The sequence below is a fragment of the Oreochromis aureus genome, linkage group 4 (genome assembly GCF_013358895.1).
Source record: "Oreochromis aureus strain Israel breed Guangdong linkage group 4, ZZ_aureus, whole genome shotgun sequence".
In the NCBI taxonomy this organism is placed as follows: Eukaryota; Metazoa; Chordata; class Actinopteri; order Cichliformes; family Cichlidae; genus Oreochromis; species Oreochromis aureus.
Window position 1 is genome coordinate 31,673,627 of NC_052945.1, and position 72,089 is coordinate 31,745,715.

Here is a 72,089-nt window from a genome sequence, read left to right on the forward strand (position 1 = left end):
GAGAATACTAAGGTAAAACAGGAAATAACACTAACACACGCACATGACAGACTAGGGAGATAAAGGGACAAAACACAGAGAAATATGGGAACAGGAAAGGAAAAAAAATACCCAAACCTAGACTACAGATATATTAACTATACAAGATAGAGAATACAGACAGCCAGAGGGACAGAACACAGAGACCAGACAGCCACAGGGATACGACTGGGGAGAGGGGGACCATAAAAGGTATTAACAAAACCCAAGGAACCAGGAGCCAGAAACATGTATTAGAGTGCTGCGAAATAGTACTGCTTGAAGGATGAAACAATATAGAACTAGAACATAAATAACACAAAACCACTAAAAAAAAAACCACTGGGTCATCAATCCAGGAACCATGACACATTCAATAAAGTCTGTTGTTGAAACCCTGTAAAACACCTATTGCTACATTTTGGAGATACCCAGCATGAAATATTTACTTGATTTTTTTTTTACATTTTGTGTTTTATATGACCTTTACCTTGGAATATGCTTCGTAGTGCATATATATTTTGAAACATGTCTCAGTTTTATTCTACTTATATAGCATTTTATTCTATTTTATACGATATGTTATTTTATTTTATATAGTCTGTTATTCTATTTTATCTTATTCTATTGTTATCTATTCTATTGTTAACCTTAATTTTATCTGCTTGTAACTTTGTACTGTTCACTTTCTGCTATGGTCCAACAAACGTCTCACGTGTGGGACTGATAAAGGTTTATCCTATCTCTTATCTTAATCTGTGAAGTAGTAGAATAGAGGACTTTTTTAAAGATATTCCCACAGTGGCTTTCCACACAGTTTCCAGTCAAGCATAATATCTCCAGTATGCTCATGGGAGGAGATACAAATGCTGTTGGGGCACTGTCAGTAAGGGAATCAAGTGTAAAGATTTGCCAAATCAAACATGCAGAGTGACCCCTTGTCAATATAAAGATGTGAAAGAGCTTTCTCATGAAAGCCATTCCCTCAGATGAATACCAATGTCCAGTATTTTGGTCATCTTGCAAAATACAGGTAAAGATAGTAGAGGAGACAGTTGGGTTGGTTTGAAATCTTAAAACAAACATAGATTTTGTGAAGTTCATTATTCTTTGGTGTCATGATTCAGCCATGTGTTAGGCAAGATGAAGACCAACAGGACTAAGAAACCAGGAATGAACTCAAGTCAAGTGGCTTTATTCTACAGTACACAGTGAAACGAGACAACGTTCCTCCAAGACCAGGGTGCTACATATAACATAGGACAGACAATCAACAAAGGACTACATAAAGTGCAAGTGAAAAAATTGCAAAAAAACCAAAAAACAAAACAAAGACAGTGCAACACCAGACAGAAGAGAATGATACAGACACAAGACAGTGCAGAGACAAAAGGTGCAATAGAAAAGTGCAACAATGAATAGAATAGAATAGAATATTCTTTATTGTCATTGTCACAAGTACAATGAAATTGAGAGATGTCTCTGATCGATGCAACATTCACGAAAATAAATACTTAAAAACTATGTTATAAAAACTATGTTATAAATACTGTAGAAAAATAAAATAAAATACAACCTTCTCATACAATAAATGCACCCAAAGCGATCCAGGCCTAATGCCACATACAGTCACTTGACATACGTCCTTAGGTGATATAACAATCAAACACTCAGTCAATTATGTTAGCGTATCCAATAAAACATGTCTTCAACTGACAGCAGGGGCAGTGAACGTTATCTACTTTTAGTAGCATTGAGACAGGATATTGCAATTGGGTAGAAACTGTGTTTGAGTCTGTTAGTCCTTGTGTATATAGTTCTGTACCGTTTACCTGAAGGCAACAGTTCGAACATGGAGTGTCCAGGATGTGAAATATCTTTTATAATGTTATGGGCTCTTTTGAGGCAGCGAGAACATGGCAGTGGGTTGTGCAAAAGACTGGGCATTGTGCAAAAAGTAACTTGGGTGAAGAGTGTGTGTGAAGGGTATTTGGGGTCCTCCATAATGCTGGTGGCTTCACAGATGCAGCGGGTGCGGTAGGTGTCTGTGATGGAGGAAAGAGATGCTCCAATGATCTTCTCAGCTGTTCTCACTATTAAAAAAAAATCCGATTTAAATCGATTTTAGCTTGAATAAAGCGATATTGATTTTTGAGTCCTGAATCGATTTTTAAAGATAAATGTATCTTACCAGAAATGCCAGAATCTCAGGTTAAAGCTCACAAAACGATTTCAACAACCACCAAACAGCAAAAACAGCAAATGAGAGCAAATGAACGGATTCCGCACAAAGATTTAAACACAAAGCTCGGATTGTTCACCTGACAGCACGAATGCGGACATACCATTGGGTGCTAAAAGCCACCATCTCACAGATTATGAAGCTGCAGTTTTCATTTCATTATGAAGATCAAAAAAGCGCTTCACATTTGATAAACATCGTCATTATTTCACTCTTACTTTTGCCGTTTTGCTTCCACCATGATAAAATCACACTTCCTACAAAGCTCTCTCTGTCTCTCTCAAGAACAGTTTCCCATCTCAAATCTCTTCTGGGTTTTTTTCCATTACAGTGGTCCGTCGTTTATCGCAGTAGTTACATTCTACAATTTTTTTTACAATTATTATATATGTTTTAAGGCTGTAAAACCCCTCACTACACACTTTATACACTTTTCTCAAACAGACATGAACATTTTCACACTTTTCTCTCTTGTTTAAACATTGACACGAAGCATACGTTAGTCGGGGATGATGCTAGGACTTTGGCTAACGCGTCACCCAGCTTGCGAAAAACCAATCGCGGAGCATCGGGGACTCAGTAAGTCTACCTCGGACATATTGACTGACACAATTGCCAAGTGGATTGCAACAAACTGCAGAGCTGTTAATATCGTTGAGAACACGCGCTTTACATAGCTTTGGTTCCTCATCTCAAGGACTTGAAATGCCTCCCCAAGAGTGACAGAGAGAGTGGATACATGTTTACAGAGTTTTTTGTTAACAGGAATGTTCAAGATGTTCAATAAACACGTTAACTGCGTATATTTTCCCTTTTTTTCGAGTCTGTTTGCTAATGCAAATGAAACGCGATTAATATAGAATGAAAATGAATGATATTTAATCATGATTAATCAAAATTAATCCATAGTAACCCTGTGATGAATCTGATTAAACATTTTAATTGTTTGACAGCATTAATATATATTGTATATTAGTGTATTCTTACCTACACTCTAAAAAATGAAACATGGGCTTTTTAAAAATTAATTCATAGTTTTATGTTCAATATACTTAAAATTGTTAATCTTATGTGTGTAATTAATATTTTTAAATTTGATTTAATTAATTCTAAACCGTTTTAATGTTAAATAATAGTGATATTTTCAATTTATTGAACACATTTAATTAAATCCAAAGAGCCCTTTCCACATCCTTTCTGAGCATGCGCAGAGAATGAAAAATCTTGGCGCACGCATTCACCTTCTTCATCTACGCCACAGTGTGCTTTGGCCACGTGTCTGGAAAGAGGGATTAATCACGATTCATCCGCTGGAGTTAACGTAATTTCTTCGTATTTTTAATAGAATATAATTTAACTAGTACTTTGTGATAATATATGGCGTATATTTTTCAGGTAAATATATGGGCCGTGTGTGTTCATAGGTTTTAGCATTTAGCTAGCATTGGAAACATTGATTTGCATATTCGATGTTACTGCACATTTGAATATTTCCCCATCTGCGTTTAAAATTTCATTCGCACTCCGAATAGCACACTTATTTTATTTGTTTTATTGCAGTATCAAGTTAGGAGAACGTTAGCTATCCACTGCCTGCTTAGCTTCACCTAACAGGCGACCTCTGAAGGTGACCCCCACTTACCCCCAAAAATAAAATCAAGTATACTGGGTGGTGAATGCTCCGTTTGTGTCGGTTTGTGCTGTTAAAATCATCATTTGTATCACTATGGTGTCAAAGTGACTACACTTTTATTTCATAGGTCATTCAGAGTTCACCAGTCCAAGCAACACAAAAACGGCCCAAAATAGGACAAAAAAAACATGCCACAAAATGCTCTGCTTGGTTAGTGCTTGTTTGTGCCGGTAAAATTAACATTTGTGCTGCTACGGTTTTGCAGTTATTAATGTTTTAGTTTTTCGCGATGACGTCACGGGCGTCGAGCACGCTCCCCGTGCTTACGGGCGCGAGTGAGCGCCCTTTTACTCTAATCTTTATGTTTCTAGATTTTTTTTTCTGCCTGTTTCCACCAGTTTCATCACTTTGTTCTAGTTTTTTTAGACGTTGTAGGGTGATGTAGACGTCGTAGGGAACGCTCGCTCGCACCCGAGCATTTTGTGGCATGTTTTGACCTATTTTGGGCCATTTTCGTGTTGCTTGGGGGGGCTCGTGAACTCTGAATGACCTATTAAATAAAAGTGTAATATCCTTGACACCGTAGCAATACAAACGATGATTTTACCAGCACAAACCGACACTAACCACCTAGTATACTTGATTTTATTTTTGGGGGCAAGGGGTCACTTCAGACTGGGCTGCTCCGGTATATAATGGTAAACTGGTCACATGAACAGAAGACAATCGATTGGAGATAGAAGGCATGATTTATGAAATGAGTAACAGAAATGTTGGAGCATTTGAAATTTAACTTGTATTATTAATACATTTTAAAAGAAACAGGAGTGTTCTTAAGTTTAGACCATCGCCGTGCAACCCCTTGCATGTGTCTCACTGTACACGATTTTTTTGTGGTTTTCTTTTTCTCCCAGGTTGCTGGTTGTGGAATTTGGAGCTGTGGAGATTTGAGCTGTGCTCCAAAAGTGCATGTAAAGGTACAAAATGCTTTCATATTATTTACTTTCTCCTTAATATGCAATTTTACATTTTGAATTCTCTTATTTGGTCTTTTAGGTTATAAATGTGGTGTTGTAAGCTTTGCTCTTTAAGTGTATCTAAAAGGTACCAAATTCTAAAACACTTGAGACTTAAACACTCAATTCTTGGTCTGAGACGCTCATATCCGTGCATTTACAGTCATTGTCTTTGTACTTTCAAAACATGGGGTGGTCTTAGGACTCATCTAAGTCGTGCACATGTTGCTAAGCCCTCTCACACTGTAGAACATGTTATTTTGACTTGTCCTTCTTGTTCTGAAAGCCACATATCAACAAGCAGAGAATGCTTCCTCCATATTAATAAACATCTCAAGAGGTTTGAGACAGTAGATTGTGTTTATCAAAATTGTTCTTTCAAAACTAATGTATATGGTACATTCCAGACACAAGAGTAGAAAACATTCATACATGCATGCTAAGAGATTTCAAAAGTGAAATAGTGAAAAGAACTGAATTTACAAGTAAAAATGATCTTTCTGAGTCTGCAGATGAAGGGTCCTCTGACTTGCATTGTGAAGCTGGTGTAGTTAGTGAAAATTTGGAGGAAGCTGTAGTTAAAAACCTTGCCTTGGTTTTATTGACGTTGGAGGTCTTTTCACATGTACCAACATCAGCAATCGACAATTTAATCGAGGGGCTACATTTTCTATTCACTACTTCTGCTTTACCCTTAACAAATAGTTTAACTTTGGCTGTTCTCAAGGAGCATAATATTGAGGTTAGTGCATCGCTAGTGAATGAGTTGTGCACTGTATTATACACTGGAAATCCACTACTTAAAAGTATTGCAAAAGGAGGATCACTTGAAACAACATTTAAGCGCAAGAAGTTTTACTATGAAAAGTTTAATGTTGTTGAGCCAGAGGAATATGTTCTAGAGGAAAAAACAAAAAAACCCTTTCAATATATTCCACTGCTAAAGTTATTGGAGCAGTTATTTCAACGTGAAGATATTGTTGGAAAGCTAGTTGACATATAATCTTTATGGGAATGAATTTGTAAGCTTCTCATTCTCTAACACAAAATAGTGCTTGCTTGCAACGTGTTGCCCCCTAATGGCAGAAAACTACACACTGTCACTTTAAATATTGGAATAAAATCTGCTTTGCCCTTTAGTATATTTTGGAAAAGCAGACATTTGTGAAAGCAGGTGTCTGCTGTGCATCCAGTTAAAAACCATACATCTAGATTGTCAACTAGCAGGCTACATTACATTACTGTGACATTGTTTCTCCCTGCAAGTTGTGAAATGAGGATTATAAATTCATCTTTATGGGGAAAAAGCATGTTTAAAATTACTTACAAACAATTATGAATTGGTTAAACAACAATAAAAATGGTCTTTTTATGTTTGTGGGGGTCTCTACTAACATCAAAACAGTAATTGCCCTGCATGTGTTGTTTTGTTTAGAGTTCCCGAATCGAAGTGAAGTGTGAATGCATCCTTCAAGCTGTGATTATATACCTGAATGAGAACCCTCAAAATATCATCAAAGAGTACATGGTAAGTTTATTTTTAAAGGGATATTTTCACCCCTCAGTAAAATTTTGACTGTCATAATTCCCAGAGTTTTGTAAGTTGAAAAATGCTGCCAGATCAGGCATTCTCCTGATCTGGCAGCAATCAGTTTTCTTTTAAATTAGCTTACAACAATAAAGTGCAAGGGAACTACTAGGATTTTGTTTCCATTCACTTACATTGTTTTATGCTAAACTAAAGAAAATAACCCTGGTCAGCACAATATTAATATTATTATTAATAATATTATTACTTTGGCACAGGTCCATCTGAGTGAGGTGTAAATTAACTCTTCAGTCAGTGTAGAGGGCAAAGTACTCACCACCTGTTGTGTAGCAGGTAGCATCCAGCTGCTGCTGGATTCCAACCCTTCATCTTACAGCCATTTTATTGTTTTTGTTATCCTTTCCGTTACAACTCGCACAACTATTAGAAATGCCCCCTCCTTGGCCAACTTGGTTATTTACTCCAAAGTCACATTTTATCTCAAGAGGGTTTGAGATTTGCTGTTTGCCCTGGGAATGTTCGCAAGAAAAATGTGCTCATAGGATGTTTCATTGGCATTGTGCGGCTGTACACCACACATGGTAGGGTCACCCACAAGTGTCAGTTTTTTAGTTTTGTTTTTGTCATTCGATACGTGTGCGGTCTGGAACTCTCTCGGCCGTTTGAAACTCCTGCCGTGTGAACCAGGCTTAACGGTGTGCACCGCTGCATGCTCCTTCTGCCCAGTCCATGTTTCATTTCTCTTCTTCTTGGTCTTTATTTGGTGATAGTCTTAAATCCACACTTTTCTTTGGTCTGTTCTCCTCAGTCTCATTCAGGGATCTGTGTAATTATGGTAGTGTGGACCATTTAACTAAAATGGAGTGAATAGACAGATGATGGGATGACCAAAATACAACGGATTTAAAATATTTCTGTCCTTTTCAGGATTTCAACGTGATGGAAGCTGAAGAGCTCGAAAGGATGGATTTGGGGTGTTTATAAAATAATCCACGAAGGAGCACAGCCCGATGACTCCCTTGAAGATGTTGGCATCATTATCGAGAGATGCACCGTCTTGCAGGATCTTCACGATGTGGCAAGCAGGTGTGCACTTTTGTTTGGGCTAATTAACTGCGTCAATCTGAGTTACCCAAAGCCACTTCGCTACACATTTGAGTTCTTCCAGAAGGTGCTCATGGGACTGGAAGACAAAAAAACTGTCTAACAAAATACAAGTGCTGAAGAACAAACTCTGCCAAAAGGAGACGCAATGACTCTTCCAGATCGAAATGTCCCTCAAAATAAGTGCTCTGTTTTCTTGCTGACTAAAAGTTTTACTGTTTAAAAGTTTATAAATAATATATATATATATATATATATATATATATATACATATATAGATAGATATATATGTATATGTTGATCCTTGTTTGTAAATATTTTGTCATAGCTTTTAATATTTAAGAGATTTACTGAATGCTATGTTTCTTTTGATTGTGGAAAAGAAAACATAATTCAGAAACAGAGTTTTTTGAACTGGGGACAAAATTACCCAGATGGATATATTTTCTTGTTTCACTTGTTTCACAACATTTTCTTCAGTTTGAGTTGCTGTGGTAATTCTGCAGACTGTAGCCATTGCAGACCTACAACTGTAGATCCTGAAATCATTCTGGCAGGTTTGACATCCTAGTCCTCACTACACTGTCACTTAGTTGAAACTGGAAAGTTGTTTCAGATGTTTACATTTTGTTTTACACACTTCATTTAATGTTGCATTATGCAGTGTTGTTTCCCTGTTTAAGCTTTGCCTCATTAAAGGCTTTTGTTCAAGTTGTTAAAGCAACACAATTTTTTTTTTTTTTGTATTTGCACTTCATATTAGCTCTGGTGTACCAGGTTTCCATTGTAGGTCAAGGATCTTGAGTGTTATAAATGTTCAAGTGTATGTGCAAACAAATGTGAAAAGGTTCTAAGGTTGTCACCTGTACTCAAGTTAAGTGCTGGATTTTTGGTCTTAGCATTTAATTAAGAATATTTTGAGATTTGCTATATGCATTTTTTTAATTGTAAAATTATGATTTTTATTATAAAATTTATTATATAATAGAAAACTTATAATTCTGAATCAGATTTTTGGAACTGGGAACTAAATTGTCCAGATTTACCTTTTTGTGTCACTTAAGTATTTTCTGTAATTGCATTATACAGTGATTTTTAAGTTGCTGTGGTAAATCTGCAGATCTGACTAGAATCACAAGTTGTTGTATTGAATTTGACATCTTACAGCATACTACAATGTCACTTTGGAAACAACTTTCGAGTTTCAACAATGTTTAAATTTTGGTCATGCACTTTAAGCATTTAATATTGCCTTATGCGGTGTTGTTCCCTGTAGAAGCTTTGCCTTGTTAAGGCTTACCGTAAATAAAGTTGTTGATGCAGCACCCTTTTTTGCATTCACACTTTATGTAAGCTTTGGTGTAAGAGTTTTCTATTGAAGTGCAAGAATCTTGAATGTTACAAATGTTAACGTGTGAGCAAGTGCAAAAGGGTTCTTGAGTTGTCACCTGTACTCTGTAGTTAAGTGTTAGACCTTTGCTGAAGACCTCAGAAAGGTCCAAACACCTAATTACAATGTATAGATGACAACTCAGGAACCTTTCTAGACTTGTTTTGTTGATACCTAAACATTTAGCATATAGATGAAACTATTCATTAAATCATTATTAATCAAATTAATTAGGTCCAAAACACAATCTAAATGGTGCCATTAAATTCAAATTAATATTGTCAATTGAACCTAAAGCAATACAGTTAATAAAATGAACAAAGTGTTTAAATTCTAATTGATAGTGTTAAATAGTAACAATGAAAGGAAAGCTGTTGCTTTTATAGAACAATTTCACTTCTGATATACATCACCATTGAAATTGCAGATAACAACCATATTGATTTATGTTTAATTGACCAGGTTTTGTGGAAAAGATTGCCTTAACTTTGTCAATTAAATCCAACGTTTTATTTCTTAGAGTGTATTAGTATATAGGTTTTTTAAAAAGTTTAATTTCACAGGAGAGAATCTGTGCTAAAAGACTGAAAAATACTATTCAAATTTTCTTTGAATTTAAGCACACATTCTTTGTGTTTGTTCTCCATTTACTTCATTATAGTGCATAAATGTCTGTTACAAGCTGAAATATAAAGTTGAAAAAATTTAATCAATTGATCAATTAATTGCAATTATTGCGATTAATTACAGAAAATCGTGAGATGAATTTGTTTTTTTAAGTTTTTCTTTAGTGTTTTTAATCTATTGACAGCACTAGCACATAAGCAATTAACAGTCTTTAGTGCTGTCTGTAGCCTCGTCTATTTGTAAGACAAAATAGACGAGCGCATCAATGAGTTGATCTTCAATGTCACATGAAATATCACATATGCACCTGTGTCATTGGAGAGAGGGATGGCCTTTAATTTTGCAGCATTCGTCTTATAGAGCATAGTTGACACTGTATCTTAAGCTGTGGTGAGTATGAGGTCCTTATGAGACTTATTTCTTGTCTTATTATCTGCAGTTCCCTCATTTGTCTCAGATGCAATCCATGTTTTTCTTATCGTAACTGTCAAATATCTCTCCGTTTTGATGACCATTTAAACCTGGGACAGCATCGGATGTGCATATTATTAACGTAACTACTAGAGATGGCACGATACCACTTTTTTATGTCCGATACCGATATCATAAATTTGGATATCTGCCGATACCGATATGAATCCGATATAGTGTGTTTTTTAATCAATAAAACTGTTTTTAATATCTTGCTGCATTTTGTATAAGTTCATACTCAAGTTTAAATAAACAACAACACTAAAGCTATTCTGTTATACCTGTATGTAAAAATACACTGCACCCAAAATATTTCATAGTTCAGCAAAACCGATCAATCTAATAAACTTAAACCTGCTCCATCCTCCCTATTCTGGTATTTTAAAGAGTACTTAGCAGAAATATTAAGCAACCTAACTAACAGGGTTGCAAACTACCCAAAAAAAAAAAAAAAAAAAAAAAAAATAGGAACCACCCCCACCCTCCACCTCATGATGCTTAATCGACGTAATCAACTTTAATTTGATGCAGTGTGAAAAAAAATGCACAGAATTTAAATAATTTTTCAAGAATAATTAAATAGATTCAACATCTTTCTTCAACAGAATTGCAAACTGCATAGATGGTATCTTCCCAAAGGAAAAAGTACTATAGCTTACTAGGGTATATTAGACTTAACAGTTACTATATACAGTAATGGACTTCTATACAGTTTACATCAGATTAAAACTTTGGGTGTAAGATTCAGATAATTATTTATTAAAAGCTAGACATTTTAAATGAGAATAAGAAAGAAAAGTATGTCTTTGTGCCCCCTTTTCCCTGTTCATGCCCTATCGGCCCCCCTGGCTAAACTTTGCTAGATCCGCCCCTGCACAGTTACCAGCCGTCAGCTACGTAGAAAAGGATCCTGGTCTAGAAAGTAATATTAAATAAATTCTAACAACAGCTTATCAAGCTTAAAGGTGCTGCTGTTGTTCAGCCGCTGGTTTCCTCTTTCTGGTGCAAAGTGGGCCAAAAACAAAGAAGACAGACGGACTCGCGACAGAAAAGCCGATCAGCTGATCATTGATCAGTTTCACGATTGAAGTAGCAGCAGAGGGAGAGAGAGAGGCAGTCGCTCCATATATCGGTTGTTAAGCTTAACGTGGGAACGCTTTACAAACATTCAGAGATGAACTTACACACTTGCTTTACTTCTCTCTGGGATAACTTTGTTGGAGATGAAATGCTGGTTTGGTAGCGAGGCTACAAATACACACAGCCGCTCTATCACATGACGCATACTGCTCCGACGTGCTACGGTTATGAGCCGAGTTACGCCGTGTCGCAAGTTTTGTGAGGTGCTTTTTTGATATTTAATGGATCGGATTACATTTTTTATTTCTCTCCGATATCCGATCCAGTAATTTAGGCCAGTATCGGACCGATACCGATACGTAATATCGGATCGGTCCATCTCTAGTAACTACGGTGAATTTCTTTGTTCTGTCGTAAAAGTGATTCCGATGTTAAACATTAGGTCGCGTGACTTTTCTGCAAGGTAACTTGCGCCCCACCAGTCATATCTCTACGCCCCACCAATGAGACACGCCACACACTGGCTGCACTTCCTCCCATTGTAAAAAATAATGCCAAAATTTCCTGTTTCTGGAAGCTGCATGTTGCACTTTTGGAGTCAGAGTCTGCACAGTAGTGATTTGAGGTGGAGTGATTGTGTCACACTCCCGCCCACACACCCGCTGGACATGACCGCAAACACGCCCCCTCTACACTTTTTACGTAGCCTGGCTGCTCCAGTTTATTTGCTGATGGGTTACCGCGACTGACGACTCGTTCAATTAAGGTAAATATAACCACGTCACTGTTATGAAAAAGACAGACAGCTTTTCATCTTATAGTTCTACAACATCTAAAATCACTCTGTTGTTAATTCGTTTGCTAGATTAGCTGTTATTATACAGACTGTATTAGAGGATTTTTGCTAGCTAGTTAGAGATGCTACACGCAGGTTACTCTCTTGTCTGCATGTTTGAATGACTCAACACTCCGTAGTTTTCATTTCATCCATTTTTAGACAGAGAGGACATCAGTTGCACACTGCACAGAGGCCCAGAGCTACTGTTAATATTAGAAATGTCTAAAAATGTAATCTTGTCCTTTGATATTTTAACATAAGCCAGAGAATAATATAAAACTGGAGATTTGAACAGTTTTAGATAGATATATATATAGATATATTACACTCACAGAGCACTCTAGAGCCTGGTAACATGTAAAGCCTGAACTTTAAATAAAAGCAGCAGCAGTCAACATTATTATCAACAGCTACATCCACCCTGGGGGTAAACTAGTGAGGGAGACCATGAGGACCAAGCTGGGTTTCCTGTAGGGCTGCCACAAACGATTATTTTGATAGTCGACTAATCAGATCATGCGCCCATTGGACGTAAAACGTACAGCTTATTGCACCATTAGCTTACATATTTAAGTGTTTACGGTATGTGCTAACTAAAAAATAAAGACAAGATGATAGTTTATTAAATTTTAATGAAATTTGCAGATTGTTTCGGTGGAGTTTAATAAACTCAGCCGTCTGCTCCTTGCTATCTAAAATATAACAGGACACCGGAGTATACTCTCAAGCATCTGACACTTATGATAATCAGTTGTCTGCTTGACGTTTAATCAGCTGTGTAAAAACTATAACTTTAATCTCAGCCAAACCGATTTACTCAGGAACAAATAAAACACTGAAAAAAGCCAAACAATAACATTTTTAAGTTATCTAAGTGACTTATATACAGTGTTGGGACTAACGCGTTATTAAGTAACGCGTTACAGTAACTACGTTATTATTGTGGTAACGAGCACGGTAACTAGTTATTATGCCAAAATCAGGAACACATTACTCGTTACTGGGATTTAGATAGGCTCGTTATTCGTTACTTCGTGTGGTGGATATCGCGGAGCTTCCACAGATTCACTAACATTAGCAAGTGGTGGAAGCCAGCAGGTGGATGAGAGAAAGGGGAGGCAAGAGGAGAGACCCGAAGCGGCCGCCCGTCCGAGTGTCAGGTGAACTGAAATTCAGGTAAGAAGTTATGACCTGCAGTCTATCTGAGTCAGATATAAACCAAGTTTAGTTGGAGTTTATTTTCGTTATGCTGACTTTTTCGTACTGCGTGCTAGCTAGCATTTCTATACAGCTGGGTGGGTGCTGTGTTACTGATGTTGAACTTTATGTTGTTCATAAGGTTAATTATTAGAGTTGCCAACCGTCCCCTAAAAAACAGAATCGTCTCGTATTCAGAGAAAACATTATGCGTTTCGTATTGAGGTGAAAAGAAACACAGTTTGTCCCGTACTTCAGCTACAATGAAAAAGACACAAAGCTGAAGCTGCACAGCTGCTCTTCTTCTCTCTCTCTCCCTCCTCTCCTGTTTCTACTTCAATCATGAAACTGATCAATGATCAGCTGATCGGCTTTTGTCTCTTGTTTGTTTATCGCCCACTTCGCGCCAGAAAGAGGAAACCAGCGGATGTCGCGTTAAACAACAGCAGCACGTTTGATCAGCTGTTGTTAGAATTTATTTAATATTAATTTCTAGTATCAGCTGATGTTTGCTGGAGCCACAGCTGTAAAAACTGCTGGTCATGATATTGGTTTGGTTATCTGGTGAGTGGGAAACATGAAGATGAAACTAGGAGATGTCCTGACTTGGATGGCTTACTGTAATTGATGGAACCATGTATTCTGCTCTGTACCAGAAAAACCTGAAGGAGAATGTTCAGCTATCAGTTCATGTCCGGAAGCTGAGTTTATTAGTTTTGTAATTAATGCAGTTTTTGTGCACCAGGTGGACACCAATTGCGTCAGAGTACTTTAAAACAGGAAGGTTAAGTTTATTCAAACTGTTGCAAACCAGGAGGTTTTTTGATTATGGTAATAAGGAAACCTGACTTAAAACAAATATAAATTAGACTTTTTTGTCCAGCACATCCCACAGATACTCGATTGGATTGAGATCTGGGAAAGGCTAAGTCAAGGATTGAGGCACAGACTGTCACGGGACAGGTAAGCGGCTGGTACGTTCTACTGTGTTGGCCCCTGGGCAGAGCTGTCATCTCCTTACCTGTCCAACTCACCTGGAGGTAATCCGGTGCAATCCACAGAGGGTCTCAACTTACCTTCACTGGTAACAAGTTCACACTCCCCATGTTCTATGATCAAGTTTATGTACTTACCTCGTTCTCTACGTGTTACAGCTCTCTTGTCACACCACTGCTCCACTCCTCAGCAGCCAGAGTCAGAGAGCCATTATTTCTATATATCTGTCAGTTTATGTAAGTTTATTTTTGAATTCAGAAGTTCATTACAAAATGAGAGAGAATGTTATGCTTAATTTGGTATACCTGTTTAACAGCTTTTTGAGGCAACTATGGTAAATGGTAAATGAATTGGGTTTTTTACAATGCTATTTACTCTACCTGGGTACTCAAAGTTGTAAAACGTGCCTCATTCACCCATTCATACAAGCACTTTTTTTAAGTGCTTTCTATCTAGCATTCACATAAATTCATACTCTGATGGAGTAGATGAGATGAACAACCATTTGATTAGTTGATGACCTGCCCTACAGCCACCCCTTAATTACCCATTAACTATCTGATTAGGCACGTAGACATGCTCTAAACAATCTCCATGCAAACTATAGATGATTATGACTATCTGCTAGAATCGGAAGCACTGAGAAGGATTTTTTTTGCACAACCTTCTCTGCAACTGATTTCACCTGGCAACAGCCAGCAACTCACCAAACAGTTAGAAAATACACATTTTTCCCTAGTGACCAAAGGTTGCCTTATGGGCTCTATGGGCTCTATGACCTCTCTGACCGACCAGTGCATCACATGTCCGTCATTTTTGCTATTTTTTAAATTTTGTTTTACAACTATTTTGCTTACTCTCTTAACTTTAAGTAAAAATCTTGATTTGAATGTAAGTGTGGACATATTTTGAGAGAGAAACATTAGAGAAAATCCTAATGTGTTATCATAAAGCAAGTAAAGTACTGGAAAACAAAGTATCTTTGGGTATTAGTACCAATTTAGATGTAATGGCAAAGGTACCGGTGATTTTTCAAATGTTACAGGCACCTGGCCCAAAAACTAAAACAAGAGAGATATATTAAAGATAAAAGAAATAGAGGAGAAAACAGAACAATAAAACACAATAAAAGTTCAATATACTAGATTAACTAACCCTAACCCTATCAACAATATCCCACATAGCAGACAGGTCTGACCTGGATCTGGTGTCAAGCCGGCACTGCTGGCTGACTTCTGGCATGGTAAGTGATATGTCATCCAGATACGGGCCAGATGGCACTGTTTATGTGATGGCATGCCACATCTGGCCCGATTATGGTTTGGTTTATGTGGCCCAGGCTCATAGAAAACAGGTCTTCCCCGGATCCGGCATCAAGCTGGCACTTCTGACTGACTGGTGTCATGGCAGGGTGTATGTCAACCAGATGTGGGCCAGGTCTGGCAATGATGGCACTATTTATGTTCCCAATTTTCTATTTTACTTAGAAGACCCAAATGCCATGTTGCAATACTATATGCTATGGTAGCCAACATTTCAAATGCAGGTTTGACAGGTTTGTGAATGTACATTGATAGGTTTGTAGCTTGAACCTATTCGCTGGAACGTTGAAGACAATGTAATTACACAGCAAGCAAGACACAAAGTAGGCAAAGTTCTTTATGTTTCATGTGCACGGGAGAGAACTGAACAAACGCCGTTCCTTCGCTTGACCCCAGTTGCTCTCGTCCGCTCTCCCGTAACACTGCTCTTTTATTGTGGTTACATGAATATGCATAGGTTCATTAACATATGACATCTTACATAGGTATGCATGTGAACAAAGAATACCGTGTGTGTGTGTGTGTGTGTGTGTATGTGTGTATCTGTGTGTAGGGGGTCAAACTGTGACCCCAGGAAGACTCCCCAGAGCCGTCCATCTAAACAAAAGGCACTTAGACTAAAACAGTTTATCCTACCATAAAACAATAAGACAAGGTACGACCTCTCCCATGCTCCTAAAATGTGGGTGTGAAAGTCAGAGAGCTCTGGAATGCACACAAAGCCTTTTACAGCCTACTAAAGATCACACATCCTATCACTACACAATCGATTATACACCTCTAAGCATATATGGGTAGATATTTCTAAGCATAAATGACAATCACAATACAAAACCTAACATTCCCCCCTTTGACAGTTATGCTAGAAAAGTCCCCAGTTATGAATACCTCATGTCTGACAGTGTCAATGCAACCATTTTTATACTCAGCATATGTAAACGTATACAGTTTGACAAACATATTGGCAGTTATCCAAGTTCTCATTGATCTCTTTCAATGGTAAACTGCATCCTACAAGTGAACAAATGAATTGTTAATGGTCAAAATAAGAAATTAAAATTTAAAGATCACTCCAGCTTGGTGGTGCTCCTCTACAAGACATGTAAATCGCACGTCTCTCTGCAGAGTGGTTTGAGTTCTGGAGGGCGTCATAAATGTCTCTCCCAGTTGTTTCCATCACTGTCCATAGGACCAGAGTCCAAATGTATGTAGAATAGACATTCAAACATACCAGTTGAGTTTGTTGTTTGTCAACATGGGTCTCAGCTATCATGAAAGCTGCAGGCCTCGTCAGTACTCTAGTTTTATGGCCTCTACCAACCCCCATCACCTCACTTCAGGCCTCCTTGTCTTGTGGGGGATACATATCCTCCACTGTCCATCCTCTGCAGGAAAACTCTCTGTGGAAAGGGTGCTGGATCCAGTTATCTTACTGCTGTTATGATCCCCAGCACTCTTCAGAGTGTCATCGTATGCACAGTACAGTGACACAGCATTAGGTGATGTTCATAGGAAACTGCTGTCATCACCACCATAGCTTCTGGTTCCTCTGCTTCTCACAGAATCATGATGCCATCCTTGGACTCCCTCTGCGCTGTCGATGGAGCTTGGCACGCTCCCCTCATCCTTCAGGTGCCCGTCTGTCATCCACAATCTCCTCTGTTGGCCTCTGGAAAGCCCCCTTGGCACAGCTCTCATTCCAACGCAGCTTCATGGTCCTTGCTGTGGCTCTGAAATCTGATCTCATGATGGGCCCCAAACAGCTCGATCTTTGACCTCAACCACTGCCCGGGCTGTCAGCTATGCCTGGAATGGGTTCTCGCTTCTCACTGGGCCTCTGAAGATTTCTCAGGAGATTCCTTTCAGCGGAACACTGGACCAGCTCTTTATCCTCTCGAGGATACTTGAGGGTGCATGGGAGTTTGCCCAACCAGTCTACATGTGTTTTGTGGACTTGGAGAAGGCATTCGACCGTGTCCCTCGGGGTGTCCTGTGGGAGGTGTTGCGGGAGTATGGGGTGTCTGGCCCACTGCTACGGGCCATTCGATCCCTATACAACCGTTGTAAGAGTTTGGTTCGCATTGCCGGCAATAAGTCGGACTTGTTTCCGGTGAGTGATGGGCTCCGCCAGAGGGCTGCCCTTTATCACCGATTCTGTTCATAATTTTATGGACAGGATTTCTAGGCGCAGCCAAGTGGCGGAGGGCTTCCACTTCGGTGGCCTCAGAATCTCATCTCTGCTCTTTGCGGATGATGTGGTTCTGATGGCTTCATCGGTGGGGCCTCCAGCTCGCACTGGAACAGTTCGCAGCCGAGTGTGAAGCAGCAGGAATGAGGATCAGCACCTCCAAATCTGAGGCCATGGTTCTCAGCCGGAAAAGGGTGGAGTGCCCACTCCGGGTCGGGATGAGTTCCTGCCCCAAGTGGAGGAGTTCAAGTATCTCGGGGTCTTGTTCGCGAGTGATGGGAGAAGGGAGCCGGAGATCGACAGACGGATTGGTGCTGCGGCTGCAGTGATGCGGACGCTGCACCGGTCCGTCGTGGTGAAGAGGGAGCTGAGTGTAAAAGCTTAAGCTCTCAATTTACCGGTCGATCTACGTCCCGACCTCACCTATGGCCACGAGCTGTGGGTAGTGACCGAAAGAACGAGATCGCGGATACAAGCGGCAGAAATGAGCTTCCTCCGAAGGGTGGCTGGCCTCCCTTAGAGATAGGGTGAGAAGTTCGGCCATCCGGGAGGGGCTCAGAGTGAGCCGCTGCTCCTCCACATCGAAAGGAGCCAGTTGAGGTGGTTCGGCATCTGACAAGGATGCCCCTGGGCGCCTCCTGGGTGAGGTGTTCGGGCATGTCCCACCGGGAGGAGGCCCAGGGCAGACCCAGGACGCGCTGGAGAGATTATATCTCTCGGCTGGCCTGGGAACGCATGGTGTGTTCCCCGGATGAGCTGGAGGAGGTGGCTGGGGAGAGGGAGGTCTGGGCTTCTCTGCTTAGGCTGCTGCCCCATGACCCGACTTCGGATAAAGCGGATGAGGATGGATGGATGGATGGATGGATGGATTCCTTTCAGCAATACTCTGACTGCTGCAGCTGTATTTCCTTGCTAGGAGGAAAAACCTCTATTTGGAAAGCATGTAAACCATCATCACACCACATTCTTTAGTTTAGTGAGTTTCACTTATGGACCATCAAAGCCTCATCTAAACATGGATGCACCACTTGCATAGGTTTAATACCCGTAAATGAACTGTTAATCACACAAATCACTGCAACAATCATAAAAGCATTGTTTAGAAAACATAGAAAACATAGTTTCATGTAATTCTGGACCCCTCCTCTTGACGCATGGACACTCCCATGAGTCAACTCATCAAACCTAGATACCTGTCTTAAAGAAAAAGGTTAGCTACATCATGTCCCAGGCAACATCAGGGCGTCTCCTCCTCTGGAGCAGCACCACCCCAGACCTACAACCCTGCAATAAAAGATGTTAGTGTGTTTTGCATATTAAGTTTGCTTAAAACCCTTGCTCTGCCTGGAGCCTAAATACACACCATCATGGCCTGGAAAACAAGATCTGGAAGTGAAATCAAACTTCACACTTATAAAGAATTGTATCATAAGAGTAATAAAGCACTCAGCATCAACAGGACAAGTATCATGTGCAGGTTTTCTCAAATTAGAAAAATACAATTATTGCCATAATTTGCCTCAGACATGGATCATCCCATGTACTCAGTTAACATTAATGTAATCGGTGACTTCCCTTAAGCAAAGTCAATCCATGTATTTAACACTAGGAGCTCAGTAGTGGCCAGCTAATGAGCCCCATATTAAACTATTCCATAAACACTGCAAGAAGTGACACTAGTTTCAACAGAGGGAATGTTTTACATGTTATTCACATCGTTCAAGTAACCTTCACATTTCCCCAACAACACAGTGTAACAGCATCACCAACTCATAACCTGTAAACAGTTTTCTTCACACATAACCCCAGAAATCCTGTCATAGAAAAACATCAACCAGTTGTCCTGGTATAAATCACATAATCAACTCACATGAAGAACTGTAATGCTGTAGAAAAGAAAATGCAAATGTTAGCGCTGCGCCGGTGTATACACACTTTCTCACAGTTACCTCTGTGGGCAACACAAGGTAGTGAATAACACCCCTGATAGTTGCACAGACACAGAAAGTGGCATTTAAAAGGTTAAATCGGTACAGCCAAAGCTCACGCAACCTAAGATGTCGCTGTCATCTTTCTGCTCCTGTAAAAAGAAACACACATAGATTCATCTGTACCTTTGTCAGGTGGGGGTTAACTTCGCACAGTGATATCAGTCAGTCTGTCAGCTTCTGTCTGCTTTTACTAGTCGGTCAGTTTTATTTTCTCTCACTCATTTTTCATTCATTCTTTCATTCATTCTTTCTTTGCTGATAGTGGAACCTATCGTCGCATTTAGTTTCCACGCTCAGCAAAATGACGTCATTTCAAAAAGAAAAGAATTTAGACTGGATTTCCTCGTTGAATCCTTTTGGACAGGAACTTACTTTCTAATTGTCCCAGATAAGTGACTTTCTCCTGAGCCCATTTTAATTTTAGGAGAAACTCACTTGCAACAGTTTCCTTAACAATGTGTCATATAGCGCTTCTGTTGTAATCGTGCAGATCTGCTCCAAACGAGATCATCAAACAAAACTTTCAGTGCACTGTGAAAGTGTCAAAATAAAAAGGCCTTGTTAAGTCATGACACACGCTCCTCATCTCAGGAGGGTAAATCATACCATTAGCATGATTTATCATACCATCATACTAATTGGCAGGCTCAACTTCACAACAAAAGAAAAATCATCAGCTAGATTAATTCAAAACCAACCATCAGCCACACAACACACAACATAGGCCTAATGTCTTATTAGCTATGAATTTTAATCCCCAGGTCTGTACTTTTCACTCATTTAGGCCACAGATTTTATTTAGTTTTCCTCTTTCCCTGTCATCATAAAACATGTGACATGTTGTCATGTACTTCACAAAAGAAGTTTGTTCTTACGTATTCAGAGTTGTGTATCTGGGTGCAGGATTCACTCGCACATCACAACAGGAAACTCAGTGTTTTAGAGTCTCCACTCTAACACATCCCATTCACTCGTGCTAGAATTCAATCACCTTTCATTAATCTAAGAACGACCAACTAATTTGCATATCAGCTATTAACCCACCAAGTTGACAGGACAACAGAAATGCATGTTCAAAATATTATCACAAAAATAGAATTTCCCCCATACAGTAAATTACTTGTGCTGCATCAATGAAGCAGAAAGCATCTCCCAATTTACTATATTAACAACTAAAATTTATTGTCTGATCATTGGTTGTTCAAACCAGAATCTCTTTTCCCACAAAAATTAAACTGTTGTCCTGCAACCTAGAGAGTTAATTGTCAGCATTGGATAAATTCAGCAGCGCCGTAGCTCCGCAAACGCACATAACGCACACTGCGTAGGGCACCAACTGGCCGGTAGGGCACCAAAAAAATCAGGGTCGTAAAAAAAAAAAAAAGTAAACCATATTAATACTATAAATATCATATGCATTAATATGGTTAAACAATACAAAAGCAACATAAAACAATTTTCCCGAGAAAAGGGGTGAATCTGCTTTGTGCCCTGTCTCCAGTCTCCTCCTGGTGCCCCCCACTCCCAGTGGTCTGTTCTATAATGCCTCAATTCGGTATTGGTAAACACCTGTTTGAACATGGCCTCGAAACGGCAACAGGAGTCGGGAGCGGAGAAAAGAAAGAAGAAGAGGAAGCGTGATGAAACTCAGGCGCCGCTTGCCGGTAAGGCAATGTTTAAATAATAACAATAAGAAAAAGTTCATTATTGTAGCCCTTGCTTGCACGCTCATGTCCGTCAACTCTGTGATAGCTCCTGTTAGCAGTGTTCATACTGTGTTAACAAATGTTGCAAATGATTGATGTTGGGTAGTTTGTTTACGTTGTGGATATGAATATAGAATGGACTACTAAAAGCAACTCATCATGGTCACTCAATTGACGGTTTTCAGATAACGTTAGCAATCGTGAGACTAGCATTTCCCTCCTCAGGTTGCTAGCTGGCTAACGTCATGCATGCTACTGATTAACCTTAACTTTGGGATAGGTCAGTGATGCAGTCAAGTATTATTATCAGATTAGACAAGATTACTTTGTATGTTGCTGCATTTCAGGATATCTATAAAGACGCATATCTTATTTATGCGGCATAAATAAGATATAGGTTTCATATTACAGTGTAATATGAAACCTATATCTTCCAGTAATATAGATTTCCTACTTAGCATTTATATCAAATTATGTACAGCATGTTTATATTGCCATTTGCCATTATGAAAATCTATACATGTAAAATATAGTTAGTAATTTTAAATGTACCAGTGACTTACTTAATTTATTAGTCTTATAATGCAATTTTCGTAGGCCTACTGTAGATTCAAAATTGTATTTCTGTAAAATCCCTGAATATTTTCTCTTGTATGCAGGGTCAATGCTTAAATATGTTCAAGGAGGATCTCAAGGACAGGATGAACCATCCAGTAGTAGTGCCATCCCTGGACATCAACCACCAGCCATTGTAGACCCTGCAACAATCCCTAGCCAAGAAGAACAAGAACCATCAACCACCAGTTCAGGTACAGTTCCATACACAAGTACCACTGAGAGTCCTGTCACTGAGAGACTATCAGAAAGTGACACTGTGGAGACATGTGTGCCCCTTCAACCGATCCTGCTCTTTGGCCAGCTCACATTGTAGATGCTGATCGTGTTGAAATTGTGCGGAGAGGTCCTTTTAATGTCAGCTCTGATTTTAATTTTCCAAAGGGGCCTGAGTATTTATTTGTAACAGTATTTTTAACCTCCTTTAACCTTATTTATTGGTTTAACTGTCATGTTTGTTGTTATTTAATTAAACAAATTCCACTGAGAAATTCAAAAGTATTAATGTTTTTTTTTTGTTTTTTTTTTAAGTGGCGGGGGGCACCATAAAGCATTTGTGCTTAGGGCACCCAAATGGCTAGCAACGGCCCTGAAATTCAGCATTTGATAACAAGCGTCTGCTAAATTTACACTATTTTAACACTGATGAGAGATAACAAGCTGATCTTCATTGCATGTGTGTTTGTTATTAGGCAGGTTTAATGGATGTTTGTGGAGCTGCATCTCCAGCAGGGCATGTTCTTTAAGCTGCCTTTCCTACACACTTCTCTGCTATTATTTGATCATTTTGTAACTGATGTGCTATGAGTCCACTGGTCTTTGCATCACACGAGGTGACTTGGACAAGATGATAAACAGACTCACATGCTCAAGATGTTATCTAATCTTCATGGACTCTCTTGTGTTTGTGTTAGTAGGGTTAATGCATGTTCTGCTTGTGTGTGGTTTTGTAAATGTTTCTTTTTTCAGTGTTTCAGACTCTTGCACAATTTTCCAACTTAAGCAGTCAGTTTTCTGTTTCCCAGGTTTGCTAACCCAAATTTTGATTTCCCACATTAAACAACAGCACTCTCTGTGTTCTTACCTCCTCTCACTCTGGCAGTTCTTCTTCAGCTTTGTCCTGTGTTCCACTGTCTCTTCTTGCCATTTTACTCCGAAAGTGGCAAATGTCAAACTCCAACAGTCTCCTCAGTTCTCCTCAAACGTTCTTTTCACAAGCACAGTGAATTTGCAGCTTGTTGGAAACACAGTGCCATTCATCCAGTCAGGATGATGGTTTGCTCTTCTTCTCCGATGCTGTTTGTCCACACTGCTGCTGCTTGCTGGGACTCTTTGCTCAGGACTTTGCTGCTGTCTCTTTATCTGCCATGTTATTGCTCTTTGGAACTGCATTCCTTGTCTTCAGGGAGGAGTGAGAGCTCACTTGTGAGGTTGAGGGACACATGGTGCTGTAAATAAGTTAGCCAGAAACTTGGCCTGAACGTTTCCAATGATGTTAAACTATAACTTTCTTCCGACTGCTGCATGTGGAAAATTGATCCAGGTCTGCTTTTCATCTGAAAGTGACAAAACTAAGACATTTTCATTATTATTATCACTGCTTAACCGACACACATCTCTCTCTGTTTTTTGAACTCTCCTTTCTTAAAAGCAGAAAATGAGATTGTAGTTGTTCTTGGCTAATAAACACAAAACCTTTTTCCTCTTATTTTCCATCTACAATGTAGATTCTGTCTCTTTTTTACTCTTTTTTTCTTTACACTAGCTGGTGACCTGCAGAATCACCGCTCTCACAATTTGTGATAATTACGTTTACACAACGCACACACACTGCGATGTCAGGCACATTCACACTCACTTTTTTTTCATCTGCGTAAGAAACTATATGGCTGATGATATGTGCCATGGTGATCCATAAGTATGATCACAAGTTTATTTAATTATTTTTCAACCCAACAAAACAAATAAACACAAACATGATGCTGATGCTATGAACACTCTACACACATGAGTCAAGATACAGGAAAACTGCTGCGCATCTGAAAGACGAAGCTGAACTCACGGATACGCTACATACTCGAGTTATCATAGTTCTGTTTCTCTCTCTTTGATGAGTTCTCAGCCAGCTCCCGATCTGATAATGTGTAGCTTGCTCATCAGCTCAGAAGAGACCGCAACGCAACCTCACACAGTGGTTGCGTGCTTTGCCCACAGTGGCAAAGACTTGCACTTTCATATTCAATTCAGCTTCTCCATCATGTAGTTTTCAGCTGTTTCATACAGGGTTCAGCATATTACTTGTATTCATAGGTGTGCTCTATATCTCAACAATGGCTCATAATAAGACAACAGTCTTTCAAACAGGTCAAGTGCCTCTATGCACTTCATTAGTTTAAATATTTGCCTATTTTACTTCATCTCATATGTCATTGTACAGAATTTGAGCAACCCTAAGCTTAATGCAGATTACTTTTAACAATTGGTTAAATTAATGGTCTGGAGCACAGGCTGTTGTTGATCAGGGAAACCTAAAGAATCATCTAAACATTTTGTGTCAGCAAGGGGTGGGGGAAAGCCATTCACCAGAGCATATCTTAACTGCTGCTGATGTGGGCTGGCCTTCTCCACATGCTCTTCGAGGCTGCTGTTTTCCTGAAACCTTCTAACATTTGAATCTCTTCCATTTATAAGCCTGTGATTAACCGCACGGCTCAGGTCCACATGAAACCCACGCGACCGTGCTCGCGTGAACCCGCGCAGCTAAGGAGCCGTCACTCTTTTTTTTAAAATACTTTGCGCTCCCAGGAGCGAAGTCCAGCATAAACGTCTGTCACCCTCGGACGCACTCTTGGTTGCTTAGGAACCCATGATAACAACAACAACCGTGTCCCAGACCACGCCTGCTCCGCAGTCATTAACACAAACACAGCAACACTCTTTTGGGACCCTAACCCAGTCGCGCGACTCAAAACCCAGTGAAGGGACGCTCGGGACACAAACCCAGGGCGATTTCAAAACCGGACACTCACCGGACGCTTGGGCCCTTGGGCGATTTTACCAAAACCTCTCTTTCGGGACCCTAACCCAGTTTTGCGGCTATAGAGTCGCTCTCTCAACTTACTCGGCGTTGCTTAGCCTTATCAGCCTTGGATCCCGCCGATCGTCATTCGTCGAGGAGAGAAAACAGACAGCTAATCCACCGACCTGATGACAAATTCTCACGTCCCGCTGATGTTAGGGTTCTCTCCTCGGTGAATGCCGACTCCAGGGATCCGGCTCGAAGGACCAATTAATGATAGGTTTGTAGCTTGAACCTATTCGCTGGAACGTTGAAGACAATGTAATTACACAGCAAGCAAGACACAAAGTAGGCAAAGTTCTTTATGTTTCACGTGCATGGGAGAGAACTGAACAAACGCCGTTCCTTCGCTTGACCCCAGTTGCTCTCGTCCGCTCTCCCGTAACACTGCTCTTTTATTGTGGTTACATGAATATGCATAGGTTCATTAACATATGACATCTTACATAGGTATGCATGTGAACAAAGAATACCGTGTGTGTGTGTGTGTTTGTGTGTATGTGTATGTGTGTATCTGTGTGTGGGGGGTCAAACTGTGACCCCAGGAAGACTCCCCAGAGCCGTCCATCTAAACAAAAGGCACTTAGACTAAAACAGTTTATCCTACCATAAAACAATAAGACAAGGTACGACCTCTCCCATGCTCCTAAAATGTGGGTGTGAAAGTCAGAGAGCTCTGGAATGCACACAAAGCCTTTTACAGTCTACTAAAGATCACACATCCTATCACTACACAATCGATTATACACCTCTAAGCATATATGGGTAGATATTTCTAAGCATAAATGACAATCAACATTACAAAAACCTAACATACATTTTATCCAAAACCTAGTGAGTGTTTACTCATGTTTACCACTGCGTGGCTGTAGCTCAGGAGGTAGATGAGGTCACCTACTGATCAAAAGGTTAGTGGTTCGATCCCTGGCTCCTCCAGTCAAAAGTGTTAATGTGTATGAATGTAGTTTGGAAGCACTCAGTTTGGAGAAAGTGTGTGAATGTGTCATGTTGTATAGAGCACTTTGAGTAATCAGGAGAGTAGAATGACACTGTATAAGAGTCAGTCCATTCACTGTCTGAACAGAATTTTGTCATGTTACTTTTGCACTATTATGTCCCGGCACATGTTGTTATTACATGGCTTGATTAAGGTACATATTAGGCTGACATCTGGGGCCAGAGCTGAAACTGTGCCAGCAGTGTGTCTGCAACTGGCCTTGTGCTGGCCCATGTGTGGGCCACCTCTGCCAAACAAGATCTAGGCCACGAAAGGGCCGTCATTCTTTGCGGTATGTGGGCCATGTGTAAGCACATTGTGTGGGCCAGATCCAGGCCATACCAATTTTGCTATGTCGGTAGCATAAGAAATCAAACTTTCTATAGAACAATAAAGAAATCAAATAAGGAACAATAAAACCCAACAGAAAGCAAAAAATAGCTATATTCACTGAGAATCCCAAGTTTTGTCATTCCTGGAGGAATAACAAAACAATAAAAATGAAAGAGAAGAAAATGTTCAGATCAAGTGCAATATGTATGACAACAAGTGACCTTTATGTTTGTTCATGGTTTTCTATCCATATCTAATGCACTTAAGGTAGTTTTTGAAAAAATGAAGCTGCAGTTTGAATTCTCCATCATTTCTTCCAGGGCTTCTGAATTTGTTGTAGGTAGGATTATGGTTTTCGGCTGTTTTAGGTTGATGGTCAATTGTCACGTCACCACATGAGGCAACCATCAAAGAGCCCAGGCCATCCATGAAGAACTCTAGAGTCAGAAACAGACATTTGCCTTTTAACAAAATCATCTTAGTGCCATTTTCAATCTAAACTCGTTTGAGATCTGGATTTACCTGAATGCGCTACTCGCTGGAGCTTAGGGTCAAATCTCACCCTCTGCATGGCATCTGTACGAGCCAGGAAGAAGTTGACCACTCCACTGGCCAAATGGCATTGTGGGTAACTAGGAAGGGGGTGGAATTTCCCACCAGACTTCCTGTATAGGCAGCCACCTTCGTTTTCATCTCCTTCCTCATATAGAATAGAAAAGTGAAACGTGTTCCCTTGTACTGACCCACCAACCTAATTAGAGAAAAAACAAACAACTCATTATAAATCAACCCTAAACAGATGTAACCAAGGTTCAAAACTGGTGATTGACAAAAATAATCTTGAATTACTTTTGAAAACAAAAGACCATCTTAGTTTGTAGGATACTCAGCTCTCTGTCCTATGTGTATTTTCTACTCAGATTAAGTGCACAACATTCCTCTTTTCCCCTTCCTTTTTAACTCACTGTAGTGTAAGGTATCACCTGTGAAAATACCATCCCAACCCCTTCACCCTAACTCTTGCCTGTACTTTTTTGGGGGGGAAAAATGGAAATAGTTTTTCTGTGTGTTGGCTAGAATTGTTAGTTTATGCCATCTGAATACAAAAACCTGGGAGAAGAACAAAGGCTACATATTCTAAAAGTACAACGTTAGGGTCATAGCTGTTAGAGTTCTATTTAAAGCAGTTAAAACAAACTTAATGATCCAGCACAAGCTATTTTATTCTTACCACATCTAGTTCAGGGACTGCCTCCATCACCTCCACAAGTTTCTCTATCTTCGTCTTCTCTGAAAACAAAAAGTCGTCATCCACCCACAAGAAGTACTTGGTGGTAACCTGGGAGACAGCCAGATTTCTGCCTGCAAACCAGCCCTGAGAAAAGAAACATCCCAAATTCATATATCGGAATAGCACCTGGTTTAACTGAAATTGTACTTGATAAATCTTCCAAAAATTGAATCGACAATTGCATGTCTTATATTATATCTATATTATATATAAAATCTGAAAATTATTGCATGTGCATACCTGTGCTGGAGGCATGATGTAATGCTGGATGTTTTCTCCAGTAACGCTCTCTGGTTCTAAGCTGTCATCTGCAATAATCACTTTTATGTTACTATAGAATTTCCGGATGCTGTCCAATAACACCCTCAGTTGTTTGTAGCGCAGGAAGGTCTTTGTGACAATAGTGACTTGAGAGCTGATATCTAAGAGACAGAAGTATACAGAGAATATTTTTTTTAAAAGATGGATTGTTAGACAGATTAGCATTAGATTTCTGCATCATTCAAACTAAGTAAAATGTGCATTCCTTCTAATTGCCAGCAGTGGGTGCATTCTCTGGTTTACAAAAAAAAAATCCTAATGTATTGAACAGTGTTGCAGAGTATCGGAATACATGTACCGCCGTTACTTATTTAAAATACAAAATATGAGTAAATGTATTCCGTTACAGTTACCATCTAAAACGGTAGTATTCACAATACAGTTACTTTGCTGAAATAAATGGATTACACGGCGGTCTTTTCCTGTTTCATATGTTAGGCTATGCCCTCTCTACTTTTGGTAATTCCATGCCAGTGGAAACCCAAACAAAAGACGCATTAAGAGGATCTAATGCCTGTGTCTCAGTCTTGCAGCCCATGTCACCTCTACTTGCGGTCCACATAATAATGTGAAGAAATATTTTTAAAAAATTAAAAAACTATGGCAGTCCATTCTATGTGTCTGTGAGCGCGAGGGAAGGAGAAAAAGGAGTCGAAAAGTACGAGTTGTCATCGACCAGAAACGGGAGATGGAAGCATGTACATATAATAATAACCACTGCAGCCAAAAAGAGTGCCTGATGAGCCCAGTTGTAAGTAAGCTGTTAAGACTCGACTGTACACTGTGTTCGTGTTTTCCTCCGAAACAGTAAGTTCTGTTGGAGCAGCCTTTCAACACCTCTCTCTGTCACTCGCTAGCAAAGTTGACCGAGACAACAAAGTAAAGCTACTTTTCAGTTATGAGCCCGACACAGAACCCGACGTATTAGCCAGAGGTCCCTTTACTACAATTCGGAGCCACAGACCTGTTTTATATATGCACAGAATAGTTTTCTATACAAGATCGCTGCAAAAACTGCAGCCTTACCTAATGTCCACCCTACTGTTACTCATTTTATATTAAGATTTAAAAATCTTGTTGGTATTGTTATGGTGAGTAACCTTCAGTAGTAGTAATAAATCACACAGCAATAGCACATTCATGTAGTTGTAAAAAGCATAACAATATATTAAGTAATCCAAAGTATTCAGAATACGTTACTCACATTGCGTAATGTAACAGAATATGTTACAAAATACATTTTGGAGCATGTATTCTGTAATCTGTAGTAGTGATGGTAAATTCGATTCTTTTTACTGAATCGAGTTTTAATGAGTCACTCACCAAATTGAATCGGGTTTCTTGAGTCATTTGAGTCACTGAGTCAGTTGACCAGAGAGTGCAAAAATGTATATTTTCACTCAAACTTAATTTGTTTCTCTTTTAATGTAAATCCTACTGCTAAGATGAATGATTGTAAAAGAAAACAACTATTTTTTTAGCGCAAAAAAGAGCAAAAAAAAAATTCTAAAGGGAACATTTATTTATTTTTATTTTATTTTATTGGTATTTTCCTTAAATGTGTCAAATATATCTCATCTAAATGTCCACTGAGCTGTGAGCCAGGGGGCGGTAAAGCGCCTTAACATTGGTTGCCAACCAAGAAGAAGAAGAAGCTGTGAGCCAGGAGGGAGGGGGTTAGTGAGTCCTGAGTGATTCGCTTATGTCATGATTCAGCACAGCAAGGGAGGGGGAGTGAGTGAGTGATTCGTTCAACTCGTTTGAGCTGTGAGCCAGGAGGGAGGGGGTGAGCGAGTCCTGAGTGATTTGCTAACCCTACGATTCAGCACAGCAAGGGAGTGGGTGAGTAACTCAAATGTGCTGTTAGCATGCTAGCTGAGCGATGCTACTGTGAACCGAGGAGCTATTCTCTTGATGTGAGCTTCTACTCAGGGTTTTTTCTTCCAGTTCAGAGCAGAAATGTTTTTGTTAAGAAACTGGCTGTTGTTTTTTTCCCCACAATTTTAATTATAAGCTAGATATATTTCTACTAATGGAATTAGCTTGCTAACAGCAACAGGGATGAGTCAGTGAGTCAGTTGCACTTGTGAATCATGATTCACGAGTCAGTAAAGTGATTCCCGAGTATTGAACGATTCGTTCACGAATCGAACATCACTAATCTGTAGTGGAATACATTTGAAAAGTAACCTTCCCAACACTGGTATTAAAGTCTCAAAACATTACCGTTATGCTCACTTGATTTATAACCTCAGTAAACATTTCCCTTGAAGTTTATCATTTTCTTTTAGTCTTATACAACTCTAGGTTCTTTTCATTAATTATGATACAATTCTTTGTCATAGGAACACTGTAACTGAAAGACTTTCTCAAACCCTATGGTGAGTTTATTTTATATTTTTGATTCCTTATGTTATATTGGAAATATGTTAAGTTCTTGTGTTTTTATAATTAGTTAGGTTTTAGTTGAGTTTTATTCTGGGTTTTGTGTCATCTGTGTCTCTTTTGTTATGTATCATGTTTCCTGTCCAGTCTGTCATGTGATTTATGTCTGTGCCCACGTCAAGCTTGTGTGTCATATCTATGTCTCTCAATGTATCCTGTTTTATTTCTAGTCTAGTGCTTCCATGTTAAATGTGTTTTGTTTTACTTTCCCCTGTGGCATCATATCAATATAAAACCAAGTAACAATTGATACAGCTACATTGATAGATAATATATTCACAAATAAAATTGACTATGAAATAGTAGGTGGACTTCTTATAACTGATATAAGCGATCATCTTCCTGTTTTTGCAATTTTTCAAAATTATTTTGGGATTAAAACTAAACAAAAGAATCAAACATTTGATATGATACGACATAGAATAACAAGAGCCATTGCTGCCCTCCAGGTGGACTTAAAGGAACACAATTGGAATGAGGTTTTTGCAAATGAAGATTCAAATAGTGCATATGATGCATTTCTATCAACTGTATTTTCACTGTATGAAAAACATTGTCCTTTAATGAAAATCGCTAGAAAGCATCACAGATCAAATAAGCCATGGATCACAAAGGGGATAGAAGATGCATGTAAAAAGAAAAATAATCTATATAAGAGATTCATAAAACAGAGGACAAAAGATGCTGAAATAAAGTACAAGTTATATAAAAATAGATTAGTAAATATTATAAGAACAAGTAAGAAAGAATATTACCACACATTATTGGAGCAAAGTAGAAGTAACACACAAGAAACATGGAGGATATTAAATAGTATAATCAAAAAGGGCTCAAAATTTTAAAAAAGATAAAGATATTGTGCTTGATAAAACTAAAGACATTGCAAATGAATTTAATGATTTCTTTGTAAATGTTGGCTTTAATTTAGCAAAAGAAATTCCAGAGTCAAGAAATAATAACGACCTAAATAAACATATTACTCAGAATGTGTCCTCCATGTTTATTGGTGCTGTAACTCATAGAGAAATAATTAACATTGTGAAAACATTTAAAAATAAAAAGTCCACTGACTGTTTTGGTATTGACATGATATTAATTAAAAGTATTATAGAATATATAGTGAAACCTTTCGCATATATTTGTAATCTGTCCTTTCGAACTGGTGTGTTTCCCTCACAAATGAAAATAGCAAAAGTTATTCCAATCCATAAAAATGGAGAGAGATGTCAATTTACCAATTACAGGCCAATATCACTACTCCCACAGTTCTCAAAAATTTTAGAAAAGTTATTTGTTAATAGACTTGATAAATATATTGAGAAGTATAATCTCCTAAGTGATAACCAATATGGCTTTAGAGCGAAAAGATCCACTTCGATGGCAGTGATGGAACTTGTAGAAGGGATATCTAATGCAATAGATAATAAGGAATATACCGTTGGTGTTTTTATAGACTTAAAAAAGGCGTTTGATACAATTGATCATTCTATATTAATGAATAAACTAGAGAGATATGGCATAAGAGGGATAGCATACAAGTGGATGAAAAGTTACCTGGATGACAGATGTCAATATGTCGAAATCACTAATGTAAAATCTAAGCAGTTGAAGGTAACTTGTGGTGTTCCTCAGGGCTCTGTGCTGGGCCCTAAATTATTCATATTATATATAAATGACATATGTAGTGTTTCCAAACTGTTAAAATGTGTATTGTTCTAAGCTGATGATACCACTCTGTATTGCTCAGGTAAAAACCTAGAACAGCTTCTGACTACAGTGGAAAAGGAGTTAAATATATTAAAAAACTGGTTTGATATAAATAAGTTATCGTTAAATATAAAGAAAACAAAATTGATTATTTTTGGCACTAGACAAATGAAAAATGTATCTAAAATCAGGGTTATTGGAATTGAAATTGAAGGAGTGTTCGAAAATAAATTTCTTGGAGTGATAATTGATGATAAGCTGAGTTGGAAGTCTCATATAAACCATGTGAAAACAAAAATGTCAAAAACCATTGCTATTCTCTACAAAACAAAGCATGTCCTGAACAAGAAATCATTATACACAATTTATTATACTCTGTTGCTTCCATATATGACTTATTGTCTGGAGATATGGGGTAATGCATATAAAACAAATACTCTTCATATTTTCAAGTTACAAAAAAGAGCTATAAGAATTATACATCAATCAAACTACATAGAACCAACTAACATTTTGTTTATTAATCTGAATACCCTGAAATTTTATGATTTAGTTGAATATAAAATGGCACAGATAATGTATAAAGCACAAAATAACTTGCTTTGCCGCAGTACTCAGAAGCTGTTTGAAGTCAGAGAGAGTCAATATGACTTAAGGGGAACAGATTTCTTTAAAAAAAACAAGATAAGGACAAATATAAAGCAGAGATGTGTTTCTGTTAGAGGAGTTAACCTGTGGAATAGTTATGACAGTGATTTAAAAAGGTGTAGTTCATTTTCCTTGTTTAAAAACATGTTTAAAAATAGAGTATTAGAAAAATATATAAATCAAGAATGAAAAGAGCAAAAAAAATAATACTGAAACTCTTGATTGTTTTGCTTTGATGTAGTTTGTTATCTAAGGTGGAAAGTTTTTTTTGTTTTGTTTTGTTTGTTTGTTTGTTTTTGCTTTGCTTTGTTTTATTCGTTGCTTCGAGCCCTGTGTACAGGAGCTGCATGCAAAAAGATCTTTTGTTAAAAGGGTTGGCGTAATAAGCAAATGCTTCAGCCAATACCTTTTGATTAGCCTTGTCTCGTGCTTTCTTGCTTTGTGGTAATCTTTATTCACTGAGATATTTGAATGCTAATCAATAAATCATTTCATCATGTATATTTGTGTCAGCTGTGTCTCCCCAGGTGTTTCCTCTTCCCCCATTACCCTTCTGTATATTTATCCCCTGTTCTTTGTTGGGTTGTCTGTTTGTCTCCACACCAAGTCAGGTCTGGTCACAGAGTTTTCTTTCTCCTGTTCGGGTTAATGTTCATGTTCTAATTCTCTAATGTGATAGTTTCTCATGTTCCTGTTCAGGCCATGTTCAAGTCACAGTTCTCATGTTTTAGTTTTAGCTTTTCCCATGTTTTAGTTTTCGCTTTTGCCTTGCTTTATTTTTGTTTTGACATCAGCCCAAATAAACGTCTCAGCTTTTGTTATACCTCGTTTTTCTCCCAAGTCTGCGTTTTTGGTCCACTTAATAAACACTCTGGCGCACCCCATCATGACAGCACAGCCCGCCCAGCATGGACTACGCAGTTGAGTGAGCAGATTGGGAGTCTGTGCAGAATTGCAGACTTGAAGGGAGCTGCATCTCCTGTAGATTCCTCAACTGTCAGAAGTGTTGGACTCCCTGGTTCAGTTGAAAGATGGGCTCCGTGCCCTTCCACTGGCCCAGGCTGTCATGGGCCAGCTTCCCCTGCCCAGAGTCGCCTACATCCACCTCTCCATCACAGACAAGTCACTCACCCTCACTGCCTCAGATGGACCTCCCATCGCCAGCCTCATGAGGTCAGATGATGAGGAGTCTGCTGCTACTACACCTTTAGCTCCTGCGGCGTCAGCTTCCCTCACGAAGCGGCATCTGCACCACAAGCGCTCCTCGCTGTGGTGGGAATCCCAGACTTCCCCGGAGTAGCTGAGCAGTTAACCTCTGCTCAGAGGTCGTAAAGACTGATACACCTGGGAGCTCTGCCGGGCCGTCTCAGCATCCTGTCTTGGCTGAGAGCTCAGGTGAACTCATCCAGCCTACCATGGATGCTGCATTACAGTCACTGCCTGAACAGACTGACTGCACTGTGCAGCCCCAGCCGCAGAATCCTGAGTCGGCTGTGTGAGGTCTCCACACCTGCTGGCCCTGCTTCGCCTCAGCCAGTGGTCTCCGCACCCAGAGTCGGTCAGGCTAACGCCTGTTCCGCCACCACTTTCCACGCGGGCAGCCTCCCACATAGCAAAATTGGTATTGCCCGGATCTGGCCCACACAATGTGCATACACATGGCCCACATACCGCAAAGAAGGGCCACCAAAGGGCCGTCAGTATTTGCGGTATATGGGCCATGTGTAAGTTGTGTGCAGCCACGGGCCAGTTGCAGACACACTGCGGGCCCCTGTGCTGGCCCACAACAGTTTCACCTCTGGCCCCAGATGTCAGCCTAATGTGTACTTTAAACAGTGCCATCATTACCAGACCTGGCCCACATCTGGTTGACATACACCCTGCCATGACATCAGTCAGTCAAAAGTGCCAGCTTGATACCGGATCTGGGGAAGACCTGTGTTCTATGAGCCTGGGCCACATAAACCAAACCACAATCGGGCCAGATGTGGCATGCCACACATAAACAGTGATATATATGCCAGGCCTGGCCCATATATGGATGACATACCACTTACCATGCCAGAAGTCAGCCAGCAGTGCCGGCTTGACTCCACATCTGGGCCAGACCTGTCTGCCATGTGGGGATCTGTTACCTGCTGCCTTTTTTAAAAATACCTTGTTTTTCTGCCATGTCTGCGTTTTTGGTCCATTTAATAAACTCACCGGCATACCCTGCCATGACAGTAATCTGTGATGCAACTTGTCATGCACCTCCCTCGAAATTTAAGTACATATAGCTGTTCTTTATTGATGTCAAAGCATGGTTTATGATTATTTGATTGGTCAAATAATTATTATATTTTTGTGGATTTCATACATCTTTTGGATGATGCTTCTTAACTAATCAGTTACTAGTTCTTAACAAAGCACAGTGTTTCAGGTGGAAACGACTAGGAATGAAAAAGATGCGAAAGAGGTTTTTGTTTTTGGGGTTTTTTTTCCACAAGGGTAAGATAATGAAAAAATCACAGTGATTGAAGGAAACAATGATTCTGCCTCAACATAACACATTTTCTTAACTGTATGCAATGAATATAATAAAGAAGCATTTTGCAACAATATTTAAATGAATATGGACTTGGCTTTTAACCCCTGATGAAGAGCTCACTTCTACCTGTTCCCATGTCATACAGGACTGGTACATGAGGCTGCTGGATGGTAATGGGAAACGCGGCTTCATAGTTTTCAAACTGGAAAGTGACTGAACACAAAAATAAAATTTGTTTAGGTTCAGAACATGTGGGACTCTTGTTTAAAGAAAAAAAAACAAAGAAACAATTCAGGACTTATTCTTTCACAGTTATTTTAAATATAACGTACAGAACTCATACATTAATGCTAATGTAAAATGCACATAACATTTTGCAAATTCAATTGTCATTTAAAAATTGGGGTTTATAGCTCTTCACATTTCTGACACATACCAAGGTCTCCAGTGTTTATATGGTAGATTGTGCTGGTATAGGACACTTTGGCCAGCAGATTATTGAGGACCAGCAGGCTGTTAGACTCAATAATCAGTTTCGTCCCTCCAGAACCTGTGAATTAAAACCAGACAACTTTACATCAGCCTTAAAATTACATTTAATGGGTTGTGGCTAAGTGCAAACAGATGTGAAAAATTTACTTTATGTATATTCACAGTAATATAATATTGGTAGTCATTTCTCAGAAAGGACTTATAATATAACAGGAGTAGTCTTTAATTCAGAGTAATTTATTCTGACTAATTAGGAAAGTGGCTTTCCTAATTAAATTATTCACTCATCCATTCTCTTGTGCTTATCCTTATTGGGAGGTCGGGGTGGGTCGCCAGTCGGTCGGAGGCCTAACACATACATACAGACAACCATTGGCACCCACATTGACTGGCAGTTTAGAATCACCAGTTATCCTAACCTCATTAACTTCATGTGTTTGGATTTTGGAGGAAGCCAGAGTACACAAGAGAACCAGTGCAAACACGGAGAGAACATGCAAACTCCACACAGAAATACAGTAGATGGTGGAGATGAATTCAGGACCTTCTTGCTGAGAGCCAACAGTATTAACTACCATGCTACTGTGCTGCCCAGCCAAAATACATTAGTTACTGATAATTGACAACGAGAATATGAAGTCCTGAACTTTACTAAATAAGATTAATGTAAAACAACCAATACTACGCTGATTGAGGAGACACAATGTCTAAAATTGTATGGAGCTATAGAGGCAAGTACATGGAAAAACCATCATAACATAAAAAGATGTAATAAAAAAGGTTTTACAGGGTAGGATTTTTAAAAAGGTGTCAAGATACCTTGTAAGAAAAAGAATACATTTATGTCTTTGTCTTCTAAATTTTATCGCATTACTCTTTTATGAATTCAGTCTGTTGAGATTACAATTTTTATTTTACACAGATGTTACAGGGGAAAAAATTATAAAAATGATCTCAAAAAAGTAACAGTGGCTAGTTTAATGTGTTACTGACAGGAATAATGGAGAGCCAGCAACCTTTGTAGAAAATAACAGATAATCACCACCTAGACAGAGGAAGGATCACACACACTTTATGCTGAGTACATGAAAACCCTTAATTTGACCTTCATTGACCTTCACATGTGAGTCAGCCGTGCAATCAACAACTGTTCAAAAGGATCGGTGCAGCTCTCCAGATTCCTCCAGATTATCAGTTCACCCAGTGTAGGAAACAGGTCAGTTTGTTTGCTCCTTCCTTTGCTACTTCTTTCTGTGTGATGACGCACCTTCCTTTGTCTACAGTGTTTCCCATCTGGCCTGAAAACTACTTTTTTATGTTCATTCACTTACCTCTGCTGGACGCCATTCATCTCTTGCTGCCTGGGATAATATCTCAACTGTTAGTTGCTGCTGTGGTTTCCTGGAGCCACTCCACACTCTGCTACCTGCCCACTCTTCATCAGCTCACTCACTGATCAAAGGCTTCACCTACTGCACTCTCCCCAGCCTCGGCCAACATGGAATCCAAGTAAGACTCCTACAATATTAGTTGCCAAGCTCATCTTCTGGATTCACTCCCCTGTCTAATTCCCTCTCCTCTCTCACCCGGCTACTCGCTGCCTGTTTCTGTTTACTCTGACGACCCAGTGTCTCACTCAAGTTAATCTGATCTTTGTGTTTAGTCAAGACTCTTGCCCACGTAAAAGATGACTCGTGTGTTTTGTGTTTGTTCAAGTTGAATTAGTCACTCGCCCCAGTTTAAATTATTTGTAAATATCTCCTGATTGAATTAAGTCTTTAACTGATTCTTGTGCCTTGTTTTGCCTGGGTCCCGCACTTGAGTTGTGTTACCATTTGTTTTCTAAACATAAGTGTTTTGTGAAGGCACTGGAAATAATTCTTCCAAACACCAAACATGTATTCTATTAGACCACAATGTTGTATTTTGGTTTTAGCAAATAATATAAATTTATATAAATTTATAAAAGTTATTGTTCCATGGTCTCACTGAACTCCACACCTACATTTTTGAATCAGCCACATAAGACCCACAACTGTACTTTGCTTAGCCTGCCAGCACCTGTCAGTTGCCTCTGGAATCCCACAGGCTCTACAAGCCACAGCCCCTTGTTACCAATTTCGCAATGGCGGTGTGGCACATGATCCACTCAGATTCATTGTTCCCAGCCTCCCTCAGAGTGCAGTTGAGTCTCTGCTGAAGGTGGGTGTGATGGGGCGTGGTTCGTGGCATACTACCATGGAGGCAAACACACCTGAGCTGCATGAGATCATCACGCCTCCCTCCATAAAAGAGTGAACTGGGGCCTGAGTGTTGTTGTTGTGTATGTGTGGCTGGCAGCTGAAAAGCTACAGCCAAATGTAAAACAAACGACAACTGAATAAAGAAGTGTTTGAAAGTGTGACAATGTCGTAGGGTCTGCCATGCGTATTCTACAGTGGAAATTGAAGATGGCCCCTGCGTCCAGCATACCCTCATCAGTTCTGTCCAGAATTTTCTGCTACAACTGATCACCAGGTGGTGCTCAACTAGCAGCGCATCTCATCTCTACTCCTGAGTGTCCAAGACTTACAGCTGCAGATCTGATAATCCGATTACAAAATTGATCATCAACCTTCGACATAGTGTTCTGGTGCCACATACACTTATGAATACCCTTATGCTTAATTATGGTGTTATGTTGTAGTTAACACTGAAGTCCAGTAACAGAACACCATTTAGGTTCAGATATAACAGGCCATTCCTCCTTATGACACCTCTCCAGGTCACGCTATCATTGCCCATGTGGAGTCATGGAGTAGAACAATGGAATCCTCAGCTGGCGCACTTCCCAGCACTCCACCCATTGACCCCAAGAAGGCTGAGCACTCTGAACTGTCATTTGGCACACAGACAAATGATTGTCAGGACCTTTTCCCCAACCCAAGGTACAGAGAAGCAACTTCTCATCCACTGGAGAAAATTTCAATGTCCAGAAAGATGGTGGAGGGTGGAGGATTCAAGTATACTTCCACCATGGGTAGTGGGCCCATAGGTGGATGGACCCATGTAGCTTCTTTGGGCTGAGGCCAGCTAGCTCCCATGGGCAAAGCCCTGGCCATCAGGTGTAGCTAGAGAAATTGAACTCAGACCCTTGAGTCATACAGTCCAGGCCACTAAACTAAACCCAGTCATATTCCAAGAGCACTGAACAAGAGGGGTGCTGTCACAACAGCTGTGACCGGTACATACTGGGCCTGCAAGGCTACTCAGTCCCCCCAGTTTTAATCAGAGTAGCTAGGGTAGGTATTTAGAATTTAGAGGCAATTAGAACTGGGGGAGTTCCCCTCACGTACTAGCTCCATCCAAGCTCTGCACCGACATAATACTCATATGATCAAACTTCCTGTATTCGGGTGCTGGTCTCACAGATCAACAAGTGCAGTTCCCTCAGTTCTGACTACCTTCCCTCTCTTTGTTACCGTTCAAATAAACGTCTCCAGTTTGAATGATATTCCAATGTCATTGCTGTAGACGCTGTACTGGTATGGATCAGTGTATGTCTTGATCAGTGTATCAATATCTTGTTCACTCCTGGCATATAATTTAACTTACACCTAGCTTTTACTAGTCTTCCACTGTTTAATTTTTCATCCAAAATAATTATATAAATATTAGCATTTTCTGTACAGTGTTGAGCCTTCTATCAGGGACACAGGAAGAAAAAACAATGAAACAAAGAGAAAAAAAGAAAACTAATAATATTCCATAATTAAAAATAACAAAAGAAAAAAACCCAAACCAATATTAATTTGGTACATATAGGGTGGGCCATTTATATGGATACACCGTAATAACATGGGAATGGTTGGTGATATTAAAGTCCTGTTTGTGGCACATTAGTATATGTGAGGGGGCAAACTCTTCAAGATGGGTGGTGACCATGGTGGCCATTTAGAAGTCGGCCATCTTGGATACAACTTTTGTTTTTTCAATAGGAAGAGGGCCATGTGACACATCAAACTTATTGGTAATGTCACAAGAAAAACGATGGTGTGCTTGGTTTCAACGTAACTTTATTCTTTCATGAGTTATTTACAAGTTTCTCTTTGTTCACAGCCATTGACATGTCGAAGAGGTTAACACGTGAGGAGCGGATCGAAATCATGTTGATATCTGGTGAACGCAGTAACCGGGTCATTGCAGCAGATTTCAATGCAAGACACCCTACGAGACCACCCATCTCCCATGCTACAGTCAGCAAACTGCTTGCTACGTTTTGTGAAACTGGTTCAGTGTTGGATTTGCCAAAATGTGGACGCAAGAAAACTTTCACTAACGAAGAAACATCAGTGGCTGTCCTAGCTTCATTCAGCAAGAGCCCACAGCATAGCACTCGCCGCATGTCACTGGAGAGTGGCATTAGTCGAACATCCCTTCGGCGGATATTAGCTACTCACAAATGGCACCCTTACAAACTCCAGCTACTGCAGCATCTCAACGAGGATGACCCAGATCGGCACACAGAATTTGCAGAATAGGCAAAACAAAAATTGGAACAGGACCCTCAGTTCACGCAGAAGATTTTGTTCAGTAATGAGGCAAACTTTTATGTGAATGGTGAAGTTAACAAACAAAACCACTTCTATTGGTCTGACACTAACCCACATTGGATGGATCCCTCCAAGACTGTTGGAACAACAAAAGTGATGGTTTGGTGTGGTATATGGGGTACAACGATAGTGGTTCCATTCTTCATCAATGGAAACCTCAAGGCCACTGGATATTTGAAATTGCTACATGATGATGTGTTTCCCTCTTTATGCACTGAAGCTGGCACGTTCCCTGAGTTTTTCCAGCAAGATGGTGCACCACCACATTATGGGTGCCAGGTCCGAGCATTCCTAGATGAACAGTTTCCTGGAAAGCGGATTGGTCGTCATGGGCCAGTTGAATGGTCCCCAAGGTCTCCTGATCTCACCCCCTTAGACTTTTATCTTTGGGGTCATCTGAAGGCAATTGTCTATGGTGTGAAGATACGAGCTGTGCAGCACCTGAAACTACGGATACTGGATGCCTGTGCTGGCATTTCTCCTGCGGTGTTGCTGTCAGTGTGTGAAGAGTGGGAGAAGAGGGTTGCATTGACAATCCAACACAATGGGCAGCACATTGAACACATTTTATAAGTGGTCAGAAACTTGTAAATAACTCATGAAAGAATAAAGTTACGTTGAAACCAAGCACACCATTGTTTTTCTTGTGACATTACCAATAAGTTTGAAGTGTCACATGGCCCTCTTCCTATTGAAAAAACAAAAGTTGTATCCAAGATGGCCGACTTCTAAATGGCCACCATGGTCACCACCCATCTTGAGGAGTTTGCCTCCTCACATATACTAATGTGCCACAAACAGGACCAACCATTCCCATGTTATTACGGTGTATCCATATAAATGGCCCACCCTTCGACTTGGAGTCAAATTTACCTTTGACTTGGAAACTCACCTTGAACAGTGGCCTCTGCAGTTGAAGTTTCTGTGGTTAGGACACCATTTGACACAGTTAAGAGAACCTAGAATAGAAACACATGAATAAAATAAAAAGTGCTCTGAGTAATTTTAGCAATGCAAACATTACTACCACCTCCACAAAACTCCACCACCAGTCAAGCTGTCTTTTTAAACCTGAAGAAATCTTTAAAGTGAGAAGGCATTAGACATTAGTCCCGCCTTTTAGAGAACTTGACACAAAAACATATTTTTCAGTGTTCATATAGTTTTATAGCATTCAGTGCATATCAGATGCACTACACAGCCCAAAGGATGTGTGGTCCGTTTTGTTAGAGTGCAAACTATTGGGAGATGCAAGTATGCACAGCTTCTTCAACTGAGGACAGTTTGAATTATATTGTGAAACAATATAATTCAAACAATAAGAATTATATTGTGAAACAATATAATTCTGTCCTGCAAGCATAGGAATTAGTGCTTGAATCTGAAAGGTAAAAATTTAGGAATATGAAATAAACCTGCCACCCCTACTTATGTGGAGATTGCAAGAGAGAAAAGGGTGCTTTTTAACAAATGTCAAAGGCTAGTAAAGTTAAAACCAATCATGATCATATGAACTTGTGCTGTTTGAGGAATTTCAAAATCAACTACCCAAAAGGGCTGTAATTGATAATTGGCAGCTGGATAATGTAGTGGTAAGACTACACACTTTTGGCTGGGAGTCTCAAGTTTGACTCCCACCCAGTATCCAGTAAGGGTCCTGACTAGAGCCCCCATGCTAAAAACCAAGCCCTGGAATGGCGCGGCTACATCTGCAGCCTGTCCGCAGCTCGGACCCAAAACATTTCACTGCATGCTGTACTCTGTATGATTGTGTATGTGGTGAATAAAGCTTGTTTGTTTGTTTGAAACACAATTAACACACTTGTGTGCAGGCTTGGAGACTTACTGGACCTTAGTGACTCTTATGAATGATGCAGATCCAACAAGATCACACCCAGACTTTACCTTTCTCAAAAAGAGCTTCAGCCTTCAGCCACAACACTCGGTACATAGAGAACCTCATTTAAGAAAAATTAGAAAGGCTTGTCGTCCTTCTGCTCCTGTTGCTCATGTCATACATATCGTATCACAAATCAGGTGATTCCTGCTGTTTTTTTGACAACTATGCCAGGGTTAGGGGGTTAGGTCAGCTGAAAAAGGGTGGAGTGCCCACTCTGGTTCAGGGAAGAGTTCCTGCCCCAAGTCGAGGAATTTAAATATCTTGGGGTCTTGTTTACGAGTTAGGGGAGAGGGGAGCAGGAGATCGACAGACTGATTGGTGCTGCGGCTGCAGTGTTGTAGACACTGTACTGGTCTGTCGTGGTGAAGAGAGAGCTAATTATGCTTGCCACTGGAGGGCCGGCGGTAGTGCCAGCACCCATACTGATGGATGGTCCTCTGGCTAGAAGGCTCGCCTTTAGCCCTGGTCAGGTTCCTACCAGACCTTTCCTAGTTGCTCACCCTTCTCTGTGCTTATGCTTGCTATGCCCTCCCTGTGACATGCATTACTCCTAACATGCATATTCTTTTCCCCAGCCGGAAGAGCTGTAAGATCTTTGTTATTTTGGGGGTCCTGCTGTAATCCCTTTCACAGCTGGGGTTCCTTTCTGCCGAGAAAGGCCATCGAAGTCTAACTGCCAAACACCTACCTATATTCTGTTCATCAATAAATCAAATCTAATGATCTCTCATATTCAGGAAATCTGTTGACTCTACTACGTATGTAACACACAATAACTTCAACTTTATGATACTTGGTAAATTATAGAAACAATACATTTCTATAAATGTATACATAAATTATTGTACATGCATAACTTGCACAGATTTACATATCTCACTAGTCAAAACCAGTGTTACCTGGTGAAATATAGGGTCTACTAAAATAAACTGACTGAAACTGAATAACAATGTGTTATGAAAGCCCATACTGACTATGTAGATTGTATACCAAGCCTTGTTTGCCACACATGAATGCAATAATACATTTTTTGAGAATTAGTATATCGTACATTAACAATTCTCTTAGCATGAGAATGCGAAAATGTGAACTTAAATTCAGAATAAGATACCGGCTTTCAAAAGCATTTTCAGTAGCAAGCTGTATAAAAGCCCAAGGTTACCCAAGATGGCTGCTGTACATTGATTAAAAAATCATGTCAAAGAAGAAAGAAGTATTATTGCTTTTAATATTGACAAAAATCGACTCAATTATTCACACAAAAGCTGAATTTAAATTCAGTTATTTTGCCCCAAATTTTTACATCAAAATTAAAATTAAACATTCATTAATTAATGATTAATGAATGTTTTGATCATCATTGCCTTTTATAAAATAAGTTAAACATACATATCTTTGAACTTTAAAAACATTCAAGCCGCCATCTTGCATAAACCAGTCAACCTCTACCATTCAGTCAGGGAGATCTGGGTGAGATCTGCCTGTTTCTAATCTGTTATATCAGACCAACCTTATAGCTGTTTCCTTCTTCAGCATGCAGACCTAAACCTGAAATAAAAACTACCTTCAGTGTCACTTAGTCCTTCTACTGAAATACACATATTCAAATCATCTTTTGACTTCACACAAGTGTTGCAAGGTAAGTTCTTGAGGAAACCTCAGCTATCTTTCACTTAGTTTTTCCTCACTGGGTGAATGCCATAGGCATTTAACCTATTGTGTTCCTTTTTCTCTTTATTCTTTAATCTTCTTATTATTCTAGTTGCTCCGTTTTTTGTCCTTTAACTACTCCCCCAGTTCCTGTACTATTTTCACCATTCAAATTTTAAAATATTCTGCCATTTCTGCTCTATCTTTTGGTGTCATTACTTTTACACATTTTAAAATTTTAAGCTTTTTGTGCAACTTTTTGTCCCATTCACATGATTGGGACCACACTACAAGTGTGGTCGCGGGTTTAGCTCGATGGGGTGAGCCGTGTTTTAGCTCACTGAGACGAACAGGTGTTCTGAGAGCGGGAGGCGCAAGTTTGAATCTTTCCCGTGGTAACATTTTTTTCAGCAGAAAGTTCAGCTTCTTCCTCCTTTCAGTAGACAAGTTCATCTTCTTCTGCACACCGGTTTGGCTTGCTGTTTAGCTCACTGAGATGAGCAGGCACCCTGACACCGGGGGGCGTAGGTTTGACTATTTGTGGCCTTTCAGCTTTTTCACCTCTTTTCAGCACATAGTTCCGCTTCTTCAGCAGTTTTTCAAAGACAACTTCCACTACATGGCATTTACCCGGTATTTTCGCAGGAAATGCAACTTTTTCTAGTTGTGTTTTAAATGACTCAAGTTTACCTAATGCTATTGGCTCTGAATCACCAAATACCTACTTCTTTGCAGATGTATTTGTTCAGTGCTGTTTTTGATCTGACTACTGAGAGCATACTTTTATAAAAAGTGATCACTTTCATGTTATAAACAACTGTGAACCATGGCCTTGTTGCCTTCCTATTCAATTTGTACTTCTATTTTTATAGAAAAATAAAAACTAAAACATTGGTGACTGAAGCATAAATTGAGCTAGACATACCTGGTATTGCAGTGGCAGTCAAGGGTCGTACTATAACACCCTGGATAGGATACTGCAGAGGAGAGTTAGGCAAAGCAAAAAGTAGCTTGGATAGTACTGAATTAGTCCTGTTGAGGAGATGGAATAGGGAAAAATGACACAAAAGAATTTTGAATACTCAGTATGACACGCATGCACACACACACAAACACACACACATATATTTTTCATTCTCTTTTATTACTGAACTGTAAGTCTAACAGTTCACTGAAAGCTCCCACCATATATCCATCTTCTACCTGACTTTGTATTGCTGGAACTCTTTAGCTCGTCGCTGCATTAATTCCTCATATTGGTCTTTTGGGATGTGGTCTTTGAGAATTGTAGAGCCATCAGGACAGGTGCATGGACCAAGTAAGCGACGTTGTGTGGGCAAAGATGACTTATAATGTAGAGATCCTGAAGAGTGCCTGTAATATGAAAGTCCTGAAGAGTCACAATTCAACATCAACATTTAAATGAACTACTACAGTCAAGTATAAAAGAAATTATATCCTTATGTGATGTGATCCTTATGGCAGCTTCAGCATGGCCATCCTTTTCATCATTGGATTCCTCCTCATCAGTCATTTCTTGGTGTAGATTGCATAGATTACATTCCGTGCCACCTTCAGATCCAGACAATTTCTCCTCTAATGCATCCCCACCGTCACTTTCCTGGCCTCTCACCTCCTCACCAGTGTAGTGATCAAATAAGTAGTAAAGAGCCTCACTTAGGGTATATATCGCCTTGCCATGGTGCTGACACCCAGTGACCTGTGAGCAAGGCCTCAAAAAAGGATTGTACACCAAATCTATGAGAAAAGTTCAATGATACAATGATACTGCCAACAGAGGAGTTGTTCTCGTGGAAGTGAGGCTCTATTGGGCAGTAGTTGCTAGGGAACCCAATGTGTGTGTGTGTCTGTGTGTGTATGTCCATCTGAAAAAAGAGGATGTACCTGGACTCAGTTATTTACACTAATTGTTGTCTCCACTATTCATTTCTAGTGATCGGTCATATTTGACCGGAAACAGTAAGTGTACAAATGTTGAATAAAATGAATTACTGATCATTCATGAATCTCCCAGAATATTTCTGAACATATATGCAGTGCCCTCTATAATGATCGTGACAAAGACACTATCAAATAATCAATACATAATTGACATGCAGATTCTCAGCTTCTTTTCAAAGGGTTTTACAAATATTGTGCACGGGCCCCTTTAGCACAACACTGTTTTGGCTATATCACTTTATGCTTCTCACTCAGTTGCTTCAGTCTATTTGCCATGAAAAGAAAAATGTATAACATACATATTTGAAGAGGAGGGTGTGTCCACACACACACACACACGATACAGGAATTATTTACCTTTGTTTTGATGTTGGAAGATTGTTGCTGGCTAGCTCACTTGTCCAATTACACAAATTCCCAAAATAGAATCCAAACACGATGAATAGCACACCGACAACAGCAATCGCAAAAAGCTTTGAGTTTGTAGAGATAGACATCTGTTGATACACAGAAACACACATTATAGTAGGTTGATTAGCAAAGGAAAAATCTTTTACATCTAAATAGTTAAACTTAGCAAATGGACACATGAGTCATACAGTGGCTTGCAAAAGTATTCAGCCCCCTTGAACTTTTCCACATTTTGTCACATTACAGCCACAAACATGAATCAATTTTATTGGAATTCCACGTGAAAGACCAATACAAAGTGGTGTACACGTGAGAAGTGGAACGAAAATCATACATGATTCCAAACATTTTTTACAAATAAATAACTGCAGAGTGGGGTGTGCGTAATTATTCAGCCCGCTGAGTCAATACTTTGTAGAACCACCTTTTGCTGCAGTTACAGCTGCCAGTCTTTTAGGGTATGTCTCTACCAGCTTTGCACATCTAGAGACTGAAATCCTTGCCCATTCTTCTTTGCAAAACAGCTCCAGCTCAGTCAGATTAGATGGACAGCGTTTGTGAACAGCAGTTTTCAGATCTGTAAACTTTTGTTAGCATGAGTATTCACGTCAATGTATAACACATCTCATCAATTTATCATTTACAGGGAGTGCAGAATTATTAGGCAAATGAGTATTTTGTCCACATCCTCTTCATGCATGTTGTCTTACTCCAAGCTGTATAGGCTCGAAAGCCTACTACCAATTAAACATATTAGGTGATGTGCATCTCTGTAATGAGAAGGGGTGTGGTCTAATGACATCAACACCCTATATCAGGTGTGCATAATTATTAGGCAACTTCCTTTCCTTTGGCAAAATGGGTCAAAAGAAGGACTTGACAGGCTCAGAAAAGTCAAAAATAGTGAGATATCTTGCAGAGGGATGCAGCAGTCTTAAAATCGCAAAGCTTCTGAAGCGTGATCATCGAACAATCAAGCGTTTCATTCAAAATAGTCAACAGGGTCGCAAGAAGCGTGTGGAAAAACCAAGGCGCAAAATAACTGCCCATGAACTGAGAAAAGTCAAGCGTGCAGCTGCCAAGATGCCACTTGCCACCAGTTTGGCCATATTTCAGAGCTGCAACATCACTGGAGTGCCCAAAAGCACAAGGTGTGCAATACTCAGAGACATGGCCAAGGTAAGAAAGGCTGAAAGACGACCACCACTGAACAAGACACACAAGCTGAAACGTCAAGACTGGGCCAAGAAATATCTCAAGACTGATTTTTCTAAGGTTTTATGGACTGATGAAATGAGAGTGAGTCTTGATGGGCCAGATGGATGGGCCCGTGGCTGGATTGGTAAAGGGCAGAGAGCTCCAGTCCGACTCAGGCGCCAGCAAGGTGGAGGTGGAGTACTGGTTTGGGCTGGTATCATCAAAGATGAGCTTGTGGGGCCTTTTCGGGTTGAGGATGGAGTCAAGCTCAACTCCCAGTCCTACTGCCAGTTTCTGGAAGACACCTTCTTCAAGCAGTGGTACAGGAAGAAGTCTGCATCCTTCAAGAAAAACATGATTTTCATGCAGGACAATGCTCCATCACACGTGTCCAAGTACTCCACAGCGTGGCTGGCAAGAAAGGGTATAAAAGAAGAAAAACTAATGACATGGCCTCCTTGTTCACCTGATCTGAACCCCATTGAGAACCTGTGGTCCATCATCAAATGTGAGATTTACAAGGAGGGAAAACCGTACACCTCTCTGAACAGTGTCTGGGAGGCTGTGGTTGCTGCTGCACGCAATGTTGATGGTGAACAGATCAAAACACTGACAGAATCCATGGATGGCAGGCTTTTGAGTGTCCTTGCAAAGAAAGGTGGCTATATTGGTCGCTGATTTGTTTTTGTTTTGTTTTTGAATGTCAGAAATGTATATTTGTGAATGTGGAAATGTTATATTGGTTTCACTGGTAAAAATAAATAATTGAAATGGGTATATATTTGTTTTTTGTTAAGTTGCTTAATAATTATGCACAGTAATAGTCACCTGCACACACAGATATCCCCCTAAAATAGCTAAAACTAAAAACAAACTAAACACTACTTCCAAAAACATTCAGCTTTGATATTAATGAGTTTTTTGGGTTCACTGAGAACATGGTTGTTGTTCAATAATAAAATTATTCCTCAAAAATACAACTTGCCTAATAATTCTGCACTCCCTGTATTTTGCATGAGTCACCTTGGCACAGGTGTCTCACTGCAGGTTAGGTATGTGCCAGTCACGTTTTACACAATGCCCATCCCAGATCTCTTTAAGAGTTCTTCATTTTATTATTCTTTTAATGAGGGGAACTGGCTGGTTCTTCAACCTCTTATATGTGCTCAGATGTCAGCTGGACACAGGCACACTACAACCTATAAGCCAGTTTTGAATAGGAGATTACAATGCAAATACCTCCCTGCTTCAGTGACTGAAAAAACATTGTATTTGCTAAAGAGGTGTGTCTTTTCTTGTTAATAATTTCTGTATGCACTCATAAGAAAACATATGGAGACCCACAGGCTTTAACCCTCTAACATCTTTTAAAAAATACTCTCCCAAGTCTCCACAGATGAGGGAAACAATAATGATCAACATAATTTACACAGAACAAAACTATTTACAGTTTTACTTTTTTCTGTGCTCGGAAGAAAATGTGTGCCTTGACCCACAACATTTAAGGCATAAATATAAAAATAAACATAATATTACGGTAAAAAAAAAAGACTTTCATTATTGTGGCTGCATATTTAAAAACAGAGCACAGCTACCTGGAGAAAGACAATTCATATGAAATAAAGATCCAGAAATTTAGTTTTAAGGTGAAACCTCAGGGGAGAGCCACTCTGTGTTGCTCGCCTCAGTAATACAACTTCTGATGTGTAGAGTTGACCATGTTTGCGTGCCTAAATGCCTGAACAGATGAGTTAAATAGCTCTCAAACAGGTGTACCTAATACAGTATATAAATATAAAAGTATGGGCTTCTTTCCCTTTTTATGGTAAAGGAAATTTTACTTCAAAGATGCACTTCCTTGACAGGTGCATAATGAAACAAACTAATGAATATCTACAGCGCCAGAATCAGAGAGTATTGGAAAAATTTAAATTAACATAACTTATTTATGTAATTACAAAGATATTGGGTTTTTTTTCTTGTGGTATGACAAAAGTATAGAAATAGCTCATTTCCTACCTCTTCTTCCTGCTGTTTATGGAGCGCCAATAACTAAAAAATGATGAGCGAGTGAGAAAAAGCCTTTCTTGAAAATCTTGAACAACTTGCATGTAATCGTTAGAAAGGTTGCAAGCTATGAAAGGTGTGGTGTTCTTCTTTTGAGTTAACTGGTGTCACAGAGGACAATAAGGTATTAAGGTAAAGACTGGAGGCGGAACAATTGAACAAGGTTGAAAACAGCAGAAAAAAAGCTCAACCAACTGGTACATCCACAGATCTTCATGCATAACTGACAGAAAAAACCCAAACAACAAAACCAAACAGAAAAAAAATATCTGAATAATATGTCATTTACCTTTTCTTGTTGTTTTAGATAATTTGCGGATTTTGATCCTTATGTAGCACTATGTAGTATGTGCATGGCATACTGAGATACGCCCAGAATTGCAGTACAAACAAGCAGAAGTTTCTCTCGCTATATGTGAAACAAAAAACCTTCAGGGTTAGTTAGATTAGCCGCTAGCATACGCACTGTGTTGGAGGCTTGTTGCTAGCTAGTTAGCGATGCTACACACCTCTTAATAGTCTGTGTTATTGAAGGATTCAGCACTTCTTATGTTTGTTATCCATTTTTAGACAGCGATGAGATCATCTGCACACTCTACAGAGGCCCAGAGTTGCTGTTAATATCAAAAATATAATGCTGTCCTTTGAGATTTTAACTCAAATAACACTGTGAGTATAATGGACCTAAAAACTGTTTAAATCTCCAGAGCCCTCTACAGCCTGGTAACATGGAAACTTTAAAAACATCAGCAGAACGTTTCAGTAGTGTAGTCTAATTTGTTCTTTTCATTTAATAATAGAGTCCATATTTTGTCAACAGCTACATTTACCCTGGGGAGAAACTAGTGAGGGAGACCATCAGGACCAAGCTGGGTTTCCTGGGTCCAGAGGTTTGGAGAAACTTCTTCCCTTTCTTCATCACAGCTGTCCTGTGCCAGAAGTTCTGTTGACCCACTGAGAGAGGCATCATTTAAGAAACACCAGGAAGACTGAAGCTCATCGCATTAATCAAGCAGGACTCATGATCTTCACCAGCAGCTCCCTCACAGGGAAATCTTGAGCACTCCTCTGTAGGCCCGCCCCAAGAGATGGATAAACCCAGCATTTCATGAACACAGTGATGGAGACCTTTGGTTTGTGTAATGTTATAAATACTCGGATACTTCCCAGAGGCTCCGGACTTTTACATAAAGATATTATATTCAGTCCTGTAGAAAGTTATATATTTAAAAATATATGATCCTCTCTAGTTACTCTGGTATGAACAACTCTGAATCACTTTATGGTAAATAACACACTATGTGCAAAAAACTGTGAAAGAATTCCAGATGACAAGTTTGTAGTTCAACATACAAGTGACGACCTTTGACCTTCATCAGGTTTTATTTAATTGTGAGAAAATCTCATATGCTCTTCATGCAGCTGAGTACATCAAGTGTTTAAAACGGAAGCTGTGCAGGTCTGAGATCAGCAGCTTTGTGAAACATCAAACTGAGGTCCTGTTAATGCTGATATATAGTGACACAGTTACAGGGGTGATTAATCCTTTTGTTTTTTGTCTTTAACTTTATCAATAAAGCTGCAGCTCTCACTACAGCACGTGTGGTACTTTAACCTTTGCACTGTTTTCATCAGTTCATTTTGCAGTTAACATGTGAACATGTTGGATGATCTGTCTGCTGTCACTGGGTGGTGCTGAGGTCTGAATCTGAGGGCAGCTCCTGTAATCACAAAGAGAACAGAACCATCAAAGTCAGATATAAATTTTATCCCTCAAAATTGAAATAAAGCTGATTCTTCTGTCCTCACACACCCAGGATCTGAAGTTCTTCTCTTACATTTTTTCAGTATTACAGTACACTACAGTACTTTAATCCATAGTTCCTGATTAATGAGGAGTTACTGAAGTACAAGCTTTTAAAAAAGATGTTACTGTCTTTACAGATGTGGCAAGAGACTGAAAACATGCTGTTGTTTGCACATATTTAATATTCAGCTCTGCACAGGAGCTGCAGCAGGGTGCAGCCTGTTGCTTTTACAGTATAATACTTGTAATAAAAGTACAGTAACAGTAATTAGTGACTGAGTAGCCCGGGGCGTTTCTCTTGATTTCTTTAGTAAATTCATTCACCTGCACAGATTAGCTAAACGAACCCAGACAGCCGAGTGCTCATTTTAGCTAGCTAGGTCTCAGGACCTAAGGACAGTAGTTACGGATTAGCTTACAAACACGTTTAACTTACCGAAAAAGTGCAGCGGGGCCTCGGGTCCTTCTGTCGGGTAGTCCAGTTTACTGAAGAACACCTCAGACTGTCAGGTTAAAACAGGCGGTCATGTTTTCTTAACGTAAACGCTGGCCCTCCTCTCAGAGCCTACGCTCTATCTGCTATTCCCGAACAGAGATACGCAAGTTTCTCCGTGACTGCAGCTGTCAGTCAAAGCTGCTATGATGACGTTTCGCCCCAATTTAACTACATCACCGCGGTAGGAATTAGAATCAAACTTATGGGAAAGGAGACCCCTTGGACATCAATCAGCATGATGAGAACTATTGATAACAAAAGAAAGAATCTTTGGAAAAAAATTATCTGAGGAGAATAAATTTATTTTAGTCTGACCCCAGTCCCATCCGCTAACATGGAGGAGGCGGGGTTTATGACCTATACTGCAGCCAGACACCAGGGGGCGATAGAGACGTTTTGGCTTCATTTTTGGGGAGCTGTCGCATCGTCTCCCTCTCCCCCTTGTAAAAACTGTTTTTTGTTTTGTTGTGTTTTTTATTTGTTCATTTCAGGCACAACAAAATACATATATTGAACATAAAGTGCACAAAAACAAAAAACTAAATTTACCTGAAAAGGAGTGGGACGAAGAAAACTTATTAAATCCCACCCCTATACTCACTCATCAACAAAAAACAATAGCTTCCCACAGCAACGCCCATCATTGCAAACCAGACAACACATCAACAGCCCCGGGCATCTCAACGGCAGCTCGCAAACAACAAATAGAACCTTCATAACTGAATACAAAATATATTAATTATAAATTGCGTTACCACAGGTAACAGGCAATAATAATTACATAGTAACAAACACACATACATACACATACATACGTATATATCTACACACACATGTACATATATGTACATACATATACACACTTTTTTTTTTCTTTTTTTTTGGAATCCGTACCAGCAATGGTAAGAGAACAGACATTACAGAGCACACCAAAACCATCATTGAGTAGACTGTGACCAGACCAATTGTTTGTAGAGGAATTTAAATTTATGAAAATTTTTGCATTGTTTCAGTTGTAAACTCAGACTGTTCCAGATTTTCACACCACATACAGACACACAAAAACCTTTACGGGTTCTTCGAGTTCTGGGTAATTTAAATTCTCCGAAGCCTCTCACATTATAAGCCCTTTCTCGAATTTCAAATATAGTTTGTAAATTTTCAGGTAGAAGTTTATTAAAGGCTTTGTATAAGATTATGGATGTATTGTAATTAACCAGATCCTGGAATTTAAGTAACTTTGCCTGAAGAAAGAGTTTGTGAGTATGATCTAGATAACCAGCCTTGTGAATAATACGCAGTGCTTGTTTCTGTACTGTGACTAATGAATTGGTTGTATTTTTATATGTGTTTCCCCACACTTCCACACAATATGTAAAATGTGGAAGAACCAGGGTACAGTACAGAGTACGAAGTGCATCTTTATCAAGGTATGGTTTCACTTTATTCAAAACTGCGAGGCTTCTGGAAATTTTGGTTTTTATGTGTCTGACGTGGGGTTTCCATGAAATTTTGTTATCAATTACGACTCCCAAAAATTTGTTTTCACTCACATTATCAATTGGTACACCTTCAATAATAATTGGTAATTCTATATTATATTTTAAATTACCAAAAAACATTGCTTTAGTTTTATTTATATTTAATGATAATTTATTTATATCCATCCATTTTTTAATTAATTTTAGCTCCCTGTTTACGGTCATTACAAGATCAGTATAATCATCGCTACTGAAAAATATGTTGGTATCATCTGCGAACAGTATGAGTTTAAGTACTTGAGAAACATCAAAAATATCATTTATGTCTACATTGAAAAGTTTTGGTCCCAACACTGACCCTTGGGGAACACCACATGTAATACCAAGTTTTTCTGAATGGTAATGCCTTATGCTAACATATTGTTCCCGACCCGTTAGGTAACTTTTTAACCAGTTACCAGCTTTCCCTCGAATACCATATCTTTCCAATTTATCCAATAAAATTGAGTGATTGATTGTGTCGAAGGCCTTTTTGAGATCAACAAATATACCAACTGCATATATATTTTTATCCAGTGCATTGGTAATTTCTTCTACTGCCTCAATTATCGCCATTGAAGTGGTTCTTTACGTTCTGAAACCATACTGACCAACATTTATTATTTGATGTTTTTCAAGGAATTTTTCTAATCTTGAATTAAAAAGTTTTTCTAAAATTTTTGAGAATTGAGGCAGTAGAGAAATAGGCCTATAATTGGTAAAACTGTGTTTGTCATTACTTTTGTATAGTGGTATTACTTTCGCAATTTTCATTTTTTTTGGAAAACAACCGGACTGAAATGATAAATTACAGACATATGTTAAGGGACTAGCAATATTCAGAATAACCTGTTTAACTACAGACATATTTATGTCATGATAATCCATTGAAGACTTACTTTTACATTTTAATGTGATATTTATTACTTCTTGCTCATTTGTAGCTGAGAGGAACAGTGAAAAAGGATTTGATTTTATATTACTGATATTTTCATTTTTATGACACGGGATGTCCGCTGCTAGTTCAGGGCCAACATTTATAAAAAATTTATTGAACCCATCAACAATGTTACTCATGTTGTGATTTTCACCATTTGCATCAATAAAATATTCAGGATATGATGTTCCAGAAGATCCTTGTTTAATTAAGTTATTTAATACATCCCAAGTTCCTTTTATATTGTTTTTATTTTCATATAATCTTCTTCTATAATAAAGTTGTTTACTCGTTCTTATAATATCAGTCAATTTATTTCTATATGCTTTATATCTACGTTCCACTTCTTTTGTTTTTACTTTGATGAACTGTTTATACAGATTGTTTTTCTTTTTGCAAGCATTGATGATTCCTTTTGTGAGCCAAGGACCTTTTATCTTTTTTTTCTTTGTCCTGTGTTTGTTTACAGGACAATGTTTATTGTACAACATAGTGAAAATATCTAGGAAATTGTCATAAGCCTTGTCCACATCTGACTCTTCATACACGAACTCCAATCTTGTTGTGCTAAATCGAAATTGAAGGCATGAATTGCTTCTTCATTTATTGTTCGCTTTGCTATCGTAATCTTGGTATCTATTTTTTTTAAATCACAGTCACACAAAGTAAAAACTGGTAAGTGGTCAGTTATATCACAGACAAGCAGGCCACTATTAATTTGGAAATCCATGACATTAATAAAAATGTTGTCAATAATAGTGGCGCTATGTGATGTTATTCTGCTTGGCTTTGTTATTGTTGGATATAGTGATAAGCTGTACATCGTGTCAGTAAAGTCATCAATGGCTTTTAACCTTGTTGGGTTTAGCAAATCAATATTAAAATCATGTTGATGGAACCATACTGAATCTAGCCAGATAAACACACACACACACACATATATATATATTATATATATGAAGAGAGAGAGTATGCTTGGTATGCAAACGGCTAACAAACAACCATTTTAATTTGAGAATAGGACAAATCAACAATTGACAATGGCAAATTAATATAATAATATTGTGCTGAACACAGTCCAAAAGATTCAATAAGCTACATCAGTGTCTACTGCTTACTATCATAGCCAAGTGGCTAACAAACATAAACAGAAGTTTTCACTATTCCTACTAATTAATGTTATCTTGTTGTATCTCTGTTGTGGTCAGTGCTATCCTCTTTGCTGTTGCATGCTGGGGCAGCAGGTTGAGGGTCACAGATGCCAACAGACTAAATAAACTGATCCACAAGGCCAGTAACATTGTGGGGATGGAGCTGGACTCCATTAGGGTGGTGTCTGAGAGGCGGATGTTGTACGACACAGGAAATCATTCCTGCCTGTGTCCATCTCCCTGTACAACTCCTCCATCTAATACACTGTAAACACTGCAATAGTTACACCCTTTTTACACCCACTTTTTTCTACTCTGTTATATTCTTGTCAATTTTCTTGATATGCATTTATAATCACCTCTGTTAATCCTCTGTTAAAAAAGTACTTGTCTAAATGGCTGAATAGGTAAGTAAAGGCGCTTTGAGAGCTCAGTTGGAGTAAAAAAGTGCTATATAAGAACCATTTACCTTTACCTAAGTGTGAATATCTCTGTGCCTATCTCTCTTTTTTAGACTGTGACAGTCTGGGATAGGCTCCAGTCTCACCTGCAACTAAATAAGTGAGAAAAAATGGATGGCTACTGTTACGAGTTCAAAGTATTGGAGATGGATACAAGAGGAAAACCACAATAACAACACTGGTCCGGCCGGGTTGAGTCAAACGATGATTTTAATGCACACACGTGTGGGAGATGAACACTGTACGCAGACAGCATAAGATCTCGCCCCAAAAACCACACCACAATAGTTCTATGAAATCAGGGTATTAGAACGCCCCCTCATGCGTAAAGCAGGTACAATACAAGCAATGTTGAAAACTCTTGACACAACAAGGGAACATTCTCTCCGTCTCGAGGGCAGGCACTGACTCTCCTGGAGCCAACTGTCCCTTATGGAGACACAATATTGCAGCTACAAGGTTTTGCAGATTGTTTGTTGATCTCTTACCTAAACCTGAACTCACTAACCGTGTGTGTGTGTGTGTGTCTGTATCCTAACCTCAAATGCACCCTCTTTTACCTCTCAGCTCGTGTGTAATAATCTGAATCAGGTATGTAATATTGAATAAATAATCAACTGCCACTACTTTAAAACTTAACAAAAGATATAACTGAATAAAAGATCATAAAGAATAACATGATACAAATGTTTTGTAAGCGTGTGCGGCCTTCAATGCTCTAAGTCACTTCACTCAATAGATCAGCCAGACATCCCGCTGACTGTAGCTTTTAACCCTTACTAACTTGAGCACAACTCTATAATAAGCACCAAACTGCAATGTGTATAAAGATGATCACGGTTACACCTGCAATGAAAGATTATATGATTATAATGACACCTGTAAATAGAAGATTAACATGAGGTTATAACAATCACTGTAATACAAACTTTAATGTAATATCAATAGCTTCAATAAATGCTTTACTGCAATGCTTGTTATATGATTCTGATGCAATGATAATGCTGATGATAAAATAACAGCAAAATACCCCTTCTTATCCCACACTACATAGCGTGACAAAGAAAAAAACATTATAACAACAAACAGGTTTTCATTAACTGCAAAGCATGAATTACAATACAATCAACACCATATATGTGGAATGATGGTGGTAGCAAGGCAAGGCAAGGCAAGTTTATTTATATAGCACAATTCAACAACAAGGTGATTCAAAGTGCTTTACAGAGACAAAGCAAAAGACAGAGCAAAAGGTGTAACAACTCAAATTTTACACTATATAATGTTACACTCATTGCTAATTGTTAACAAAGGAGAAAATACAGAGAAATGATACTTAACCCAACCTAGAAAACTGTAAAACCTCTAATTATTTTTGCAAAGTGTGGGTTTCTAGATGAGTCAGGTTGTACTGTGTGTCCACAGATAACACGTCTTTATGCTAAAAAAAACAAAACAAAACAAAACAAAAAGAAAAAACATACTAACACATGGTTCTCTGAAAGGGTCTATTTTAACCCAAAACTTTACAAAACTAATCTAAATCTTATTGAATAGTTGAATAGTGCCAGAAAACTTGAGATCACAACAGATGGTCAGCAGCCTCCCACAGGGTAGATTTTCAATTTATCAGTGAAAGAATTACAATAATTGTGTCAATAATAATAATCATAGAATCTAGTAATCATAAGTATAGTGACAATCTTCGGCCCTTCTTTGCTGCTTCTGCAGGACATAAAGTTTCTGACTCATGCTTTTCTAAGACAGCTTGTATGCCTTTCAGGATCAAAAAACAAGGCAAATGTGAAAAAAGTGAAAAAAATATTTTTATTTAATCCACACAAAACCGAAAACTCCAAAAAAATGTCTCCAGTTGGAGCTCTCTATAATTTTTCATGACACTATATCTAAAACTATAAACAGCGACAGCCAGAAAGCCTGTTTTCTTGCCTAATCCTTCATCACCACATGGCCAGCCCATACATGCCTAGTTTATGAAACACTCTACAATAACACAATAGATTAACAAAGCAGGGCGAATTACTGGAGCATTGTATAATGCATTACAACATAAAATAATCAAGATTTTAACTACAAACAACAGGAATTAAAGATCATAACAAAATACTTCAATAAAATATTGGCCTGAATTGTCTAAGCTCTAATAATAAAGACTCACAAATGTCAGGAAACTCCGGAAGGGAGACTTCTGAAACAATCAGAATGGATGTGTAGAAATGTATAAAGAAGTGGACAAACTTGGGGGACAAACATGGTTACTCCTGTTTATCTTACCACAACAAAGAGAGGGTACCCTGGAAGGAAAAAAAAAATCCAGCATTTTATTTGTTTCTTTTGGCACCGCAAACACCATAAATACCACAAATACATGCCTGTATTGCTTGTTGGGTGGCCTTTTGTGTCTTCTCAGGGACATTTGAAGTCATAAAAAAACAGCAGAGCAGGTTTTTCAAGGTGCTATGTAGCACTAGCTACCTAACACTCGACAGAACATTATATTCATACTGCATTAAACTGATGAGACTGGAACTTTATTAATGGGAGAGTGGAGCTTTAAGAAGGAGAAATGGTAAGAATTCAACCATTTCTCTACTTTCATCATTATGTATTTATTTATTTATTTATTTTTCTCATGGGGCTATTCTATTATCTGTAGGTCCCGTGTAAAACCTCAGTAACTGATTAATTCACACCTACCTAACTGATAAGAATGGAAAAGATAATATGGTCACACTATGGTATGATAATAAAATGTGATTGCACAAAAACAAACAAACAAACAAACACACAGACTTTCTATATTTAAACTATTGTAAATTACTTGTTGTGCCAGTGTGGGGACAAGCATTGTCCTGCTAAAACAACTAGGATGGGGTACTGCTGCAAGAACAGCACAAGAAATCAGGGCAGACTCTACTGCCTGCTGCATTCCCTGTAACCTGTGTGCCTGACAAACTTTTTCAGGGCATAACCTGTTGATCCTCCAAGACTGCACGGCACTGGTTCTTTGGAAGAGTTTATATACCGACAAGTTTACTGGGAGTTTTTATATCACAAGAGTCATGTTAGGCTTAACATGTCATTAGAAATCTATTTGGATTTGTCTCATGGGGAGATAATCCCTATATTAACCAAGCATTCAAGCTGACTTAAGCAATATCTTTATTATAAAATACTACCTTCCAGGTCATCTGTTTCTAGGAACCTGTCAAAGGAAAATTGTGTATTTTGTGATCAGCTAACATGAAATGTATTCTTTTATTGATCATTAAGCACATGTCTACGTGACTTTTCGCCTAATAACTTTTGACATGAACTCTTCTGTGATAAACAACTTACAGTTTCCTCTTTCTGTTTTGGAACATAAAGACTTAGAAAAAGGGGAACCTCAGCTCTGAGTTCTGAGAATAACTCTGTTATCTTTGCACACTTTGAAAATACTTCGTGACAAATCAGCGCGCAAATGTCTATCTGTTGATTTTACAGCACAATAAGCTGCTGAACTACTTCCATTGTTTTTATTGTTTTCTTTGTGTATCTTGCATAAGCCCAAGTACTGGTGGTAAAAGGGAAAGGTTGAGCTCTGTCTCATAAAACTGACACCGCCCTGTGGATAGCACAGGGTAGAAGGGCGTGTCAGCAACCACCCCCGAGTCTAGTACCAGAGAAAGCTTTGCAGTTCTGTGATAATGGGGAATCAGCCCACCAAACTCACTGCTGACGAGCAGTGGTTAGAAAAGAAATGTCCAGGCGCCGGACAAATTAGTGCTTGTAGATGGAGAAAGCCTAAGAAAACAAAATGTCTCACTATACATTCACCCATATCAGGAAGAACATAATAATCCCTCATCAAGTAAAAGATTAGAGATCAAAGTTTAAAAAGGGCTGGATACAGACCCAACTGAATACACATAAATACAAGAGGAATGCATAGTGGAATAGACAAAAGGTTAAATTAAATTAGAGCTTATCTCTACTATATTCAAACTAATAATAGGAAGGATAACAACCTGTAAATTGGTATTACCAAATGAAACAAAATTGGGTAGATAACCATGCCCAGAATGAATAGAATGAATGAAAGCAGATAATTCACACGAAAACATATTAAATAAAATAGAGAGATGCATAAGGTATATTAAGGCTGTGTCATTGTTCAGCCAAGGAAAAGGTAAATGTCTCCAGCTTGGGAGGGGGTGAAACTGGAGATCACCCCCAGCCCTGGAAGGATACATAATAAAATATAAAATAATAAACTATTGTATATTAAGTAGTATATTGTAATATACTAATAAATATTGTAATATACTATAGCTGTTATAAAAAAAGGAAAAACAAAACAATAATAACATTAATAATGACATACTATTAATAATAAGAGGCACCTCAGTCAGTTATGATGTGAGGTGGATAATTGTTAAAAGTAGTCTGATTCAAGCTTAAGGTTGCTCAAATTCAGTACAATGATATATGAGATGAAGAAAATAAGGAAAATAACTAAACTAATCAGGTGCATAGAGACACTTGACCTGACTGAAAACCTGTCATCCTAGACGAGACATTGTTGAGATATAGAGCACTCCTATATTAACAACTACTAAGCCAAACCCTGTATACAACAGCTAAAGCTACAGGTTTGAGAAGCTGTCAGGCCTGAGAGTGATTGTAAATAAAAGACGTCTGTGTAATATAAAATAAGAGATCTTTGTGTGAAAGGAGTCTCTGTGTCAGCAGTGTACTGCCTGTTGACTTCTATTTTTAGATGGCGTGTGTGTGAATGCAAATGAGGAGCGGTGACGCGCATGGAGATTGTTGCTTTTGGTTTAGAGTGTTATTGAGCTTTATAACTATTGTTTGCAAATGTTGCTAAATGCCTGTGACTGAGATGCTGGTTTTGCTCACTACAATTGTATAAATAGAGTTTGAATTCATTACTGTGGATGTATAGTAATTGACCACTATATATCTTTCAGTAGTAACCTCTCTTGAGCAATAAATGCTGGTGTGTTTTAGTTTTTTCTCCAGTTTATGTGTGTGCTGTGAGAATGATTAGAGGTTTCAGTTGTTCTTCTTTGACTTGCTCTTTCTGATTATGAAAAGCATGTCTAAAATACTCGTATGAAAGCATATTTTGAGTGATTTTAACTGTGTGAATGCTGTAAGTATTTGATTTGAGTGACTCTGTGGTGATGTGATTTGTACTAAATAATAAATAAGTAATGATAAGACTAGGGAGGTTCGTAGTAGGGTGAGTGAAAAAGTGCAGTGTGTGTGATGATTCCTGATGTTTGAAAGAGCTCTATTCAAAAGTGTGTGTGTGACATAAAGGTGTATTGTTTTAGATCAAGATTTAGTAGAATTAAAGAGGGTTTGTAGGCTATAAATACAAAGAAAGACAAAGAGTCTGCAGAAACAGGAAATGTGTGCCTGTGGTGTGTCTGGGACAGGAAATCGTGTGTGTAACAGGAACTACATGCCCATAAAAGGAGCTGACTGTGTCAAGACAGCTCACAGAGAGAAACAGACGAGTTAAACTCTAAGAAGATGAAGCGAATGAATGTTTTAAGAAAAGTAATGAAAATGATATTAATTGTATGCTTTAGTGTGTCAATACAGGTGGATTTCTCTCAACCTGGAACCTTGAGTACAGCGGCAAAAGCATAGATTAATTGGGAAAATAAGCCAGTCTTTGGCTAAAATTTTATAGCTTGACCTCTAACTTTGTCCTTTACCCTGAGAAGAAGCTCAAAGGACAGTTAATCTCATGATGAAGACCAACAGAACAACATGGACTTGAAGAACTAATAGCAGGCAAAAGACAGTGCAAATAAGACTGACTGACGACTCCAGAAGCAGAATGAAAGAAACCACGTGATGAAAACATGCACGGGGAAACTGCAGGCTGCATACACAAATTGTTATATGTGAAATTATTTTTGGAAAGAGTCAGAAGTGAGATAGTCTGAGTTTAGAACTCAGTGATAAGATGCATGAATTAAACCTTATTGTAACAAACACTTGCAATGAAGAAAGCAGCTTACACTCAATTAACATGAACGCAAGGAACACGCGTACATTTATACACTTGTACACATGACATAATGGGTATTTCTGACCAGAGAGAGAGAAACGGGTCGTTTAAGCACCAAATAATAATGAAAATTTCTCAGTTGTGTTATTTTTTAGGCGCAAAGCAGACCTGGCCACATGCAGCTGTCTGTGAGCTCAGTTTTTTTCCCCCTCACACTTCTGCTTTGTTTCTGGCAGCAGTTTTTCTTTTTGTGTCCTGACTCATGTGTGTAAAGCCTTGATGCCATAGGCAGTTTGTTTTTGTTTGTTTGTTTTGTTGGCTTGAAAAACAAATTTGTGATCATACTTGTGGATCACAATGACACATAATGATTAGGCATATGATTTACTAATGTCTAGTTTTAGAGCTGTAAGCAATGCAAAGTTTTTTTCCTAACTTAAAAGTTTGAAATATGTAAGATGTGTGAGTTCTTTGAAAAAATAGAAATGACCTAAATGCCTTAAGTAAAAATGTAGTGTTCTCAGGTGGTAACTGGCGTCTCACTACTGGCAACGGCTCTGCTCATCACACTATCCACCCAGGAAGAAGGAAGAATTCAAACTCTGGACAACTGGACAAAAGGTACTCAACTCACTCTTCCTGTGGGCAGGAGTTGGGAAAACGTGCTCTCAGAAGTGAGATACTGGACTACAGATTCGGCTTGTTTCTCAAAGCATCCTGGAAGGTCAACGAGGGACAAAACCAAGAATTAGACGCTCTCAGAATTGCTGTAATGCAACATCGTGTAGCACTGCACATGATCCTGGCTGAGAAAGGAGGATTGTGTGTCTTATTCAACACCACATGCTGCACTTACATACCAGATAATGTACATTCTTCAGACATGACTTCAGATTTTAAAGAGACTGTTGATTGTCGTTGGACTTTTCCTGATTTTATTTTGTTTTCTTTATTTGAGTTATTCCTTGTTTAAAAGCTGTAATTTCACAGATGATAAGTTTATCATTCACAGCATATGCAGATGTACTGAAATCAATGAAGATCATGAAGACTTCTTTTCCTATTTGTCAGATGAAGATGAAGTGTAACTAATGATGTAGTAACTGAGAATGTGAAAGACAAGTAGTTACTCACTGATGAATTGTACATTTCATTTCGTGATCAACAGGAGGAAATGTCAAAGGAAAATCGTGTATTTTGTGATCAGCTAACATGAAATGTATTCTTTTATTGATCATTAAGCACATGTCTACGTGACTTTTCACCTAATAACTTTTGACATGAACTCTTCTGTGATAAACAACTTACAGTTTCCTCTTTCTGTTTTGGAACATACAGACTTAAAAAAAGGGGAACCTCAGCTCTGAGTTCTGAGAATAACTCTGTTATCTTTGCACACACACACACACACACACACACACAGAGAAAAGTATAAATAAAAAACGCAGACAGAGATGAGGCGCAGATCCTGCGTTTCATGGCTGCCCTCGCGAGTTAAAGAAAATCTGCAGTGTTTGTGTGTTTTCTAACTCAGGTGTCTCAGCTAAACAAAGAACGGCAGGGTGATTTAAAGAAATCCCCTGTCAAAACCTTTCTTTACCTGGTCCATGTGCATGTCCTCATGGCTCACAGATTCTCAAAGATCACTTACCACAGGAGCAGTATGAGGAGTTGGTGCAACAGTGAGCTAAAGAGTTCCAGCATTACAAAGCCAGGTAAAACATTTAAAGTTTTGCCCCTAAAATATAAAAGTCAAGTTTTAATGCCGTGATGATGTGGAAAATCTTGAAGAAACAAGATAATTGAAATGCAATTACACTGTCAAATATACTAAATTATTAGTCTTGTAATTTTATTGAAAACACTCTCTCTCTCTCTCTCTCTCTCACACACACACACACACACACACACACACACACGCACACACACACACACACACACATATATATATACTTACACCTCACTTTTTCACCAGGACAACTTCTGTACTATCCAGTCTGCTGTTTGCTTTGCCTAACTCTCCTCTGCAGTATCCTATTCAGGGTTATGTAGTATATCCTCTGACACCTTCTCTCACACCAGGTATGCTAAACTTAGTATCAAGCAATTCGTCATTTCAAGGGTTTTTACAGTCCATTATAGAATGACTTTGTTGGAGAATTGTCGCAATTTTGCTGACAGCTAGACACTTCTCAACTAAGAATGGAAACCATGAGTAATTTAACCACCTTTTCAGTTCATCAAGTAAACTCTCTGAGAGTTTAAACCAAAATAGAAAATACAGTAACTGAGAATGGTAAAGAACATAAGCCAATACTACAACAAATGAAAACAGCAACATGAAACCTTTATTTTCATTTAGAAGAGATGCCATACTAGTGAGGAAGCTGAACAACACTTTTCTGATCATGCAAATACATGCCTTAATGTGTGCTTGAAACGTTTTACAGTTGTTAATAACTTTGATCTGTGGCACTGCTAAGATGAGATGTTTCATGATGCTGCATGCTGGAGAGATTACGTCTCTCAGCTGGGTTTTGGATGTGTCTCTCTTCCCTTGGTAGAACTCTTGAGATTAGCTTATTTTGTGTTATGTGCATTGAAACAACACATTCATTTGTTTCATTATGTTAGCCTGACATAACCTCAAAGATTTTCCTTTGTCGATAACCAATTTCTTGTATTTAGAATCTATATCACATATTTACATGTTTTTTCTCAATTATTTCTAATTTAGGTGTTATTAAGTGTGTCTAAAGGCATCCTGACAATAGACATTTCACATCAAGAGGCAGTGGTCAAAGGTGAGATAATATATATTTATATATATATATATTTTTTAAGATACAGACTAGTGACAAATTAAAAATATAAATAAACAAAGAAAAAAACTGAATGCAGCTGCAGTGAATCTAACTCAAACTCAGACTTTAGGACATGTTTTGGACTCAGTCTTCATTTTTGACATTTACATAGAAAAAAGGATTGCATTTAGTGAACAGAAATGTATTTTTTAATGTTCTTCTTTATGTTTTTCTTTTTACTCAGAATCATAAAAGTCTGTTTTAGGTCGTAAAGTAGCAGAGCAGCCAAAGGTTCGCCATCGAGCCCCGCCCTCAACAGAGCAATCGAAGTTACATTGCCCAGCCTCGCCCCCCTTAGCGCCTCCTTACCACCTTCATGCTCTGTCTCCGCAGTCTGATGTGTGATGTGTGGAGGGTCCGGGCTGCGAGGATTATGACAGTGGTGACTTTTCCCAGGAGAAGCTGGGATCCTGTTTACTAGAAGGTTTTAAAATTTCTGTACTTTTAGGTGACAGAAGGAGACATGTGGCCTGGTCAAAACACAGAGAGCTGAACTCTAAAAGATCTTTAAATATAGTAAACATACCTTGTGTGCCACAGACTGCTCCCAAACACGAGGGGGCAAATAATACCTCTAAAACACTTAAGTTGGCTTTATTAAACGTTAGATCTTTAGCTGGGAAAACATTTTTAATTAATGATTTAATCACTGAGCACAGCCTTGATTTTATGTTTTTAACTGAAACTTGGTTGGACCAAAGTAACAGTGGAGCTGTTCTCATCGAGACGACCCTCCTAACTACAGTTTTATCAGTGAGGCCAGGGTGAGCAGGAGAGGAGGAGGGTTGCTGTCTTATTTAATGAATCATTTCAATGTAAGCAGCTATCTCCTGGAAGTTTTCAGTCTTTTGAATATGTGGCTTTACAGCTGAAGGCCCCATCCAAAGTTGTTTCTTAATGTTTACAGGCCTCCCAAATACTGCACAGACTTTTTTAATGACCTCAGTGAACTGCTGTCTGTGATCTGTGTTGATTTCGACTGTGTAATTATTGTTGGGGATTTTAACATCCATGTCGATAACCCTCAGGACAAAGGGACTAAAGACCTGAGTAACACTCTGGGCAACTTTGGGCTGACTCAGCATGTAACAGAGGTCACACATAATAGAGGACACACTCTTGACCTACTGATCTCCAAGGGCCTGAGCATTTCAAAGGTTACTGTGTCTGATGTGGGCCTGTCTGATCATTACTGTGTTTTCTTTGAAAGTAAAATTTCAGCCCACACAAATATATCAACAGCAGTGATCACAAAACGGTGTATAACTGAACACAGTAGTGAGATCTTTGGATGATCTGTTATCGTCGTGTTGGTGTTGTTCCCAGATCATCATGAAAATGTTATTCCAGGTTCAACATTGCAAGTGACCAATTACATTGTTGTGACGTTATTCTTTTGCGCACCAAGCCATTCGTGCATTTATGAAATTCCAATGTTGCAAGGACAATATCAATTCTGCTTACCGTTAGGGTTAGGATTAGGGTCAGGGTCCGTTGATCGGTGGACAGAGGTGGTTTCTCGCAGCTTAAGTACAGTTTCTTGTTTTACGGCAGTTTTTCCCGAAGTCGCAAAAGTATGACATCACAACATTCTGATTGGTCACTTGCAATGTTGATCCTGGAACAACATTTAGTGTGATGATCTGGGAACAACACCAACACAACGATATCAGATCGTGCGAGATCTTTAACCAGGTCTTCCCATTAACACCTGACCTGTCCTGAGGTTCAGTCAATGAGCTTGTCAATAGCTTCAATGCTAAAATGTTAAATGTAATGGACACTATTGCTCCCATTAAGGTGAAGGTTATCTCTGGAAGGAAAAAGTATCCATGGAGAAACTCCACACTGGTGAAAAATGAAAAAAGAGAGTGTAGGAAAGCTGACCGCAGATGGAGAAAAACAAACCTCCAGGTTCATTATGACATCTATAAAGAGAAACTTCACACTTATAATTTACAACTGAGGAGTGCAAGGAGGTCCTACTTCTCTGACATCATCACTAAAAACAGTCATAACGCTCGGGTCTTATTTACTACAGTTGACAGGCTAACAAACCCTCCTGTGTCAGTGGCAGCTGAACTTCATTCGACCATGACCTGCAATGACTTTGCCAAATTCCTCACAGAAAAAATCCAAAAGATTAGACAAGCAATTGGTACATCAACAGCAGATTCAGGATATATACTGTGTCCACCGAAAAACTGTTTAAACACCATGAAACAGTTTCACCCTATTAACAGCAAAGACCTGGAGGACATCTTAGGTCAACTGAACTCCTCCTCTTGCTGTTTAGATGTCCTGCCAACAGGTTTTTTCAAAAAGGTCTCAAAGACTTTGGAGTCACACCTGTTACAGATCGTCAACTTTTCTTTAATGTCAGGTGTGTTTCCAGAACCACTAAAAAGTGCTGTAATTAAACCTATACTGAAAAAGGACAATCTTGACAAGACACAAATGAACAACTACAGGCCAATCTCAAATCTCCCATTTTTAAGTAAGATCATTGAAAAAGCAGTTTCTCAACAGCTCAATTACTTCTTAAAACAGAATAACTGCTATGATGCCTTCCAGTCAGGTTTTAGACAGAACCACAGCACTGAAACTGCTCTAACCAAAGTGTTTAATGACATATGTCTGAATACAGACAGTGGAAAAATGTCAGTCTTAGTTTTACTGGATCTCAGTGCAGCATTTGATACAGTTGACCACAACATATTACTCAAACAACTGGAGAACTTATGGCGTTATTTCAGTGCCACTATTCTGAGCGCACGTAAAAAAAAGATTGCAGGTGCAAGTGTTGCATTTTGAGGAGAAATTTATTTTGAGCGTACAAAAGCTGAATTTGAGTGAACAAAATTCATTGCTGCGTGCAAAAAATGTATTTCAGTGTTTGCGCTTATCCATATACACACACAATAGCAGCCCCTCTCGCTCAGTTTTTTCATTTGCGCTTGCTCGCAAGGTGTTGCTTGCGCTCACAACATTCTCTGCTGCAAGCGCTCAACTCTCTGTACACCGTTATAAGTGTGCCACAAAACCAACCAATCACAGACTTGGTTTCAAAAATTCTGATTGGCTCTTACGGTCTCCAATCAACTCGCTAGCTACTGCCTTCCGGAAATACTGTCCACTCAGCCTCGCTTCTTGCAGATAGAGGGATTTTTGATTTACTCTGCAGCCAGAGAAGAGATGGCAGAATCAAACAATGGCTCCAATAATACTACACCACAGTATCAGGTGAGTTTAATTTTTTTTGTGTGAATTTAGTAATTTGCTGTCCTTTCTGTTTAATATGCTGTGAAATTGTAGTTGCAGATGCAGCTGTAGAGTTTAAGCTAGCCTAATGGGTAATTACCAGCGTAGTTGTCTTACTGAGGCAGTGTATCCTAATCATGTTTTTTAGGGTAATGGTGCAGTTGAGTCAGCAGTAAGAAATCTGGTGTCTTTGCTGCTTAACAACATATCCACAAATCCTTCAGGGAGGCCAACAGAGAGTGGGCAGCCGGAGCCTAGAACTCTGACTATCCAGCAAGAGATGACAAGGTTTTTGCTTTTTTTGTGTGGTTTTTTTTTCTAAACTTTTTGCAATCTTTTCTGTTAAAGTTATTTGGTTTATCAATTTATCAACATTGATTTTTAAATTAAAATGTGCTATTAAGGACTGATGTACATCAGTCCTTAATATTAAATATGACGTCATATTTAATAACTTTATTAAACAATAACCCTTATGTTATGCAACACTGCATTTGTTAAACTCATGCATTTTCATCCCACAGATCATTTCCAGGACATTTCAAATCAAACTTGAGCCGTGGTAAAAAGAGATGTTTAACATCTACTAAGCAGCTTGTTAAGGCAGGCAGTAAGACCACAGGCCTCAGTTTTTATTTGCTGTCAAAAAACACATCCTACACACCTTTGCCAGCTGAGGAGCTTGAACTCCTACAAGCTGGCATGGGGAGACAAACAGTGTCTCTTCCAGAAGATGGTGACCATGCAGAGGTAAGTTTTTATAGTCAGTATTAAAATAAGTCATTGGCAGACGCATTTAGCCTGAATCATATGCCACAGTCCATTTAGTGTTCCATTCTGCTTAACTGTGTTTTTAACTAAGATTTCAAGACTTCTGGAAGAAACCTTTCCAAAAATGGAATATCTTTGTGGAGGATGGCTCTTGCATAAGGCAACAGGTTTGTTGTTAATTGAGTTTTTATGTGTGTTTTTGGCATTCTTGCGTGCTCATACTGCATTAGGATTATGTAGTTGATACTTTCGCTGCTTGATTGTATGTGCTATCTTTCTGTCAATAAAGGTGGCAGTGGTCGACGAAAGCTCACTGTAATTCCACCTGAAACAGAAGGATATTCTGTCAAAACACTGAAAGCTGTGTCAGGAGGTGGCAAATCCACTTTTTACATTGTACCTCTTCAGGAAAGATTAGACACATCTCCTCTACCTCCTGACTCACAGCACTTTTCAAAGATGCCAAAGAAGATATGTTACCAGTGTAATGAAGTTATGCCTCTGCAGATGCTTGCAGTACACATCAATACGTGCAAAGGAAAATTCTCTCCTGATGAGACTGATGATGAGGTGAGACAATTTTGATGAAATCAAAATGAGCAATTTTGATTAAATAATATAGTGTCACAATTACTGTTTTTTAATTCTGCAGGAATCTGAGTTATGCATTGTGCAAAGCAAATGCAAGGTAAACCTAGCACATTACTAAAAACCATAGTAACTACAATGAATTTTGTATCGGTAATGATCTTTTTCCCACTATGCATAACATGTACCCCTTTTTTGAAATTGTAGGTTATTTGTCCAATATGCACTAAGCACTTTCCTGAAGATGAGATCACAGTCCACGAGAGTCTGTGTGGGGATAGGTAATCTTTTTTCAGCCGTTTATGAAAAAATGTTAATCAGTAACAGTCCACGCAAACATATGTAGTTTTTTTTTTTTTTAACTTTGTTTTGTCAACAGCTTTCAATGCATGGTGCCTGAAGAAAATGACCAAACTACATGCAGACCAGCTCAAACTTCAGTATGCACAACAGACAGGTACTTTTTGCTCTATTATAGTTCATATACACACTATTATGCAGAACCATTTGTTAAAATTATGTGTAAGATCTTTTACACAATAGCTGGGGTTTAATTTCATATAAAACATTTTATGATCACACTACTTTAAATTATTGTTAAAAGGTTGTTGCACAGAACATGCTGCAATAATTTCTAATCACGTTTAATGTGGTAGCCTCTTTTAATCTAAAGATGATTATTTTTCTTTGAGAACTTAGGATGTTTTCTACCCTGTTTTTGTTAAGCGTGGAAGATGTATTGCGTTGCCTTGAACAACAAGTCGACACCACAACAGAATTTAAGTTGTGTGTGGACAGAGAAGACCTTCCAGACAGAGGCATTCTCCAGTGGCAGAGAAAAAAATCTCCCACCAGTGTTCTAAGGGTGGTTTTCATTGGAGAGGCAGGCGTGGATACAGGAGCACTTAGGAAAGAGTTTTTGAGTGATGAGTTGCCTATTACCTGTTTTGTCCTAGTGTTAATAAATAACGGATAACTTAAAAATGCGGATATTTTTTGTATGAAAGACATGATTTCAGGTATTGAAAGCAGATCCTTTGAAGGACCTGAGAACAAGGGCAAAAACCCCAAGTATTCTCTGACCGATCTTGATAATGAAAACTTCAGGTTTGTTACATACGAGCTTTGTGTATTACATTTAATACGCATCCGATATTTTTGTAAATGTTACCTGAAAATGAATTATAATCATTTGTCTACACAGAACTGTTGGTGAAATAATTGCAGTCAGCCTCGCCCAAGGAGGCCCATCTCCTGCCTTTTTCAAAGAATGGTGCTACAATTTCCTCTGCTCAGGAGAGGTTGATTTCAGCTGTCTGTCTAAGGAGGATGTTGCAGATGTGGAATCTTCCCTGCTCATCAGCAAAGTGAGCACCTGGTTTAGCTCTGGCACATGATATATTATGAGTATGGTGTTTTTAAACACTTTTAACCTTCTGTATTTCCTCTTTCACATTATACATTTCCAGGTTGAAGATGCAGCAGACATACAGTCTCTGATGATGTGGGCTGATGAAATTGTCAGCTGTGGATACACAAACCAGATAAAGATGGATAGTAAGGAAAGCATGATACGGTAAGCGAGAAAAAGTCAGAGAGATCATTAACCCATCCCCAACTAGTTTTTCATTTTGTTTTTTTTAAGTGCCATTGTCTTACACTCTACAACAAGACTGATTCCAATGCTACAGCAGCTCAGAAAGGGCATGGAACTGTATGGTCTTGTGAACCTGATGGCTGTAAATCCTGAAGCTTGCCACAGTTTGTTTGTTCCTGGGAAAATCCTCAAAGTAAGTATTAACATAGCAGCTTCAGTCTGATCCAAAGACAGTCCACTTATCTGTACTGTAGTTATCCTGTATTTATTTATTAGTTTTGAATGAATGATATATCTATAATATAATCTACTTTATTTCCTTATTTACAGCCAGACGCTGATTTCATTATGATGAGCTGCCAACCACATTTCAGTGAAAAGGGGACATCTAGGGAGAGAACTGAGAGGAAGATCATAAACTTTTTGCAAGATTTCTTGCAGGAGATTGAAGCATCAGGTACTATATAGTATTAGCTGTATATACTTATAGTATTGTGTATATATACCGTATGCATCTGTTAAATATTTTTGCTTTAACATGCAGGGCACTAGGAAGTATTCTTAGTTGTTAATTTAAAACATTGTAATCCAGATTGCTTTTTATTTAGAAAAGACTTCAGAAACATTTTCAAACATCACAGATGGAAACACAGGTGGTGCAGGTGGTGAAAAATCAGAGTCTCTTGCTGTCCAGCATGTGCTCCAGTGGATGACCGGCCAGTCCCATGTTCCCATCCTTCCTGATGAAAAGAGACATTTCAAAATAACATGCAAGTTTGACCACGAATGTAAGGAGCGGCTGGAAGATCACTCAATTTGTTACCCAGTTGTGAGTGCATGCACTTGTACTGTGACTTTTCCAGTGCAGCATCTGGACATGTACACAATGTTTAAAACCATAATGAGTCCAGCAGTTAGATATGGTGGTGGATTCCACAGAGTTTAACACATTGTTGTCTTGTAATTTGGAAACTAAATG

At 38.9% G+C, this 72,089-nt stretch overlaps 2 protein-coding genes and 2 long non-coding RNA genes across 4 annotated transcripts; 3 read left to right on the top strand and 1 right to left on the bottom strand.

Annotated features, from left to right (window-relative positions):
* The first annotated feature begins 4,807 nt into the window (after nucleotides 1–4,807).
* LOC120440049 lies at nucleotides 4,808–7,730 on the top strand. Its single transcript, XR_005612921.1, has 3 exons — nucleotides 4,808–4,870; nucleotides 6,345–6,437; nucleotides 7,386–7,730. It is a non-coding gene; the product is annotated as an uncharacterized LOC120440049 (long non-coding RNA).
* An 18,905-nt stretch (nucleotides 7,731–26,635) lies between these two features.
* Nucleotides 26,636–49,660, bottom strand: LOC116318746 (beta-1,4 N-acetylgalactosaminyltransferase 2-like). The gene is made up of 12 exons (XM_039611595.1): nucleotides 49,558–49,660; nucleotides 46,288–46,427; nucleotides 45,172–45,342; nucleotides 44,894–45,000; nucleotides 43,829–43,866; nucleotides 41,311–41,377; nucleotides 35,771–35,884; nucleotides 35,461–35,547; nucleotides 27,924–28,105; nucleotides 27,624–27,767; nucleotides 26,915–27,143; nucleotides 26,636–26,829 (listed from the first exon to the last, which is right to left on the bottom strand). The coding sequence occupies exons 2-12, from the start codon at nucleotides 46,425–46,427 to the stop codon at nucleotides 26,636–26,638; spliced, it is 1,473 nt and encodes a 490-aa protein (XP_039467529.1). The 5' UTR covers nucleotides 49,558–49,660.
* Nucleotides 49,661–64,049: 14,389 nt separating this feature from the next.
* On the top strand, nucleotides 64,050–65,412 carry LOC120439796. The gene is made up of 3 exons (XR_005612774.1): nucleotides 64,050–64,111; nucleotides 64,767–64,833; nucleotides 65,078–65,412. It is a non-coding gene; the product is annotated as an uncharacterized LOC120439796 (long non-coding RNA).
* Nucleotides 65,413–67,531: 2,119 nt separating this feature from the next.
* Nucleotides 67,532–71,769, top strand: LOC120439765. Its single transcript, XM_039610778.1, has 14 exons — nucleotides 67,532–68,136; nucleotides 68,303–68,442; nucleotides 68,679–68,904; nucleotides 69,017–69,092; nucleotides 69,215–69,495; nucleotides 69,578–69,613; nucleotides 69,721–69,794; nucleotides 69,893–69,970; nucleotides 70,240–70,620; nucleotides 70,718–70,880; nucleotides 70,983–71,089; nucleotides 71,159–71,303; nucleotides 71,441–71,567; nucleotides 71,719–71,769. The coding sequence occupies exons 1-9, from the start codon at nucleotides 68,089–68,091 to the stop codon at nucleotides 70,487–70,489; spliced, it is 1,209 nt and encodes a 402-aa protein (XP_039466712.1). The 5' UTR covers nucleotides 67,532–68,088; the 3' UTR covers nucleotides 70,490–70,620; nucleotides 70,718–70,880; nucleotides 70,983–71,089; nucleotides 71,159–71,303; nucleotides 71,441–71,567; nucleotides 71,719–71,769.
* The last annotated feature ends 320 nt before the right edge of the window (nucleotides 71,770–72,089 follow it).

Excerpts from the sequence above, each read along its gene's own strand:
- LOC116318746 (XM_039611595.1), bottom strand. The coding sequence starts at position 46,427 with ATGTCTATCTCTACAAACTCAAAGCTTTTTGCGATTGCTGTTGTCGGT. Across the intron at positions 45,001-45,171 it reads TTCCAGCAATACAAAGTCAG|GACTAATTCAGTACTATCCA; the intron begins GTAGAAGATGGA and ends TCTCCTCAACAG. Across the intron at positions 41,378-43,828 it reads AAGAAGGAAACAGCTATAAG|GTTCTCTTAACTGTGTCAAA; the intron begins GTTGGTCTGATA and ends TTTCTATTCTAG.
- LOC120439765 (XM_039610778.1), top strand. The coding sequence starts at position 68,089 with ATGGCAGAATCAAACAATGGCTCCAATAATACTACACCACAGTATCAG. Across the intron at positions 68,137-68,302 it reads ATACTACACCACAGTATCAG|GGTAATGGTGCAGTTGAGTC; the intron begins GTGAGTTTAATT and ends CATGTTTTTTAG. Across the intron at positions 69,614-69,720 it reads TTGTGCAAAGCAAATGCAAG|GTTATTTGTCCAATATGCAC; the intron begins GTAAACCTAGCA and ends TTGAAATTGTAG.